This window comes from Saccostrea cucullata, unplaced genomic scaffold (genome assembly GCF_032062105.1).
Source record: "Saccostrea cucullata isolate Sc308-1 unplaced genomic scaffold, CSIRO_AGI_Scuc_v1 ctg2604, whole genome shotgun sequence".
Taxonomy (NCBI): Eukaryota; Metazoa; Mollusca; class Bivalvia; order Ostreida; family Ostreidae; genus Saccostrea; species Saccostrea cuccullata.
Genome location: NW_026936707.1, coordinates 338 through 72,426, shown reverse-complemented (window position 1 = coordinate 72,426; position 72,089 = coordinate 338). Strand labels below are relative to the sequence as shown.

The 72,089-nt window shown below is 33.3% G+C and overlaps 2 protein-coding genes across 4 annotated transcripts; both read right to left on the bottom strand.

Annotated features, from left to right (window-relative positions):
• Positions 1 to 3,722: 3,722 nt before the first annotated feature.
• LOC134246310 (uncharacterized) lies at positions 3,723 to 18,774 on the bottom strand. 3 transcript variants are annotated; one of them, XM_062728631.1, is made up of 2 exons: positions 18,549 to 18,774; positions 3,723 to 7,303 (listed from the first exon to the last, which is right to left on the bottom strand). In XM_062728631.1, the coding sequence occupies exon 2, from the start codon at positions 7,262 to 7,264 to the stop codon at positions 4,016 to 4,018; it is 3,249 nt and encodes a 1,082-aa protein (XP_062584615.1). In that variant the 5' UTR covers positions 7,265 to 7,303; positions 18,549 to 18,774; the 3' UTR covers positions 3,723 to 4,015. The 3 variants fall into 3 exon arrangements, with proteins under 3 accessions (XP_062584615.1, XP_062584616.1, XP_062584617.1); XM_062728632.1 differs by lacking the exon at positions 18,549 to 18,774 and adding an exon at positions 12,494 to 12,705; XM_062728633.1 differs by lacking the exon at positions 18,549 to 18,774 and adding an exon at positions 10,057 to 10,417.
• Positions 18,775 to 22,564: 3,790 nt separating this feature from the next.
• Positions 22,565 to 60,815, bottom strand: LOC134246308 (stabilin-2-like). The gene is made up of 39 exons (XM_062728630.1): positions 60,389 to 60,815; positions 57,245 to 57,330; positions 56,935 to 57,004; positions 56,609 to 56,704; positions 54,863 to 54,889; positions 53,959 to 54,179; positions 53,601 to 53,734; positions 53,375 to 53,435; positions 52,998 to 53,162; positions 52,377 to 52,523; positions 46,819 to 46,965; positions 46,471 to 46,533; positions 46,230 to 46,343; positions 45,810 to 45,860; positions 43,366 to 43,446; positions 41,992 to 42,150; positions 41,821 to 41,874; positions 40,327 to 40,452; positions 39,959 to 40,045; positions 39,717 to 39,828; positions 39,224 to 39,437; positions 38,584 to 38,680; positions 38,131 to 38,286; positions 37,450 to 37,545; positions 36,668 to 36,811; positions 36,283 to 36,425; positions 35,822 to 35,939; positions 35,397 to 35,495; positions 35,035 to 35,166; positions 33,680 to 33,808; positions 33,443 to 33,574; positions 33,161 to 33,307; positions 25,521 to 25,563; positions 25,165 to 25,317; positions 24,530 to 24,705; positions 24,360 to 24,425; positions 24,203 to 24,238; positions 23,921 to 24,034; positions 22,565 to 23,218 (listed from the first exon to the last, which is right to left on the bottom strand). Exons 1-39 carry the CDS (start codon positions 60,723 to 60,725, stop codon positions 23,066 to 23,068), a joined length of 4,686 nt encoding a protein of 1,561 aa, XP_062584614.1. The 5' UTR covers positions 60,726 to 60,815; the 3' UTR covers positions 22,565 to 23,065.
• Between the last annotated feature and the right edge of the window lie 11,274 nt (positions 60,816 to 72,089).

Below are 72,089 nucleotides of genomic sequence, written 5' to 3'. Positions count from 1 at the left end.
TAAATGAATGTGTGGTATTATTAAAATTATTGCAAGGAAAATGTGTTTTTGGTTTGTTTGTTTTTTTTATTAATTGTGATTGGTAAATTTGTGTCTTTCAATGTAGGAGGAGGTCAGTGGACCAAAACATTCTGAGTCCCCCCTCTTTCCATTTAATTTGTCATTGGATTTATAAAACTACAAAAATGTCCATACGATATAAATGATCAGTCCAGGGTTCATTAGTAATGCAACATGAAATTTGATGAAAATAATTATATGTACCTTGAATAGGTTTTTAAACTGAGTTTAAGAAAGCTCTAAAAACTAGGAAAAAGTGGTTTTTTTTAACTTGGATAGTATCGAGGTTTGCATGTAGCTCTAAAAACTAAGAAAAAGTTTTTTTTTTTTTTTTTTTTAAAAAAAACGGGGATTGTATCGAGGTTTGCATATTAAAACCATTTGGTTAACATGCAGGATAATTAATGTTAACATGCAACAAACATGTATTTATGTCAACCTGCGACTTATTTGTCTTAACATGCAACATCACTAAATAAACATGTTACATGTATTTCTGTCAACAAGCAAGATACATGTTATCAAGTTAGCACGCAAGATGATTATGTCAGCATATAAGATGTGGACAGGCAACCTATTCTCTTGCATGTTGACAAAAATAAGTCACATATTAACATAAGTAAACTGAATTTTAACATAATTATAAACATAAACATAAAAATATAAGAAATAAAATATATTTAGAGTGTCATTGGAATATGACATGAAGTCGGAACGTGATCAAATTTACTATAACGCCCTTTGGGCGTTATAGAATTTGATCACGCAACCGACTTCATGTCATATCCCAATGAAACTCTAAAAATGATATCGTATTTCTTACCGGTATCTTGCATGTAGACATAATTATCTTGCATGTTAACATAACTAATCTTGCATGTAGGGGGCAGAAATATGCCGCCATAACAATTAATAAAAATGATCAGTTTATTTCTATTGACTAATTATAAAATGGCAGAATTGACCTTGACATTTTTGATGATTGAAGACTTCTTACATGTCTGTTACCATCTACCTAGGTTTCTGCTTGTCTATAAATCTATTTTTTTGCCGTCAAGATAAAAAAAAATAGAATTGTTTATTACCAAGATAACCAAGATGTGTGTTCTGACTCTTAAGAGATCTCTTTGCACTGACGAACGGACAGACAGACCGAAACAAGTATCTCACCACTTTCAATGAAAGCAGGAGACAAAAAAATGCTCGGGTTTTGGACTGACAATATCCGTGTAATTTTTGAAACAAAGTCTTCCAATACTTGATCGAAATTCCCTACATACTAATAAATGCACTTGTTATAAACAGGCCTATTTTTGTATGCATATGAAGCAGAATTTATTCCAAAAGCTATACACTATACTATACTGCCTTTCTGTAATGGTCTAAAGCAAGCTCATTGCTGCAAACTTGCTGCATGCATTGGTATAAAGTTCCTGCAATGAAGCTAAATAGAAGATTTGACAGCCTACAACAATTGTTCTTGTGGCAAGTATATATGTAGCAAGCTAATCGCAAACATCTTACCAAGCAAAAGAAGTTTGCTGCAAGTCTACGCCAAACATTGGATTTTCCGAGGATAAAAATCTTGCGGCATCTTTTGCTGCACATTTGAGGCAAACATTGTTGCATACTTGAGGCAATTTTATCACGACTACAAGCATTTCTGTTTACTTGGGGCAAAGAGTTCATTTATTAAGCACATTAGTCACCCACGTGGTGTAGTGATTAGAGCGTCTACTCTAGAGTCGCGAGGTATAAGGAGTTGATGCTCACGTCGCGGGTTCGAATCCCACTATGGGATGTGGAGACCGGTCCTTCGGGTGAGACCGTATAAACCGGGGCCCCGTGTCGCAGTAGGTGCTGGCAAAAAAAGGTTTCCTCGGTGCTCAATGGCCCTAAGTGCCAAATGTAAGACAAACTTTGCACCTCTCCACCGGCAATTGTATTACAATACTTTTCAATTGTTATTAAATATTTTTGACTTTTGACCTTGACCTACGAGTTCCACCAACTCTGTTGAAAAATTTTAACCTTGGCAATAACTTTTGAACAGTTAGTACTAGGGCTTTCATATTTCACAGATGTATTCCTCGTTTATTCCCGATTTCGCCTCTCAATAAAAAGGAAAACTCTGAAACCTAACTTTTTAGGACACCATCTTTCATTTTCCAAAATATTTATATTGTAAAAGAAATTAAAAGGTAAAAGAAAGTGTGTCAGAAGGACAGACAAATGAGCCAAATATATCCGACCTTTATTTAGAAAGTGCAGATATAAAAATAAAGTCAAGAGTCCTAAATAATACTGTTGATCTTTAATCCTTGCGCTTTGTTGTATGTACCCGCGTATATTTCTGAATTCACGTGAGTTGTCACCGCAAACTAAGTCCTCATTGTTTTCGGATCGGGTTTGTTATTCTATCTGCGCTACTGAGCACACGGTGCCTGAGAAATGGCAGATTCCTCGGTTTCCCATGCAGATTATCCTAATCCTTAATTCCAGTGAGCAGCAGTTTAATCTCAAGATTAACTTTTTAAGGAATCTCCTTGGGAAAGTTATTGGTTTCTCAATTAGCAATACATAGTAATCTCATCGATTAAAAGCAAAAAATAAGTAATAATCTCAACATTGTGATAAAATTATTCTATTGAATCAAACTGAAGTATTGTGTTGCTGGAAGTTGTAAGTGTTGTAACTAATATATAAGATTACATGTACCAATGTGCTGACTTGCTCTTTGTTAATAATGTAATTTCCAAATATGGTATGCGAAGTGTTTAGAAAAGTATTCGGTCTTTGCTTCATATTTTATTAGAAACTATTATCAAAGTAAACCAATGCAATGAAGAGTTTGAAAATAATGGCGGGTTCGGCACATATTTCAGTAAAATGTTTTAGACTTGTCCAGTTAATAATTGCTGGTCTCTGTCGAACTCATTCATGCACGCCTCTGATTTTTTGCTGTACATCTATCAAGATATGCTTGTTAAGAAACACTTTGGTTTTTTTTCAGTATTACAAAACTACATGTGTAAATCATATTAATATTATTTAACCAAAACAATAATTAAGAATTGTTAGGATTTTTTTCATGACTGTATATCGGAATGACAGCTTGTAATCCGTTTCACTTTAATTTATGTATTAATTTGATATCTCATAAGTCTGATTGGCTATGGTTTTTGTATAATCTGATATCTTTCATACTATTGTCTGATTGGCTAAAAAATCAATCGGCATCATATTGTTACAGTATCATATTTTATCAATATTGATACGCTGTAAGTTGACTATGACCTGAAGCTGTGTCATGTTGAAATTTCAAAGTTTAAAACTAACTTGACAACTTTGATTTCTCTCAAAAATATTGGAAAAGGGCGTCTTAACTGAATCTTTTTTGCAGCACACAGTTTTATACTCGATTAAAGGTTCTTGGATGTCCCCTTTTAAGATTTTCTTCCATACTTTTATTTCAAAAACTCTAATCAGCTGATGTAGTTTGTTTTCATTAAGAGTGAAATACTCAGTACATGTATGTATGCAATCATCATGAAGACTTATTTCAATTTATCTCAAACCAACCAACACCTGGTTCAGTTAAAAGAAGTAGACACCTGCATGGTATTGCAAGGCTCAATGATCGTTTGATAAGAAAGCAATGGTTAAATTTCACCATTCATTTTTATTACAAAAGTATAAAAAAAATATTGCAATAATGTCTTAATAGATAACATTTACAGTGTAATCACTGATGGTAGAAACTCAACAGGTTTTATTCGTTCAGGCAGTGAAATCATACGATGTATTTTCTCCCATCAAATTGGTCTATGGGTTTGTACATTGAATAACAATAAAGTATACTGAACAGTATAAATAGCATTTGACAATAGCACTGATTTTTTGCACTTTTAAAAGTAATGTCCTTATGGCACAATATGTTTTGAACATTTACAATTTACACGTATGTTGATTGCAAAAAGGGTTGTCCCGAGTCCCCAGTAAATTCTATCGACGCCGAGCGATCTGATTGGTCAGGAGTCGGGGGTTGGCTTCGATCTCCCCACAATAGTCCCATGTTCTTGAGTTTAGTTTCGATTTCAAGAGATTCCGAAAAATCTGCACGTTTTTGTTTATTGTTTAACAAAAGATAAAAGTTCTCTCTTCTCTTTGGCGCTGGTTGTCGGATTCCATCAACATAACTTAACAGATCACTGGGTGTCCATTTTGTGAAGTATCTTGGGGGACCCTCGTTGTAAGGGTATGAATACCCATCCCATGAAGTAGAACCATTTCGAATGTGTTCCATGGGTCGCAAAGTAGACGGTGAATTGTGAGCTGGGTTTTGACGAGCCTCTCTCAGTAAAACAAATTGGTCGTTACGACGGGGTGAACTATTGTTCATATTGCGAGCTGGAAGTTCTGGTGCTTCATAAGGTATAAAATGTCCTGGCATATCTGGAATTTTTCTTAATCGTTTCGAAAGTAAACCCATGGCACGCATGCGCATAAGTTCCTCATAGAGATATTCATCTCCAGGAATCGTTTCATACACGTGATCGTCCAGTTTGTCATCACGTTTTGGAGTGCAACATCCGGGGATGCGAGCTGTGGCATATGGTGTGACCCCGTTGTCAAATATAATTAGGCGTCCTGATTCTGGATAGGGTACACTGTGATTGACCACAGATGCTGGATGTGTATGAGAATGGGAGTGCGTAAAATCGGCAGGTGGAACCCGTGGATGCACAGATGTTTCCGGTTGAACACTCGGAGAACCTTCATATTCTTCATAGTAACATGCAGAAGACGAATGTGGGAGGTCATTTGTGCGGGAAAAGTCAGAACTGTGTGTGCCTAATGGCCTGCGTAAACACTTGACAACTAAAGTGCCAGGTTGGACGTTAGGTGAAAGGTCGTTGGTTCTCGCCTGCTGTGTTGGCGAGCCTTTTGCCATGGAATCTTCAGTCTCCGCCTTGTTTACTGTACAAGGTGCTCGCGAAACGAAAACACTTGAAGACACCGGGTGGCTCAAGGACTCCCCATTTGAGCCATTATTGCTGCTTTGGGGAGATTGACACTCAATTGTAGAGGGCAGCAGTAACAAGGTATCTGTGTGGCGTTTTGATTGAATGTCGTTATTATTCTCACTCACAATGGGCTCGCTTTTTACGCCGGGGGTATGATCGGGGACACAATCGGATTTTGCATTAACACCCAAGGTGGCGTCTGCTTTATCCGCGCTACTAATAGATTCCTCCGAAATACACAATCTGTTTTCGTCCAGTGATTCCATAGAACTTCTTTGAAAATTGTTTTTAATGAGTGTAGCATTTTCGGCTCGAACGGGGTTCGCCCTTTTGACTTTTTTGCACCTTTTATTATTACCAGGGTTTTTCTTTGGGGATTCATTTTCCAGTTGTAAATCGTTAATAATTTCAAACATAGACCTAGCCACTTTTGTAAGTTTATGGTTATGTCTTTGAACAGGCGAGAATCTGGGAGCTGTTGGTTCTGGCTGACTTCTAGGAAAGATGGGCAAGGACTGAAAGTCAGTCTCTGTGGCTCTTATATTCCTCACTGAAGACTTGTCGGGAATTTGAAACGAACGATCTAACACTCCAGTAGGTTTCTCGGGGGTTCGCGATTTGGAACTAACAAAAGATTGATTTAATTTCTCCGAAATGTTATCAGCACCATTAGAAAAAGGGACGGATTGAAATATTGAAGATGAAAGGTCCATTGCACTCGCATGTAACGAAGAATTCGGAAAAGCTGTAACAGAAGACACATTGGTTAAGTTCCCCATTCTTGATTTATTGTTCACAAATATTTTGTCAATTTCCGCCTCACAAGTCTGAATAGAATCACTTTCATATCCGCTTGAAATTGTGACGGGTGACGAGTCTGTGGAATTCGAACGTACCATTTCATTTTGTGGCACAGGATCATCAAACTGTGCTTCAATGGACAACACATGGTCAAAAGAATCCGACAGTATTGTATGGTCCAACCCCGAGTCTGGGCTCACAACTGGAGCAACTTCAGTCTGCTTGGGTTGAAATACACACAGTTTTTTAGGTTGTCGGGAACTATCCGGTGTAGTGGCAGTTTCACTCCGTGGAGTGGGGGGACCAGCAGATCGTTTTAATTCCCCGGCACTTTTCCCCCTAGAGGCAAAAAGTTCCTTCGGTCTGATAGCTGTACTTCTGACATTAGAAACATCCTTTGAAGTTTTCACAGTATGTCCTTCTTTATTTTTTAACAGCATCCTTTCTGCCTGTCTTCCAATAATCCTTTTCTCTTTGGGAGGAGGTCGAAAATTTTCCTCTTCCACCCAGCACTGGGTTCGGTTCCCCCTGCCCTTTGTATCTTGCATCGTTCTTTCATGAGTGGAGGGTCTTGGTTGAGATCGCGTGTTTTTCTCAGTTAAATTACGCTGTATTAGTCTTTGTTCGCTGCCCACACAATTATTATTACTTGAAAACAATCTCTCAGAAGACTGTGAATGCGAACCCGTAACGGCTAAATCCGGATTAGTACGGGTTGTCCGTCTATTGTCCGGACAGCTGATCTGATTTGACTGAGAGACACAAACGTTAGTGCGGGGCTGAAATCCGTGTGGGGAAACGTCAGTTGAAGTGCCGGATTTATCTCTGCGAGAATTAGGATATTTAAAGCACTTGGGTTTATTTCTTGCGGCTTGGTCAGCTCCATAATCCCTCATTGTATCGCGTACACGACTACACTGCTGTACGCGACTTAAGGCCATACTGTTTAAATAATCTGTACAGTTTGGTTGGTGTATTGTTCTGCCATTTAGATCCCTATCGCGTCTATCAAGACTTTGTCTGTTGGAGACCAGATAAGGCGTTGGAATATTGTTTTCTGGCTCTTTATCGTCCCTCCAATCGTTGTCAATTGTTTCCGTCAGAGCGTGAATGTGCTCTAAATCAGTCTTACAATTGTTCTCTCCAATGGCGATCTCCCGTGGCGATACACTGGTAACTTTTTTTGTCCTGTTTGGGGAAGATCGGTGATAATCGAGATCAGATTTTAAGAAGGTTGTGCCGTTGGTAGTGTTAGAAATCAAACGAGCGGGCATCAGAAAATCATCAACATTGACCCGAGAAGACAGCAGATGACAAGATAGGCTCGGGTGACGAAGGCAGAGTAAATCTTCAAAAGTCACATACAGTAGCCACATCTGATGGGAGAGTCCCACACTGCTAGTTCGCAAGTCGCACTGTAAAAAAAGAAAGAAAAATCTCGTCATCATCTTTTAATTCAACGAAAAAATATATCCATTTTTACTAGTATTAAAATGTATCGCAAAAAAACACCCACTCAGCTGATAAATTATCATCGTCATTAACATCGCTGTCATCACCATCAATAAAAATGAACCATTTTTTTGTAATTGTACAAGAGTTGTACTACTTCATTTATAATATATTTATCCATCGTTTAATCTTAAAAATTTACGGTGACATGCCGTATTCCCATATGAGTAACTACATATACTATAGAAGATACCATTATGTTGCTTTTTTAATTTTCGAATGATACATACCTAAAAAATTTAAATAGCAGATTCAACAGATAGGAATATTATTTTCCAGATTTTACACTGATTATATTAAGTTATGGATGTGTATTATTAAATAAAGCACTTAAAACCAAGACATTTAAAACAAACGTGGTAACATCCCTATTCCGTAAACAATAGGATGACCTCATCCTTATTTAGGCTTCCATCAATACACCTTTTGTGGTTATATATATTTCAAACAATTCCCGATCGAAGGGCTGCTATACAGTTGTTTTTGTTTATTCAAATGACTAATGAGTCATTTTTTTTTTTCAAATCTATATAATCCATATTTCGACACTAGTATACCGAGGTCAGAAACTTTTATGTTTCGTAAAAAAGTTATTTCTAAATTGCAATATAATTCTAAAAATAAAAATCATTCATTTGTATAATAAACTGTTTCTGTGTCACGTGAAGTGTATAAAGCAATAATGAAAAATTTAGGATGATAGATATGTCTGGCTATTAGGAAATATATATTGCAATATTTTAACTTTTTTGCGTCTAAGTTTGTACAAGTGAAGCGTGTTCGCTTTTCTTTAATGTTTGATCTGCCATCGTGGATACACACGCACACATTTATTATGCCTATCTAATAGAAAGGGAGTCTAAGGTTTTAAGTAAACACCATTTTAATCTAGCCAAATTAAACTGATTTCGAAACGCAGAGATGTTCTTCAAGATAATTGAATTTCTTTGTATCGATGTTCGAACATGGGTTGGCCAAATAACTGATTAATTTATCCATAGTTAGAGGACGCAAATTAAATCCAACAAAATCCAAACATGTCCAATATTTTCTTGACTATTCTGGCTTGAAGCACATCTAATCCAGAATGTTTTGACAAAATAACTCATTTGGTTTTCTTAATACGGCTGCATTTTAATGCAGTAATTTGTTTACATATGCCCTATATATTGTATCCATCCTGTTTAATTAATATCATACTGTTATATAAAAGTCGTATGATGTAGGAAAACCAAAATAATCAAATTCAAAAGCCTATTGAAATGATACGATTTTCAAGTCAGGAGTAAAGCAAACACAAGGCTCTTAAAACACATTGAGTTGGGATCAGGTGCCATACGGGATTAAGCATCTCCTATTGATCAGTCACCCCCTCCATTAGCCCTATAACTGTATTGATCAGGTACACGAACTTTGGTTTGAAAGAGACCTAACAAACATATGAAAATGTCAGCCAAAAAACTACCAAGTGAAGGGTTATAATTGTTAACAAGATCATCATAACGATTACAGGATATATGAATCCTGTTTAAATCCCTGGAACATCAATTTATCTGTCAGTAGCCCGCCTCAGTTCCAAAAGTGGCTAGAAATCATTGTTTTGCTATACTTATATGAGTACCAATTGAAAATAAAATCATCCCAAATAAACTGTGGCAAAATTTTAAGATAGGCAATACTCAATTGCAAAACTCGTCCATCCTTGAGAACATATAACATTTTGCATTGAGGGGAGGACAATATACATTTTATAAAAAATTAAGTGTCATCTTACACAAGAAGAGATAAAAATGGGTTTGATTTCTGTGAGATAGATATGCTTCACAAACGGATATAACTAGACTGTCTCCCTTTTAACATTAGCTAATCTGAGCAAACTACAGAACATTTAAAAAAAGATTTTTTTCTTTTTAAATTTTAGCAGATACCTTTACTGTCTCTTTGTCACCAACAAAAAGCCTCTTACACGACTAAATATCCAGGGTAACCAACCATGCCTTGGCGTGAAATCTCTGCCCAAGCTAAATTGTCTTTTCGTGTTGTCTTGGCCTAATATGGCGCTAGCGTTCTCTCAAAAAGACGCTGTACATCATTTTGTCGGAGTCATTTGAAAATAATCAACGAAGCAATAAAGAGATTTCACTTTCTTTAAACTGTCCTATATATCTTTCTCTCTTTATCTGTTCAGCCTAGATATCTCCTTTCTTTATCGGGAGAATTGTAATAGTCCAGACAAACAGCAATCTAAGACCATCTGATTTGTGTTACGCTATATAAGTAGGTAATTAAAGTTATTTTGCTGCTTCATCAATCGTCGTTATGGCCCATTTAATACTTTATAAACTTAATTAAGAATAATTTAAAATATCCATCCATAACAAGAATATTGAATGAGAGAGAGAGAGAGAGAGAGAGAGAGAGAGAGAGAGAGAGAAATCAAGTTAGGAGTTACAACAAGCTTCAACGGCTCAGTAGCAAGCGGCTAGTATATGAATATACTGGATACTTGTACCTGCTTTATTAAAAATGAAAGCATATTTATATCTTAACTTTTCATGCAATAAAGGTTTAACAATAAAATTTGAAAAAAACAGAAAAATTTGCTTAATAAAAACCTTCATGGAACAATTTGAGAAAGTTTTTTCAAAGTACTTACGAACAATATTTCAACATTTCTTCACAAATAATTCCACTAATTTATGAAATATCAGAATTCACTAAAAGGTGTTTCACTGCATATTCAGCTTTCACTACAGGTGTAGCACAGATGCGACCCAAAAATAAGTGTGTGCCAGGACAGAAAATGATCCGATCGAATTTCTACCTGAGCTTGATCGCTGCTTTCAGTAAAAGGTAACAGGGTTCATTTAGACAAACTCAGTCGACCAAACGTGAGATCCTAACTCCCGTGTAAACAAAAATCCTGTATAATATCTCATAATGGTCCTGCGACCTCCCGTACGGACAATAGTGCGACCCTCGCTGATATTTGCACTAAAAACTTTCTCTTCGGCGTTAAACCACAAATATGTACTTATTCCTTCACCTGGAAGTGTCTTATGCATTAGATATTAGGATAGGGAAAAAGTCGCCTATCAACATCATTTAAAATCCACGCCTCATGTTTCTTTCTTTATTAAAAACCCTTTTGCTACCCGTCGACATTTTCTCTAATAAAATGGGAACTTTTTTCTAATTTCTAGTTCGAGTGTGTAATTTTCTTTTCAAATAACTATTCGTATTCTTAAAAAATGTATTTTTTATTGTGCGTCTGAAATATCAGAACGTAATTGCTTCCACCTAACGAGAATCGGAGTCTATTGAAATCTTCAGTGCGAGTCTCTGGTATAGAGATATCAATTTATAACTTAATAGACCGGGTATTGAAAGCATTTCGGCTCTTTCCAAATTCTTTTGTCGCGGGATTATGTAAACTTTGATCGTTAAAGATATTTCTTAATATCAGAGAGATACTTGGGTAGTTTTTTTTTTAATTTTATCAAAATCAAATCGTGAGACCTATCAATTGCTCTGTAATTACCGACTAATTTTTAACGTATATACCCGTCTGCATACTTAAGTTCCATTTTGAAGACATAAATAGATAATAATAAGTCTACAGACGAAAACAAAATACCCCACATTTTGTTATGAGCCTGTAAACTTTAACACTTATTTGTCAAAGATTTTTTTTCTGATAACCAGAAATCGATAAATAAAGCGGCGAAATCAACGATCAAATTACAAGTTTGATGAGGCAAGTTAATTTAAAAATCACTAACCCAATTAATACATACTCTGTAATACCAGTTCCTGAAATGTTTACTTTTATAGGTTATTTAAGCAAACAGTTGATACTTTAACTAATTAATCAATAATAAAACGACAATAAACTGGTGATTTGAGAATTATTAACACATAAACTGTCATCTCCAAAGAGAAGATTCATGTACCTGCTGCGCGTGAAAAAAAGCAATAATATCAATTTGATTAAGTTCATTACTGAGTGATCGCAAATTTCTGTATTACACACAAAAGTTAAGTCCCAGGGAATGTTCAGTCATTTGTTTTTGAGTGTGTAATAATACGTCAGTACATACTACATACCATATTCTTAAAACTAATTATACTTTCAGCGAGACTCCATGCAATGGTGGGGAATAGAAAGACTGCCATGTGTCCTTTTATTATTTCATTATTGATTAATCATTTTTACTTTTAATAATTTTGGGTTTGACAACGTTGTATTCTAAAAATAGACTCATGCACCCTAATTAAACCCTTAATTAAATCAATTTTGATACAAGAAACTGACAAAATCTTATTCTCCTGAGTGTGAAATAAAATCATTTGCACACACGGACTAGAGTGATGATTCTTTTTTCAATGTTAGAAATAAATAAAGCCTTGAACAATGTAGCAAAATTTAGAACATTTGAAAATTATCAAAGTATACATCTTTCCACTAAATATTTTCCGTGTTTTTATTACCTTTTCAAATTAGAGGTCAATTTAACGGAAAACAATCTGAACATTTATGGGCATTAGGTTTGGTGAAGCGACAGAAATATGTAATGATATATTTGATAAATTGACCACCTGTCGCTTTGGACATAGCTATGGTTTACAGCTGACGAAATGATATTAATCACGCACGTGGTCCAGGTATTATTTTTTTTCCCTTTTCCCTTGCACAATCATATACAAAGTTCGGACATCAGTTTCCTTAATTTATGAAAAAAAAAAATGGCAGTGACAAAATTTTAACAACATTTGTAAATGTCAATGAAAAATCCATCAAGTATTGGAAAATACGATACACCTTTTTTTGAAATTAGGAGGAATCAATGTAAGGTGACTTTTTTAGGTCTATACAAGCAATATAATACAAAATGAATAAAACAAAGTAAAAAAAAAAACATCCTTTTGTTTATGTGTGTTTTTTCAAATTGTAATCTGACAGAATAATGTATTCAAAAAAAGGAATAGTTTAACAGTAAGTTTATGGGTTACTTTTAAGCATCTCCTTTTACCTGGGGAATTTCACAGGTAAAAGTAGAAGGGCAACATTAACGTAAATAGCTAAAACCTACCTGTTTGAAAAACTATCCATATGATAAAATTTAATCCGAAAATTCTTAAAACACGGTAAAAAATCCACCATCAAAAGAGATTTTTTTTCTCAACTTTCAAGAAATGAACAGTATTTTTTCCCTCTCCGCAATGTTGAAAAAAAATTTACACCCATCCGAAGTGCATTAATTTTGATTTGTGAATGGAGCATTAAATGGCTCAAGAAGAGACGAGTGTCTAGTACACAATACAGTTCTGAACATTGACTCACATATAACACAACGCCAAGAGATAGGTATCGCTAAGGGTCCTGCATGAGTGCACAGTATTCTACCAAACAAAGAGACGTGGGGGCTACACCACACTGACGACCCTTCGCGAAAAATATAAGGTGAAAAAAAGATGTTTAAATACAGTTAAAGTCTGAATAAAGGTTCCTACACATTCTGTGTTAAAACAATTACCCTTATTAGATTTTTAACTTTAACAAGAGGATATGGTTTTTGTCTTCTCTGTTACACGGATTTGCACGAAAATTACCAAAGTGGTAATTGATGTTTATCTTTTGGAGACAAAAATATAAAATTACACACAGAATTTGTTATAATTCACGAATCTTTTTTTTTATTGCGCCCTCAGTTTCTTTAGTGTTCTTTCACAAACAATACTTGGCTGAGAAAGATTTATTTTATTTTTTTTCTTGTGCATCTCTATCCATACAGTCATAGCCACTCGTGATATTTCATTACATTAATATATTGTACTTGATGTCCGAGACATTGTTAGAAAACTTTAATTGTAAAGTATATCTACATGTAGGACTTGCCCAACCTATAAAATTATTGCAATTTAGTAGTTTTGCAAATTGCAGTCTATAATAAAAAAAAGAACTATCTTTTCTCACATCGTTTGAAAATTTTAAATATCTAGACAACATAAAAGATGTTTGTATGAGGTTGATACTTTTCATTTAATGCATTTTATACACCTATATATATTGATTTCTGACAAATGATCCAAAAAAATCCATTATACATGTACTAGTACTTGAATTGTTCTTTTTCAAGCCATTGAAAAGCTTAACACACAACCCCATGCTCGTTAAGTGCGGCAGTGAACAAACAAAACATTTTACGTACCTCTAATTAACAATATTTATTTAGCCCATGTTCATGTATCAAAGTCAATTGATTCTTAATTCAAAGACTGCTATTTAGCGGGCACAATGTCACGTGACAACGTCAGAATCTTAATCGAGTTATCCCAAAACGAAGGTATATTTACTGTGTCAACAAGCGTTTTCAAGACTTTGCTTCATAAACACCACCCGGGGATGTTTAGATATCTTATTAAGTTGTCCCTGGTTTGAGAATTATATACAAGGATACCACAATAGAGAACCTATCCACATATAAAGTAATTTTAAAAACTGTGTATCAGGTGGAACCGAGAACAGGTTGTTAATTAAACAAACACTCGTCCATATGTAAATCACACGTATTGAGAAAAAATAATCGCCTATGAAAATGAAAAAGTAGATTGCAAATTTTATGAAGGATTACGAATCCGCTAAAAATGAGAGATTTTACACTGTTTTGACAAGCCTGATAAAGGATTTGAAAAGAAAGACCCATGAATGGGATTTGAAAATGAAAACAGGGAGAGATCTCTTTTGGGGTTTAGTGAGAAGTAATAGTTCGTGACAGCAATTGATTCCGACTGCTTTATGATGTCTTGTCTGGGTCAACCGAGCTAGACTTATTGAAGTTTTGAGAAGGCTTTCTTAAGTTTACAATTTCCATAATTTGGTTGGGCTCCGTATGTAAAATTTTATTCATCTTTTTATAGTGCCCTAACCCCCAAAGGTGTTTTAAACAAACTCCTTTGCATATCTTATATGAAAAGAATAAAATATCAAAGCACACACAGGAGCAAAAGCATGCACGTCAATTAATAACGGTTTGATTACTAATTAAAATTTATATCGTGTCAATCATTACATTTAAAAATAAATTTATATAGACAAATATTCAATTGTGCTACAAATTTACAATGTACTATAGTATCTAAATCCCAACAATTACAAAATTTAAAGTAAACATTTATTCCTTTGATCATGTTATTTGTTAGGTGTTGAATCCATTACTTTGTCTATTGAATAATTCACCAGTTTACCTTGAGATTCCAACAGCGATACAGAAGTAAAATCACCGCTCCTGATTAAACTTCCTTGAATGACAAAAGCCTTATTCATAGAGAGCGGAGTAATTAACAGCCTTGCCACACATGGACGATTGATTCTTCATGCATTCTTACTGGGGTTATTATTAATTAGTCGCGATACCTGTGACAAGGTCCGCGGTCGATTTGACAAACTGACCCATGATTGACGGATCTCCTGTCAGGGAAATCGAACGCTCCCGGACCCGTCATCCGGACACTCTCTAACAAAGATGGACCCCTAGGGTTTTGGTTTTACACGTGCTTTTACTAGGAGATTCAGTTTTTTGTTTTCTTTAAGTTCAGACACAACTTGTTTTAAAGATGATTGATGAGCCTTGCAGAATGTAGGTGTTTTTTACGCAGAATTAAGTTTAAGGATGAAAATGAAAGTAGACATTTCTCATCGAAGTACAATGATTAATGATTTGTTTTGATGAAGTCTGGTGTATACAGATGTTCACGTTTATAACTAAGAGGTGAATATTTTATAAATGTAAGCCAAGGTAACTTTAGAGACACTAAAATTATTGTATGAAATATTAAACTGTTAGTTTTATTTAATTACCCGCTGTGACATGTGATTGATTGCAAAATTAAAAATATTAACGTTAAAGTTTATAATCAACCATTGTCATGGTTAAAGCTTACTTCCTCAGTAATGTCCCATTAAAAAAGAGGCAAAAAATTTAATTTCATAAGATAGCAAAGAAAAAAAATCAGGTAACGAATATTTTTGTGAAAGAAACCAAATTAAAAATAACGAATACAGCAAGAGATAAAATAAATTCTTTGTACACTATAAAAGAAATCTTTCCAATAATCATCAGTTAGCTATCTAAAATAATGTTTAAACAAAAGCAATGCACCTTTTTTCAGTGTACACAGAACTCTAATAAATGAATCACATTTCAGTTTGAAGCAGCCCTGTTACCACATGATTAATCTTCTATACTTATTTCAAGAGATATCACGAGATTTAAATAAATTCACGACAGAGTATGCCTATAAAATAATTGATTATAAATGTCCATTGACATATTTCCTACAGTTTTAATTTATTTACCCTCTTCATAAATTCGTGTGTCTAAAGTAATCCCCATCAAGGTGAAACACCAAGAAAACCTACACGAAATCACTGATGACGTCATCCGGATTCCTTTTCTAGTGACTTTCTCCCCGTGCGCGCTATTTTGTAATTGACATGACTGTGTTTACTGAAGTATTAGCAGACTCCCTTAAACCGATAAAAATATTGACTTTGAGATCTATCCTCTTTTGCCTTGCTTCAGATTTATCAAGGTGTATTCTCGAAACTCGAAGCGAGAAAAACCACAAAAATCCATGCCGCGAATTTCCTCTTCGTGTCTGAATATGGGAGTTTGGTCTTATCTATACAGGTACAACGTTGAACAGATCTCATTCGAGATATGGAATGAATTTCTAATTCTCCAATTAAATCCAATTATTCACTTTATATTCATACAGAGATCTCGTTTATCGGAAAGAACTTTCTTAATAAACCAAGTACAAAAGCAATCCACAAGTATTGAGACGCGAGTTTAAGAAAGACATTTTCTGTTGTCCAACATTTATTGAATTATATTATGTCATTCACAGTTTATTTGAGAAGTCTTCCCAGAGCTGGAATACCACCCCTTGCCAGTGTAGGTTTTTGAAAGACAGTGCTTAGCAACAGAAAAATTGCAGATTCTAAAACCCTGAAGCCATTTTTAATAAGTGCGTGAGAAAAACTTTTGATTGAAATCATTTTTGAGTTGGATATCTGTATATTCAGAAAAAGTAATTGAATATACATGCATGTATTCTTTTCAGTTGATATGAAAACAAACACTTATGAAGGCAAACTAGGTTTTGCATTATAGTTGACTTTTGGAAAAAAGAAAATTAAAATAATTTCATAATTTACATTTACTTATCAACAAAATCATGATATATGTATTACTATATTGCTTAACAAATAATTCCAGACAAGTAGTGAACATGTGTTAAGACAAATTCACACGTAAATCCTTAGGGAAAACAAGGGAATCAGGAAAACAGATTAAAAAGATAATTCTAAATTGCCGGAACGCAGTTCTATTCTCATGGTACCCGCAAGGTAACGAACCAACCGCATTATTGATGGAAAAAATACATCTAGAGATTGTTATCGTAAATGTGATGGTAGCAGGGAAAACCTTATTGTATCTGCACTTATCAGAAAGGGTTACAAATTTTGTAACAAAGGACACCGAACCCGATCAGATATCATACAAAAAATGTAACAATTTCTTTGTAGTTTGAAAATTTCATGGAGTATAACTTACGCAAATGAATGCTGGCACGAAAAGAGGAAACATTTTGACACAACGGGAAACTTGGAGATTTTTTCAATTTGACGGACCGTTGGGTCAAACCTCACACAACGCGGAGTAATAAGGTTACGTAGCCGTGAAATCAATGCGCTACAAACAAATAACACCTTTTTCTCATGACAGTACTTTTAGAACAAAATGAACAATAATCTATGTTTAAGGGTATTTGGTGCTGGCCGCCTCCACTTTTACATCCTTTTCAGATGCCAATGTCATGTTTTAATCGGATTACAAAGTTCTTTGCTGTATTTACCGAAGCATGTTTTATTTTTGTTAAAAATGTGTTTATGAATGTTTTAAACATGATTAAGACCAATGGTGAGATTTTTATAGGACAGACTCGCGTTTACCGAGTCTGTACTTGTAAACCAATTATATTTTAGGTACAATGTTGTTTTAAAATATGCACCTTCACAATACTGTTTTTTCCAATTATCTGAATAAGTTAATAAACTTTATATCAGTATATTCAATCAATCCAATATCATTCGAAATATACAGTTAGACAGAAAACAAATTGACATGAACTAAGGGTATGCAATTACCCAGATAGTCTAAACCTTTAGTACCTTGTAAATTACGAAATTTTCTTTGAGACATTTCTATTCCAAACATATTCTGAGATGCAAACTTAACATTCCTTTTCCTACACTGCACTTTTAATGGAGATACAGACCATCAAGCTTAAATTGGTAGTGAAATTCTTCTTTTTGGCAATATAATGCACATAAAAACTGGGGAAATCTGTTTATCATTCATAAAGTATGTTCTCTCTATCTCTTTAATTGGATGTGTGTGAAATCTGTGAATAAATTTCTTTATAATGAAAAACTTGAAAAATCGAGACATTTACATTGTACCATCCCAATGATAAACAAGGCTGTAAACTTTCGCGAAGTCAGACAGTTTAATATGCAAAGGTATATAATATATATATAAACCTCAAGCTCAATGCAAAACGAAGTGTGTCACATAAAAATTCTCTGATGAGCAACCAAGCATTTCTTTCTTAAAATACATCTGTTACAAAGATTAATTTCTCTATTAAGAAAAAACACTTTTCCCCTAAAAATGGCGTAAATTTCACATGTGTGACCATGGTTCTCTTTATCTTAGAAATCAATGCCATTCCCGTGTGTCTCCATTGCAGGATTTACACGGTTTTCGACCTTCCGGTCCAGAAAACGAGCACTTAAGAATTAATTTTCACCTTCCGAATAAAAACGGATTTTTAGGGATGATTAATTATCGTGTCATTCAAACACCCGTCTCAACGTCTTTCAACAAACACCTTAAAATTTTGTATCGTACATTTTTCTTGACTTTAAATTTTCAAATATTTTTTAAAGAACAAATTTTAGGAGCGTACACAGACATCAAGGTACAAAAGCGATTCATCATGCATACAATTTTATACACGATAAACTCTGAAGAATTTGTGTAAAGTTAAACTGAAAAGGACAAATAGTCTGCTTACCAAGTAATTATAGGTCCATGATGAAGTGTTACTGTGCACACTCTGATCAATTTAATGTTCGCTCCTGCGTGTCATCAAGCCAATTAACACGGAATGAATGCACACCTAGTCAAAGAAGACCCGGTGCATGCAAGCAGCCGGTATCTGTGGTAGTAGCGATGTATCTAACTTAAAGGAAAACCACTGACCCACTACCTTAGTCGAGATTTCCTTTTTTCTGCCCCCTTGACAAAGACCTCACTGAAATCTCATACCTGGTTTGTCGGAGAGAGATTGCCAAGAAGGTGTGCTCTGTTTATCTAAAGTTGGGGGAATTAGCGAGAGCTTTGTCGCCTAATAGAGAGAAACTCGAACGGATGATACACGGCGTATTGAGGGATAGAAGCAAAGATTTACCTTTCAATAATCTTTTCCAAGTTTTTAAATTGGGGGTTTTATTTCCAAGGCTATGTCTCGTTCGGCCACTTAAACATTTGCAATTGAAATAAATTAAAGGTAAACTTTATTGAAATGAAACTTTAGATTGGTTTTATTGCCCTTTATCGAAAAGTAAGCGATTTAAGTCGTCCGAGAAAATTAATAGGGACATTCACATGCGTAAATTTGAATGAGGGGAAAAATTGAGCGAAGTAATAGTTTCATGTTTCCAACGAAATCGAATCTATAAATATATACATTATTAAGAGTTTGTAAGAATATCTCGGTTTACAACTTGATTAAGTGTTTAGGTATATCTTACGTGGAATTTGATCTTTTTCACCATATAATTCAATCACTTTATAGATCAAAATTAAAGCTTTACATTCAAACTAAACTCTTTTTCCATCTGATTGAGCGTTTAATCCCATATACTGGTTTCTGTTGACGGAACAATTTTTTCTAATTTTTTTTTTGTTTTTGTTGTTTTTTGTAGATATTTTATTAAAAATTCGCTTTATGAATTTCTGTGTGTTTTACATGTATGATCCTCTTATATACACATGTACTGTGTGATTTTAAAATGATTCATAGCTCTTAATTATAATAAGTTTGGCTGAAATAAGTAATTCTAGAAACCTTATAAATCATGATATAAGCTGTTATATGTTCACCTTCTTCAGACCTCCCAAGAAATCAAATTATTTTTTTTTCCACACTGTATCAAAATTAGTTTGAAAACTTCCAAAATATTTAATTGATTGAAATTCTTTCAATCACTGTGTTTTGGCAGACCTTCAACATTTCAGTTTAATTAAGAGACACATTCAATACTTAGTGTTATTTTCAATATTCAGAAAAAGAGTGAAAAATAGAAAATTTAATTTCATTTATTCAGTTTTTGCAATTTTTCAAAGAAAAGTTTAATTATTTATACAATGCAAACCAAAACTATGAGTTACTGTTAGAACGTCATACCATAAACCAATTTATTCGCGAGCGATTAATATTCACATATTCATAAGACCTTACTTTCTATTCGTGAACTATTTATCTCATTTTATCTAGATGTGCAATATTTCCTCAGTCTTAAGCTTGAAACTGAATAAATTTGAAACTGACAAATCGCGACTAAAAGTTGTTGCGAATCTTGAATTATATGTACTGCATGATATATAGTTGTCAACAGATAAATATTGATAATCCCAACTTGTGCTCGAAACATACGAATGTAGAAAGAAAACATTCATACCAAACTACTTTCTTTAATTTATTTAAAAACTAAAACTTTTGTGCTACTTACATGTACATGTACAAATGTGTGTACAACTGTATCAATTTTCTTTCGTCTTTTGTATTAAAGTTACTGTGCACTTCATTTGCATCTGGTTTCGTTAAAACTAAAGTCTAGTGCAAAAACATATTCTGTGCACAAAAGCTAAGTTATGCTTTATTTATAATTTCTGCGCCAATGAAGTCATAATATTTAGAACAGCTGGCGCACAAGTAACTTGATTTCACTGGAACGCAGTGACGCCCGAAAACTCGATACAGACAGAAGCAGACGTTAAGTTCTAGTAGCGAAATCTACACGGTTGTTCCGATATATGATTTGAAAAATGATCATAGCCTTGATATACAAAACCATGTTGTCTCGCTTTATTGAATCGGGGAGTGAGTAAGTGCTGTAATCTCCATTAAATAGGCGTTAAATGTCATATTTTATGTCCGCGAGGAAACGATGACACACGGTCACCTTCGGCCATTATGTGACGTCATAATGGATGTGTATTGAACTAAAAGTTATAGATGCTATTATTAGTTTTTTGTGCACCCTATTATTTTCATTGTCCGTGAATTAAATAAGGGCTGTTGAAATGAAATGAGAAAAGTATCCGAAGGTGACCCCGAATCTTAGAAGGATAAATTTCCCACGAGTGTTTTCATTAAATTTAAATCTTTCTTCCATATTAGATAGGGGGATCATTCTTCAAAGACGATTTTAATCAATATGGTATTGAGTTGACCAAAGATGAAAGGAAGAAAACTGATAAGACTAATCCCTAAAAAATAATTTAGTAGTTCTTGATTGTAACATGATTACCAAGACTATATTTACTTTTTCATGTTAATTTATCGAGGGAATTCTTCAAAAACCACCAAAGTTTTGGGGAAAAGAATGTTTAAATTTGGGCAGGTTTATTTTCTGCGTAAAGGTTTGTTTTTCGACTTGTTTCTTACGCGTGGCTGTGTCGTCATGAATTAAACACAAAAGAGGCATGGCGAATTTTCACAGGTACAAACTCTTCTGTGAAACTTAAAGCCCTGCTCAAATATTTACAAAGTTTTAACTTAATCATACTTTGAAAAATCGTTATGGAAACAATGGGTTTGAACCACATAGCAACAGTTTTATATCCATTTTAAACTAAAATAATTTTTCTCCCTTAAACTCTCAATATATAAAATGGGATACACTTTTTAAAAATAAAAAATCATTTTAAATACTTTATCATAAGATGTTTCATAAATATAGGACGAAATTTGAAAGTTTGGTGTCAAAAATGATTTTGTAAACACAAGCACGGGATTAAATGTTCATTTTCCCCTTCAAATATTTGTTTTATATTTCCCTTAATACATCGCTGCTCTTTTTGTTAAATCTACCTGTACAAAAACGTAAAGATAGATGTTTTATTAACAACCGCTATGCAAACAGGATGGAAGAAAAAAGCTCAAGAGTAAACCAACTTAAAAGGCTAAATGTGAAAATGAAGTAAACAAAGATCTTCATCTTGTCGGAAGAGAGAAATTGATGACCCAAAGTAACGCATTATGAAGTTTGAAACACGACAGCATGTTAATTTAGGAATCTCTAATAAGAAGATTATGAAAGGGAAGCAACTCACTTTTGTGTTAGGATATACTTGAAAATTTATGAGAATCTTAAAGAAGAAAATTGCTATGTTAATAAACAATGCAAATTCGTTACCTGTCATTTTATAAATAAATAAACAAACAAAATGAAATGTTTCACCATCTTATAACTAGTATTTAAACATATTCGTCACGTCTCGACACTTGTAATTACATATTATAATATAGTATTGTCTATGAAAATGAACAAAATTATCACAAGCACATGCAACAAATCGATAAAAAAAATATTCAAGGGATGTTTTTTAAAAAGAGAGCCCTAACTAAAAAAAATCTTTAATCTTACCATTTCGTTATTAAGCGTTGTCATTAAATCCTCCATTTGGAGACCCTTGTATCCGATATGTCGATTTCACTTCTATGTCAATTTCAGTTTCCTACAACTTATCTTAGAGACAATATTCTTGTTTAATATTATTGCCAGAAGGTCATAGTCAAGAAATTTTCAGTTATTAATTTTACAGTTAATATATTTTAAAACATTGACATGTGTCCAGTTTATTGTTTTATGTTAACGGGTACATATGTGCATAAATAACCGTAAAATTAACGGCCACGAAACTCTAAAATCATATCTTTTTTTAACCCTCGGGGCGTCATAAACTACAAATTTATCAGAATTGTGTGGGTGGGTGGGTATATTTACACACTGACACCAGATATTTTAATTTGATGATTTATTGCATCTTTTAAAAAAACAACTCTATCGTCATAAAACAACCGGTAATACGTGCAAAAAGTCTAGTTAACACGCAAGATACTTTATTTAGGCATCCCCATGTCTGAAAATACAAATGTAGTACAGAGCACAGCAAAAAAAAAATATTACAACTTGACAACTGTCTCATTCTACATTTGTGTAATCCATCACACTGTGAATTTCGACGTTAAATTTTGGTCTAATTTGACAATATTCCATTGCTTTTTAGACTGTGCAATCCGGCATCCTCTCTATTCTGACACAATATCCGTCTCCCAGAGCATTTCGGAGTAGACAGGTTTCACTGTACTTGTGTTTCAATCAAGCAATTTTGAAATATCAAAAAAAACCCCCCAATTATTCGCTTCTCTTTCATACAAAGATCTTACAAACATCAACATTAGGAAATTATTCATGCAGTCTTTTTTTTCTCAGTTTTCACATTAAATAATATAAGGAACAATTAAGAATCCTCGTCGACAAATCGGTCTTTGACACTGTACATTGGGTTGTCGAACTTCATCTCGGAGGAAGGGGACGGCTGTAGAGCGATGTAATTTTCCTCCCCGGCGGGGGTTGGGTGAAGTTTCTCAAAAGACTCGGTGCTGCCCAGTTTCTGTTAAAAAAGAATTTTTATAATTATTTTAGCACAGATATGAGAGCTTTGATTTCGTTTTGGCATCTCCTTGTCAAAATAGGAGAAATGGTAATATATAAATATATATTGTTGTACCCGTTTATCAACAAAATGTTTTGGAGAGGTTAAGAGGTTTGGTCCAGGATAACAGACAGGGAATGAGCTAAACTGCCATGTTTTTTTTACTTGTGGGGCATTTTATAATTCTCAGTGTGAGAAAACTCATTATAAAACAAAATATGCACTGAACAAAGTCCGAGCATTTCCCCATTCTTCCTTATTTTTGTTATCCAGTTTATAGCCTAAGGGAGATAACTAGAGTTAAAATAACTTGAAACTTAATTTTTTAAAAAATGTATATAAAATATACACGATCAGTGGCGGATTTAAGGGGGGGGGCGCACCCGACGTGTGCCCCCCCCTAAAATTGTCAAAATTAACGTAAATCACAGTTTCGTTTAGAAAATGTAAATATGTATACTTGGTAGACCTCATTTTTACCCTACAAAATCTCTAGAATCCAGGAGCTTCCGGCGGCTTCGCCCCCTGGGCCCCCACCAGGGCTTTGCCCTGGACCCACTGGGGGCCTCAAGGCGGCCCCCCAGACCCCTTCCCTACTTTTGGCGCCCCCTCTAACTTCAATTCCTGGATCCGCGCCTGACGATATATCTAATATATTACCTCCTTGTTTAAAAATGCCATTGAATGTCTATGTCTTCTAATTGCAATGATGAGTAAGAAGACTAATCCGAAGACGATGATAAAGCCAATGATTCCCCCCACTGTTATACCGGACTGTAAAATACAAAGTAAAGATAAATCATCATCATCATCATCACTATCATCATCATTATTGACATCATCATAAACTTCATATCAAGTTACTGTTATAATAATATATACAATGTATGTATCTAAAGTCTAGAAATTCTGTATATATATACCGCAAAATTACAAACTAACCGTTATGCTTGCAGATTGTTTCTCAGGTATTAGCGTCTAAAAATAAATACATAAAAAATAAATAAAATTAAATGAAAAAATAAATTAATTTTGTACAAATCAAGTTCTGAAAATTTGAAAAAAAAATATATATATTTAAACAAGAGCTCTCACGTACGCAAACTAGCCCGTTGCCTTTGTATTGACTTTGACAGAAACAATCAACTTCCGTTGAATTTTCATTCTGAAACAAATTAAAGAAAATTATTTATGAATTTAATCAAAAGCTTAAATAGCGCGCAAAGTAATGTAGTTGAAAGCCATTTCAGAAAACATCGATACATGTACCAGTTCTTTGCAAACAGCAAACTGATGGCATCCTTCGTTGTTCTCCTCGCACGGTCTGACACAGTGGTGTCCATCCCCCACAAACCCCTGGGGACAAGTACACGTCACACTTCCGGCGTACTCATGGCACGTTCCGTTTTCATGACAACCACCGTTGTGGTAGGCACATGATCTAGCTGTATATTGCGTGTAAAAAATAGAAATGAGGAAAAAGACGCATGCACACATCGATTGGGTATGAAATATTTTAGTTTGTGTTGAAGTCACTGAAAATATTTGGGCAATCAAATTTTGACTCGATTCATATTTGAAATTTCTTGAGAAAAATTTCAGTTATTTTTGAAATATCATGCATTCTTTGTTGCATCCAACAACAACAAAAAAGGCGATAACACTACTAAAGAAAAGATGATACCAACAAACGTGTTTAGAATTCATTTTATCAGCATACCATATTGAGAAGAACAGTTTCGAGGTATGAAGGGACCCATGTTGGACCATAGAAAAAAGTGTTTCAATTGTTACAAAAAAAGTCATTTATTTATCAAATTACAGTTGAATACCTTATCACTTCATATATCTGTTATACACATGTACGTTTTATCAGGATGTGTAAAAATATTAAGAAAACGTACCACATTCAGTGGTTGAATTGTCGGTACTGTTAATACAGAGCTGACAGGAAGTTCCGGTGTATCCTGGGAAACACGTGCACGTGCCGTCACCGTATAACCCATCACTGCAATTCCCGTTATTATTACAAGGAAACTCAGACCCTCCTTGACAAGCTAAAAATAAAAAAATGCGACCATACAAAATTCTTTGAACATTTGGTTGCACTACTCTTGAATTACAAAATTGTCTACGAAATATGTAGAGAGTTGTAACTTTTATTTTGCAAGGACTTGTAAACAGTTCATTATATTATGTATTAACTTCAATTTATAACGTTGAAGCACATGAAGACCTCTATGATAATACCATTTCTTACCTGAGCAAGTCTCTCCATAAAAGCCAGCGCAACAACCAACAACCTACAAACGATATAAATGTATAAATTAACAGTGGTTAAATATCAACATCCAACAACCTACAAACGATATACATGGATAAAGCAGTGGTTAAATATCAGAAACATAGATAACCAGAGTGTCTGTCGAGACTGTAGCTCTACTGGTTTGTACTTATAAAAAAGGAAGAGAAAAGTTGCAGTTTACAACAACAATAATGATATATATGCCACCTTAATTTTTTTTTTTTTTTTTTAGATGGTTTTGATTTTTTTTATATCACAGGGAGATCCCCCTGCCATTGTTGTATATATGTTACCTGGGGATCTCCCATCTTCTAAATGTAGATTCATCAATGATAATCATGTCTTGCCTAGACTTTAGGGAGATCCCGCTGCTTGTGTGAAATTAGGTGCTCAATAAGTCTTTGTACGTTTATCTGGGATCTCCTTAGTAGTTAAGGTAGTTTATTTGTAATTAGTTGTTCGTCATTAATAAATGACAATATTCATCAAAGTTTGCCTTGTAGTGTTTTAAGGACGTAAAAATTAACAAAGATGCAGGACCATCAGGGAACTGGTTTCCATACATTCTTTACAGTACAGGCATTTGTCTAGCGTAAGATAAATGGAGGGCAGTTTACCATGACAAAGTCATTCATCATATTAAAAACAGTATCTCAGTTTTGTGTACTTGTGTGCCACTTTATATTATAATCGGACTAAAACTGTATTTGAGGTAGCGTTTTTGAAGTATTTCAAAGAAATTTCTATTTTTAGTAACCATGGCAACACCATTCATCAAAATCAAAAACCAATATACAGAATTATGTATCCTAGTGTAGTCTACTTGTGTGTTGCAAGTTTTATGTTGTTGATTTTGGTAAAATTTTGTGATTTCAAATGTTCAAAAAGTTCCTTGGAATATTTTAGTATCTACATCTGATTTACACAACTTCTCGAATATATTGTTGCACAGGAATCTTAAGTTTCTCCTTCGCCACTGTTAATATCATTAGAAAGAAGTTTAGTAGAACATTTACTGGAACCCGCCATGTATCTTTGTGTGTAAGGACTTTTATGAAGTTTTGGAATCTTATTTGGATATCTTCTAAACATTAGTCTTCCTAATGGTTTGCAGACTCATGCGCCACCTACTAGTATTCTATCATCTTTTCATTTAACCATTGTTGGTTTCATTTCGATGATCTTTCGTTTGCAAAGAAATCTGTTGAATTTGTTTTAACCTGTTTTAAATTTGTGTTTCAGTATATTTTGTGCAAATTAATTGTTCATAAACCTTTCGCCACCCATATACTTTTCATAACGTTTTGGTTAACCCAAGTTTACAAACAAGTGCGTCATTTTGAGCTACTTGCGCAGAACAGTTGACTCGTCACGTTCTACAGCGTGACTGCACAGCATCCATATTACCCATTCTTCAAAATGTATAGTCAAGGACAGACACATGCACGAAGCATAATAATGTACATGTATATGCCTGATTAATTCTTGAATTTCTCTTCCTGGTTCAGTGCATTATAGTTTTATCATGTTTATGTTTATGCTTAAGCAAAGCATCATTGCCACCATCGTACTTGCATGTTGCAATATCATTTCATAGTTCAATACCTGATTGGTCTAGTCATGCCTACTCTCTTATCAGTGGAATATGCCCTGTCACATAATTTGAACCCTGACATTACTTTTCAGAAAAAAGGCGGAAGATATTCCATTAACGTGGCGGAAGCAAAAAGTGCATCAGAGCGTTTCTTTTTAAAACAATTAATCAATACCCTTATTCAATAAGGTATATGATATTGAACATCTAGTATAATAAGAATTTTTGAAGTAGCTGCTCATGTTGAGCAAGGAGTATCGCAAGACAATTGTGAAAATATTTCTCTGGAAAAAAAAAATCAAATTTATCTGAGTGGACCGATATCTCTCAAGATGGCTTTCCCTAATTTTCAACGCAGACCAAGTCGAATACCACAGCATCGTCCACCTTCCTCGACGATATTTCCCCCATCAACCTGTCCCCCGTGGTCTACACTACTTGCAGACACAACAAGGACTACTGTGAATCCCATCTCACCGGACTCCGTCCCGGATAACCTACGAATCCTTGTACGGGTATTTTGCATTATCTTGTCCATTTCAGGATTCGTGGTTAACATAGTCAACATCGTCGCCATTTTGAAGTACAGATTACAGAAGGAGCCCAGTATCTTTTGCATACTAAATCTCACAATCAACAATACTTTGATTTGCGTCATTGTATTTCCAAGTACAGCAACGAATACGTACATTGATAAAATAGAAGATCTACCATCGACATGCGTTCTCATTGGGTTCGTCACGTGTGGATTGTTCGGTGCCGAATTTTTCTCCATGTTGCTCATCTCTCTTAACAGATATCTCATGTTTTTGCATTCTGCTTTGTATAGAAAGCTTTACAAAAATCCGAGGAACCTAGCAATTATAACTTTTCTGTCATGGACGTTTCCATTTTTGGTTCTCTTTATGCCTCTAACGAATGCATGGGGATCCTTCACATACAAAGAGAAGAAATTTGTTTGTGATCCGTTTCATTTGAAGTTTTATCGCATTTTTATTATGGTGGCAGTGACTATATGCACACTTCCTGTGCTCCTATACTGCTATGGGAAAATATTATACAAAGTTCTGTTGAACAAGAAACGGATAGGTGTAACTCGATCGCAAAACGTTTCTCAAATTGCAATTCCAACAATATCTGCGTCAGTCATAAAAGCGCACGAACGACCTATAAGTGCAATACCCGACAAAGTAAGTAATGAGCGTCATCTTGTTTTAAGTGTAACAGCCATATTTGTTACGTATGGAATTCTTTATTCACCTTTTATCGTTCTTAATCTCTATGACCCGGATATGACGAAAGTAAATGCCATCCTTCATGCAAGTTCAACATATTTAGGGTGGTCACACTGCGTTATAAACACCCTTGTTTACACGGCATTAAATACTAAAATAAAGAACGCTGTCCGCCAACTGCTTAAGGACACGGTTGCACAGCCTCCCCTTGAGGTTACCGTGACACCAGTACCAGAAAAGCCAAAGACATCGCTTCCAATTGCAATATATAGCGTATGAAATATTCTAATCCTAGGTGTGCTTAAATGAATGGTTACATATTTTTTATCGGTCCCATGGTCAACGAGATATAATTCAATTATCATTTCAAACGAACCTGTTCCGTCATCGCAGAAAGTAATGGTAGCTAATGAAATTTCTGTCACAAAAAGCAGAATAGTCATATCTACTGCAATATTAATAAGAAGAAACCAAATGTACTGAAATAAATAACTCAATGAAACTGTATTTAGGTGTTACAAGTGCCAGTAGCATGTTCAGCACAAACTTCCTCTTCGCTACTTTATATGTAGTGTATGTCATTGATTGTGCAACTGATGCATTTAATCCCGAAGTAGAAGTGGGGAGTTGCTCCCGTAATAATCTGAGATTATTGGTTTATAATGCCTCTGATACGGGAACTTTATTTGTGCAGGGAGAATCAGTGGCATGTCGGGAAGACACCTCGTCAAACGTTTCCATCCATAACTTTGATTTTGCTGCTTGTGGAATAAAATGGGAAAACGAAATCCGAGTCGTCATTCAGAAAAACAGCAAATACCAAACAGGAGAGGATAAGATCATAACCATTTCCTGCAATGCCGATCTCTCTTCTCTTGATCTTCAAGACAACGTGGATCTATTGTTTGGCATAAATGACGACAATCTGGAAAATATCACCATTCGTCCTACAGCCTTCATGGTACTGTATAAGCTGAATGATAACGGAGAATTGCAGTCAGTTAGTGGAAACACAGTTCAACTTTCCGACAAGATCGAATTGGCAATCCGACTGGATGATGAGTATACTCTAGATTTTGATATTCGTTCTAAACATTGTTCAGCTGGTAATATCAATACAATAAAAGATTCTTGTGCAACGGATCGACATTTGTTCCCGAATTTCAGACAATTGTCCCGTGGATATTTAAGCACAGCATTCGGAGCTTTTCGAGAGACAAGCATAACTGGTGGAAGCACCGAAATGATTTTTACTTGCACACTTAAGGTTTGTCTCGGAAACTGTGATCCTGTCGCTTGCTCCGATGGAAGTTCTGGATGGGGAAGACGAAAGAAAAGAGAAATAGGTAACAAAGAGGCCCGGTTTCTCGGAAACGCATACGAGGACATCACAGTTGGTAGCAAACTCAGAATTATGTCCAACGATATCGTACTCGAAGACCCAGACGATGATATTTGTCTTGACGAGAATTTGCTGATTGCAGGATTAGTGGGTGCCGTGGGCGCAGTAGCTGCAGCCGTCGCTGCTTCTGTGGCGCTGTCTAAAAAGGCGCAAGCCAGGGCGCAACTTCTTCAACAGAAACAAGCTCAGCAGAATTGTAAAAGAAACAATAAAAGACAATAAAAATATTAAGACATATCACGCTTTTTGGATTTTTATTTATGCCATGTAATATTGCATTGACGTGAAATAAATTCCTAAAATACTCCATCTCGTATGAATTATTGCTGAGATCAACACAAAAGCATTTTCCTTGATTGTTTAAATCTGCCGAATGTCTAGCCAACTGCAGTTACGAACAGATACTTTTAATTTGTGGAAATACCTGACCTTTTTTGTTAATCAAGTCTTGATATAATCACCTGTTTAAATCGATGAGGGTTAATACGACATTTTATGATTTCTAGAAATTATTGAATATCTGCAATTTAAAGCAATATGAGCTGCAACTTGATGTTGGAATTTTTTGTTGCAAAATTGTAAATAACTAATTCAACGACAGAAAAAAATAACGTTAATAAACTTCTGCTGTTTTACTTTATTGACGTCCTGTACAATAATGATTTCGTATACAAAACTGTATATTGGATTGTATATATAGGTGTTTCTGTTGCATTACTCATGTCTAATTTATCATAATAACACATTTTAACAACAAAATGAAATTTTTAAAAATGCAGCTCATGTTGCTTTAAAGAGCTCAGGATCATCCAATCATGAAACAAATTTACCAGTAAGAAATTTTAATGCCTAAAGCGTCTTGATTTTTCAGGAAAGTTTGATTTTTTATTCCTCTTGTTATGTACCATGAAACTAACTGTTTTGTGATGCTATAATTCTGCACTATCTTTGCAAGCATTTTTTGTTCATTAAAAAAATCAATAAGCATACATTTATTACGTAAACAATTCTTAAACAAGTACTTTGCTAAGAAAATCGTAAAGAGCGATATATGGTAAGTGTCTCAATTGGCCCCTTGAAATGAATATCTTAATTGTACTTTATATATAGCTTTAATTTGTACAGCTATATATGCGACCTTTATTGGTCATTTTCATTTTGATCAAAATGCCGTTTTTTTTTTTTTTTTTTTTTTTTTAGAAATATGACATCATAAAAATAATTTTTTCCGCCATTTTAGCATATTTTGTATAAAACTGCTTATTTTCAAGCAGTTTTTCTTCCAGAAAATATAGAGCGCAGCCTAGAACAAGATTTATATTTTTACCAAAGATGTATCTATCCAATACTAATTAGTGACAGAAAAATTACGTATGTTCTACACTGCGCTCTATGTTTCCCATCAGAAAAAAACATCAAGAAAAAGGGATATTTTTGGCTTATTTGTTAGACAGCAAGAATAGCATTATTTCTCATGTCATTTACAGCTAGTGAGTGCATATAAATGTGAAAAATATATTGGAAATATTTCTAATATAATATCTTCTACAAAATAAATATCAATATTAAACATACCTGAATATCATTCTGAAATGTTGATTTTTAGGGGGCCAAAATTGGCTCTTATCATATATACTCCTTTAGAGCTTCACAATATCTGAATTTTTTAAAATATGTAATTGCTAACTTAATTAAGTTTAAAATAAAAAAAGATGTTGCATGTTTATATGGGTAATATGGGAATCGTGACGTCATAAAAACACTTTCATACACACACACACAAAAAAAAAACAAAAAACAAACAATCATACAATTTGTTGCCCCACATAGATGACCAAGTAATGATTAATGATTTATCACAAAAAATTAACACAATTAATTAATCTCTCCTCACCTACTGAACTAATATCAGATGCATACATTTAAACAGGAGTAGGTGTCAAGTTTAGAGGAACGAAAACATTCGTTCTTAATTAATCGATTCTACATAAACCAACGGTTACAGTGATCAGACACAAAAACCAAGTAACTAGGAAAAAAGGAAAATATTGAAGGTAAATTCACTTCTAAATATAATATGAAGTACTGAGAAGAGCAAAGAATTGCAAAATCACAAAAACATTTTTATATGACGTTTTCTTAAATATTAGTGGTCTTGTTCAAATTTTTATTCGGGGAGGCAGTTCAAATACTGGAAAAGTCTAGAAAGCAAACTCTTTATAAAAATCGAGAGGTTTTTGAAAGGACGGAATCAGGAATCCTCTACATTAAATTTCTTCATGACAGCGTCCAAACCAACAGGCCATGAAGAGTAAAGGAATTTTGGGGATAAACAGAAAAATAATATTTGTCGCACTAACAATATTTGCCAGATTTTTTCCCCCTTTTGACTTTTGTTAAACAAAAGAAAGAGGTCCAGGAATTCATAGGATCTTTCATATTCCAGTATACGAAGGGTCATACTCATTAATGTGTTCTAAAACACTCAGAAATTGGATAAAAATGTTACGGACGTGTTCGAATTAAAAAGAATAATTAAGTGAAATCATTAAGACTAACTCATTGAAAAGCGTTAACTTTTTGTTTCTCTCTGAGCACCGAGGACATTATTTATTGACCAGCCCTCGCAGTTTTATTGTGTACGTATTAAACAAAAACGTTTTAATGAATCACACAGTTAGAAACATTGTAAAAATGTACGATGAAATAAATTGTGGAATAGTACCCTTTTTGATTTGCAATAAATATTGTAATACAGGGAAAAGTCGCCCTGTTTTTATTTTTGTCTAATTATGCCCTTTTTAAGGTTGTGTAAATTTAAAACGGGACGAATTCTAAGAACACAGTATGATTCCTTTAACAGAACCATGAATGGGTGCATTTAAAACAGGGAAAATTGATACACTGTAGCAAGTTCAAATGGGCCAAAAATAACACGGGTCGAAAATAACACGGGTCAAAAATAACACGGGTCGAAAACAACCCTATGTACAGCATACACTTTCTTCATTGGATAGCATTGTAGCTCTCTGGTTGTCCATCCCAATTTTTTCAGACAAGCGAACTGAAGATCTGCAGCTACTAGCTACTATCCACCCACTAGTATGTATTTCAGATACTTGAACCTTACTGTATATTTACCAAAGAACTGACTGCTGTGTATAATGAGGAAATACAGCAATAACCCATCAAATAGTCAATATTTGATCATTTGATTAAGCTATAAGAAGCAGACGATTTGAATATTGTATTTTTATCTTAACAACTTATGAATTTTACGTGTATCCTTGCAAAGCATCAACTATTATATGAGCATTTTTAATTTTTACTGAAATGTATTAATATTTTATTTTATCGAGTTTACCTTCTCTTGTCTGGAACAGAGGGCGCTGCAGCCTTTGTATTGTGCGTCACCACTGGAATAGATGCACCCTTTGGTTACAGTGGCGATCTCTAATGTATATCCCTCGGCACACTGGTAATGGCCAACCTCACATGGAACGCATGCACTCTAGGATAATAAGAAGCATATTAAAGATTCAAAAACACAGATAAACATCTCATTCTTTTGTTTTCTAAATTTGTAATTGGTTTTCTAGCTCTTAGAGTTTATTTATAATACCGTATATGGTCATTAAAAACTTACATTTATAACGGTTCTATTGATTACGTCACATATTCTTAGATTAGGATGTATATATCCAGCAATTTTATGGACGACGCCCCCATCCGTCAAAAAATTACTGTGTACGATCATACGCTCTGTGTTCAGGAAAATCTGTGGTGAAAATATTGTTTTTATTCATAAAAAATGATTAAATATTCTTGAATTTCCTGTGTTCATTTCCTATAATTATACAACTGGAAATATCTCACTGCTTACCTTTGTGCCATAAATTTCAATGGAGATTTTGTGTTTGGCTCCAAGAACTGTATCAACGGATTCCTGATCATCGAAAGATTCAGCTAGGCGGATCACTGGTAGAACATAGTATCGAAGGTAGTTACTAGTCTAAAAACAGGAAACTGACAAATTACTAAAACGTAATGGATGGATAGAGTTGTAAAAAGGTTGCCTAGCAAAGTAATTATACATGTACGAGGGTTGTCCAAAAAGTTCGTGGACAATGACGTTTTTGTCAAAATAAATGGTTCTTTATGCAAATAAAAATATTTCAAACAGCTGTGATATATTTTTGTACGAAATCTACGATCAAAAGTTTTGGGTTTTGACTTAACACATGTTCATGGACACAAACTTCTTTTTTTTTCAGAAGAAAGAGCAGAAATTATCTTAAGTTTAATTTATTTAATTTTTAAAATTCAAAACAATGCACAAAAATTTACCTGTTACAGTTTGTAACATGCTAGCCAAGTTCGCATTTAGGATTAAAATATAGTGTTTTTATTATTTCACATGACACACCGTGGAAAAATCGTATATACCAATCTGCCTTGAACAAATATTTTGTCTCTTTCGTATTTCAACCGTATACAAATCTGACTATAATAGGAGAATTCTTTGATTCTTTTTTTGTCGAGGCTTTTTGTTTAAATAAATTCTAACAGGGATTATAGCTCTTTATTTGTGTTGCATAAAATTTTTAATTTTCATATAGAAAATAATTATTTTAATCCGCTTTATTAAGAGTTTATGTCATTTTAAATTTTTAGATTTTTAAAAAAATTGTTTCCATCAATAAAAATTAAGATATTTGTTTTTTCATAACAAATATTTTGATATACAAAAGATTTATAAAGAACCATTTATTTTCACAAAAACGTCATTGTCCACGAACTTTTTGGACAACCCTTGTATTCTAATGAAATTAAACAAAAAACAGCTGTGATATAATGAAATCCACGATTGAAAGTTTTAGATCACCTCCTTTTAGAAAAAAGAGTAGAAATTATTTAAGTTTTATAAGTTTTTCATCCTGTTACTTCAACCTGTTTTCGCACTAGATTAAAATATAGGTATTATTTCACATGAAGTGGCGCCTTGATATACAAATCTGACTATAATAGGAGAATTCTTTGATTCTAGGCTTTTATTAAATTCTACTAGCAAAGAAGATATCTTACTATTTGAAGAAATAATGTATACTGATAAATTTCTAAAATAAAATTTCATTGTATTAAAAATAAAATTTAAATGAAATTCAATTTTTTAAAATTAGTACTCTTGATTTGTATTCATAATTAAATAAAGCATCGCAATTTAACTCAAAAATAGACAAGAAATCCTAAAATTTCTTTTTTTTTTATCCCTACTCTAAGCCAGTCAGCAAAGATGGTGGTGTCAGTGCTGCTGTTCAAAAAATCATCAAGTGTTGGAAGTCCATTGTTTTCTAACTCTGGTTCAAGAGCCTAATAAACAGGAAAAAATAATTATAATGAAATTTAATTATCAGATTCAATAACTTTAATTTGCTGATAATAAAAAAGTAAATAAAACCATTTTTTAAATAAAAGGTTAATCATATATGTTATTTGAATGTTCATTAGTATAACCCTTGCTCTTAATTCTAGTGACGTAAAAATTTGATAACCAAAAAAGATGCAATCAAACAAACAAAAGCAACATCAAGAATTCTTACCCGATCTATGATATGAACATATCCATTGGCAGTTATCAGATTGCTTTTTATTACTCGAGCTGTTATAGCAAATCTGTTATTGGTTGAGAGAAGAAGTGTCTAAAAATCAAACGTATTATTACTGATTAAAAATGATGAATTAAAATCAAGGAACAATATAGTAGGAGAAACCCCAAAGGAGGAATAAAAAAGAAGGAATCCATTTTTTTCAGTAAGCTATGTTTTTGGTGACTGAAATTCTTATACGAAACAGAATGGGATTCTTTGAATATTTCCATTGTGCAGAATTATGACGATTATTGACTAAGAATATCAACATACGTGTGCAATAAAGAGGATATTTACTTAAGGAAAAAATTCTGTGGATATCAAATATTATTCATCTAAATAGTTACACAAAACTAAAGGCATTAGTTAAATCTCACCCCATTCTCAACTTTAAAATGTAGGAAAAAACCATCAGACAAAGTATTGTAGCGTTCTACCACATTTACAGAGGCACGTAAATCCTCTATTCGATTTTGTCCAAGAACTGTATGGTAACTGGAACAAAACCACAAAATCAACAAAGGGAAAACATCAATGCAAATACTGTGTGGTCACACATTTCTGTGAGGGTTAAATTTTCGTTTATTTCGAGGCATGGAGAGACTACGAATTTCTGACCACCATACTATCTATTATTAGTTGTAATATGCATTGCTACTAAACATTTTCCAACAGTAAAAAATATAATCTCCACAAACCAATATTTTCCCCAAAACTTAGAAAATTTGACCCCTTGAAAATATTTGTGATTTTACAGTAGATCATAATTATGCGATTGTAATTTGCTTCGTAAGGATATCAATTTAATTTCTTTATTAAACATTCTGAAGTGTCTTACTTAATAAAGGGGAGAACATTATCAATATCAGAAAAGAAGCCTTCTTCCCGCCTTCTGATCAGAAAATCCATGGCGGCATCAGTAGGAGCGAAAAATGTGTAGGTGTCCATGAAATACTGAAGGATGCTGTCCTCTCCCAAGAGCTAAAAAAGGAAGAAGCATTTTATGACAGAAAACTGACGAAAAAGGAATCAAACGATAAAATTTAGGCGGTTGTCACTAAACAACTTTCATGTACTCTCTACTTATAAAAACCCACTTCTTGTCTACGCAGGTACGTTTAGTGTTTAGAATGAAATCTAACATATTTTAAACAAGCCAGTTTTATTTCTATGAAATACCATGCAAGTACGGTAGATACCAGATACATAGATAAGGTACGTACTCTGACAAGTGCAGCTAGTCTGGTAAGGTTAGGATGGTTGAGAATGAGTTCGTTAATGGTTGGCATACAGAAAATTCCATCTCCTGCGTAGCCTTCCATACACGTACAATTATTCAGACCTGGTCCTAATGGCGTGCAATTAGCCTAAAACAGAATGTAAAATTATTATTTTTTAAAATAAAATTGATATTTGATATCACAATCCCTTTTTAAACAGGATACAGAAAATTCAAAATAAAAACACATTTCAAGTTTTATTATAAACATTGTTTCAAACTCTTTTTTGACTTGAATCTGTTATATACCTGTATAACACCTGCATTACATACTTTCATTCATATACAGTGTAACTGTATTTTATACCTTTACTACATATAAAGTACATCTTGTTCGATACCTATATATCAAATGTGTTTCTTATCTTTATTTATTTTATTTTTTCGGTATCTTAGTTGCACCAGTGTTACACAACTTTTTTTTATAAATGTTGTTCATACATTATTCAAATGTGTTCCAAACTTATTTCTGAAGCACATGTGTTTAATACTTTGATTTCACATGTATTTATTAGCTGAATTATAATTTGATTCCAGTTTCAATTTAATACATTTATTACTTCTAATGCTGTTTCCATACATTTATTGCCACGTTGTGCTGTTTTCCATACATATTAAGCTTAAAGCTCTGTTTCACTTTTCCATAGCAACTTTTAGCATTCTTAGAATCATTAATGCTAACTGAGTCCTTGTTTTTATAACACCAAACTGTACATGTATTCTAACCTTTGAATGGCAACCTCCATTATGAAAATCACACATATTATTTGGAATGCAGTATGTTCCATTTCCATGGAAATCGTCATTACACCAACAAAGGGACTGGAACAATATTGAGATAAGTATCAATTTAAACGAAGTTTAATAAATTGATAAATTAGACATTCTGAGAGTGTACAATAACGTAAAAGATAAAAAGAAAACAAACAGTGGTGACATATCTAAAAATAAATCAATAAACAATGCAAATGGTTGAAGGGGCATAAAAAATGGACCACTGAAAATTCCAGAGGTGGGATTAGGTACATAGGAGGAGAAAGCATACCATATTGTTCTGTCACAACTGCCGTGAACCCGATGGATTGACCAAGAATACATTGCGCACTATGTAGTCAATTACTATATTTTTATTATGCCTTTATTATACAATTGTATCCGGGAACATCTTTAAGAAATTGTTTGTTTTTCCACTCCAAACAGATTAACAAAAATGTCCCCACTACTTTTTCTTTTAAATCAAGAAAACGATATTTTGTCCTGGTTAATTCCTGAAATTTTCTCAACCTGCTAACATCTGTGCTGCCATTTTCTGAGATTTTTTTCCACCTACCTAAAAATCAATTATTTTTACCCTGAGTTGGGAAGAGGGAACCGAACATTTCTTTTAAAGATAGCCTGGTCACTAACCTTATTATGTGAGGGGTCAGTCTTACAAGAGGCATACTTATGACAATGTTGGTGGTCTCCACATTCTGACCCTGGGTAGCAGTACTTCCCATCCCCTGCCCAACCCTCACCACAGGTACAAGTGTTGTCTCCTGGTCCGTTCATCTTACACACAGCCTGGTAAAACAGATTTCTTACGTTGTTTTTATAGAAATTGCATACAGTTGTTGAAAACATTTTTGATCAAATTTTACACAATTTCTAAACATATTTTTTATGTCCAAAAATGCCCATCGAAGTAAATCAGCAGTAACTAGAAAAATATTAATCTTTCAACAAAAGGCAAATGTGAAAATTGGAAAAATGATGCAAAATGTCTACATATTTAAATAAAATGATATATATATTTCATCACGTTTTACAACATTCTTAAGCAAATTCTTAGGTTGGAATCAAAACTAGAATGAACATTACCTGTTTGTGACATCCTCCTCTACCTGGCTTTTCACAAGGATTAATTGGGGTACATTTAACAGCACCATCCCCTTCATAACCACGGTCACATACACAGCTAGGAAAGAATCATTTAAAGGTACTGTATAGTTCTTCACTGTGACATTCTTATTTTCGGGGAGGTTTATTTTTTGTTGTTTTCGATGTATGAAGACACCCACAAATTAAATTCCACCACGAAATTTAAGTGTTTTATAAATTACTACTCAACAATTCCTCAACCATTAAAGCAAATCCTTACAGACCTATAGTTTTTCTCAAGACCACAAAAATGAACCTCTACGAAAATTTGTGATTCAAAATATTATGTCAATGTGTATATACCTGTTATCTTAAATATTATAGTGTTTCATAGGATTCCTAAATCTAGTCCCCACCTTCTACCAATCTCAGTTGGGCAAGCAATCAGGTTGCAGGGTAAATTAATGTCTATTTGTTTCAAATAATAAACAAATGACCAATTAAGATTTGTGAGGACTAAATGGTTACTTTCATCATGAATACAAATCATCTGTCAATGACCCTAGAACATGCACTTAGTGAAACATATTATTTTGTAACTATCAAAAATTGGCAAAACACTTTTAATTGTTTTACCTACCGAAAAGATGATCCATTTCTGACGCAGGAAGAATCGATATGACATGGCAATGTATGCAGACTGCCTAGACATGGCTTAGATAGGATATCACAATTCTCCCCTCTGTATCTATCTGGCCAATAGCTCCATTTATTTAATGTGTTCCGAAAGCAAGATTTGCACTTTCCATCACCCTCTGGTCCGTTGTTGCAAATTCCGTGAACGCATGTACAAGCTGAGCAAAAATGTTTCTTTAATGCCCAATCTTAAAACGCTGTATTTCTTTTCTTAGTAATAGAAGTTGTCAACATATTGATGAAATGCATTTAATCTTTATAATTATGACTTTACATCTTGTCATTCATTTCCGGAACAAGTGCAATCATTTTTAAAGTGTTAGACAACATCCAAAATTCTTCTGAATGGCATAAAACGTAGATACTAACTGACATGATCAGATTGACAACATGTAGAGAATATGAAAAATATAAAAGTATATAAGAGAAGAAAATACTTTTGTTACACCCGGGCCCAAATTTCTTGGCGTCTGAACATCTGTCACAGGCGGGTCCAGTGAAAGCCTCCTCACAGATACAAGTACCGTTGCCATCCAATCCATCCACACACTGTTTAAGAATAAGAAATAAGTAATGTTAAAATCTACCATCTCTCCTGTCATTTATAATTTTAAGAAGTGAATAAGCAAACTGTATTTACATAAGTAATGGCAACTTTTTAAAGAAAGGGTTTACAAACCTGTCCTTTTCCAGAACAAGGATTTTTATATCCTCCTGGACATATAGAACATTTATCTCCATAGTACCCGGAACAACACACAGGGGTCTGTTTAAATACGTATAAAATTATCAATTAAGATAAACACATCCCGTCATACTTGTTATAAGGCACGAAATCGTAATCATCATAGAATTTTGAACATATTCTTAATAACTTAGCTTAAATATTATATAACTGTCCTGGTGTTTGAATGCTTTGTAGGTGCTGATATAAAATTTAATTTTTAGAATCCAGCCTTTACTTGGTAGTGGTGATAAGTACAATATACACGCATTAAAAACTCGAATAAAGAAGTAAAAGTAATATATCTGAAAACGAAAACGTACTTGTTTTGTTGCGTTGCACACTGAAACACATCCTGCACTCTTGATGAAAAAGAAATCCAAGATCTTCCCCGTGTCTGGGTCTCGGGAAATCTGCGCCTTCCTTAGGTCACAGGATTCTACCTCACCCTATATAAAACACATTTCTATGTTTATGCATGTTATTTACTGAGATCAGACAACTATCTATCAAATTCTAGCGATGTTCTCTAAAATTTATTTATTGGAGTTCCTTTCTTATGATGCAATATAACCTTTTCTCCTGATTTTGAGGTTTTAGATGATTTGATACACAAGAACATGCTCTACGCAAGAACATTTTCTAAAATGAGGCAAACTTTTGACAAAAAAGTTTGTGAAACAAGGATAACAACATATTTGTTTGACGTCGATTTTATGGTTGATAGTAATAATGATAATGTAAGTAAAAGGAAACTCTAAGTAAGACAAATGCTGGCTGACGTTTTACATACAACGTGTTCGGTCATTACACACTGAATTCTGTATGATTATTTTTCCCGTTTTCCCGATTGTATGACAAGGGGCACAAGGTGGGTGCGACCGGTGGGCAAGAGATCCACACTCCTCCAAGGCACCTGATCCAATCCCTAGTGTTTTAGTGAGGCCTGTGTTTGCTCTGCTTTCATTTGTATTGTATAAATGGACTTTGAGCTTGGATACCTTTTGTTATTTTATTAATCATTTAATTTTTATTTAATTTCACATTTTCTTTCACTAAGCTATTAGTTGTTATAGATTTCACTCTACTGATTTTAAGGACTAAATTCTTATCATATCAAAAAATTATCAAAGAATTATATAAAAACAATTCATTTTACAAACTGGATGGATTTTTTACACGATTTTCTTACCGCAAGAATTCCTTCCTCACATTGCACACAGAATTCCTCTCTAACATTCAAAATAACTTATTAATACTAATTCCAAATTATACTCCTGTAGGAATTCGATTTTTATTTTAAAACTTTACAATATTTTATGGGTCCATGCCCTGGAAATTTCTTTCTCTAAAATCATTATATTTACATAATGTCATTTTTCTAATATCATTTCCTTACTTTAAAGAGTAGTACCTTATTACTCTCCCACTTTCTATTTACTTTTGGGATTAAATTATTGCATTTTATTTACTTTTGAAATTTCTTTTCAAACCTTTACTTTTCATTTGCTTTGGGTATCTTTTTTCGCATTATTCTAAGTAAATAAATTCAATTTTTGCACCCATTTTTGCATTCTCATATGAGGGAATTCTATTCTCTTACTAAGGGGCGTCCATTATTGCATCCCATTACTATGCCAATTTCTCCCTCTTTCAAACGAAATTCATTCTCTTAATTAATGAACTTCATACTTATATTCTACTTCTCACACTCAATTTCTGATAGCTTTCATACACTTGCACCTAAAGGCATTTTTACTTTACATTCAACATACTGTAGAGATTTTATTTTTATACACAGTCTACATTGTACTTACGGTGGGGATTCCTTTCTCGCACTCTAATGTGGCATAACATGGTCTGCAGTATCCCTGTAAAACAAATTATATATGGCTATGAAATGTTCTTTCAAATAACTGGTTTCAAGAAGACAGTTCTATACTGACCACAACAGTTTCCATATTTGACAAACATTAGAATTAGCATACTCGTTCTTTGTAAATGGTGTTATAATAACTGCAGATTCCGGGCAAGATTTTCTCTTGGTCTATGGGCAGTAGAACGTTGTCCATATGATAAAACAAGCCATTTGATGCTGGTATGTCTGTCTGTGTAATGTTGGTTTCCCTATCTAAACGTATTTGACCCTAGAAAATACGATAAAAAGTCTTGAAAGGCAAATAAAACTATCGATCAGTGAAAAAAAATCAAAGTATTGCAACGATACAATTACTATCATAAATTACTTGGTAAAAATAACGGAGCAAGCGAATGATATTTATGTTCCCCAAACGAAGTTGGGGAACATATTGTTTTTACTCTGTTTCTTCTTCTTCTTCTTCTTCTTATTTTTCTTCTTCCTGGGAAAATCTTTTCCGCGAGTGATCTTGTAAACTTCTCATTTGACTAAGGTGAAACCTTTTTAGGGTCAGTAGGCACGTTATGTAGATTTGCGGAACGAAGGTCATTTTGCGCGCACGTGCTTGCAAGAGCGCGCACGTGCAACACGTGAAATGACCAATATAATAGATATAGCAGTAACTTTTCTATTTTTTGTTTATATACTTTGAAACTCATAATATAAGTATATAATAGTAATATAGACGTGATGACATGGTCAAAATAGCAAGACCTCACGTGCATGCATGTGCGCTTCGCTCTGATTGGCTGAAACTAAAGTCTCAGTATTTTTCTTGTTTTTGACCAAAATCCATTGAAAATTTGAACATGGTTATACATTATGAAGGTCTACAGCATAATCTATAAGAAATTTCATGAAAGCATGCGCACACACGTGTGCTGCAATCTGATTGATTGAAACTTTAAATGGCTATATCTCCCTTGTTTTTCAACCAAACAGGATGGGATTTAAAACATAGATAGATATAAGGGATTCCTATAAGAAGGTATGGTCATCATGCACATGCACGCACGTGCGTGCATTTGGAACGAGTGAAATTAAAAATACACTTGAATGAGTGATTTTCAATACTGCTTTAATATAAAGTATATTGAAATAGATAGATTATGTACACAAGATGATATGGTCATAACGCACATGCATTCACATGCGCACGGGTGCAATGCTAAAATTTGAATATAATTGGTATCCTTCTGGGAAAACGATGTTAAAGTCAAAAATGCACAGAATTTGTCTTATTAAATGAAGCTTACAGGGGATATGGCACCAAAAGGGAGTTGGGGAGCGTTTGGGGAACATCTGTAACGGTTTCCGTTACAATTAGCACTAGTTCTATATCTATTTAAAAATTTATCAATTTTTAGAGACCATAAAGGGTTTTAAAAACTTGCAATTCAGCACATTTTGATTTTTTAAGAGTTCTATATAACACGATTCAAACCTGTGTTGTAACTAAAACAGCTACAAGTGATTGACTGCGAGTTTTTATTGTTCCTCTGTTTATTAAATCAGCCACTTCAATCTGTAAAATAATGAAATTCTGATAGTCTTATTTTTGAGATGGGGAGTGGGAATACCCGGTATACATGTATATGTTTAAACATAAAATTTACGATGCAGAAACATGTTATATAGACAGTATTCTAGACGATCAAATGTCTCAGATTATTGCTGGAAGAAAAAAATTAAACTGAGTCTTATAATAATTCTAGGTTTTACAATGTCCATGATTAAGAAACAACTTTTAGTGCAAAATTATTTTAAATCTTTATCGTAATTTTCATTGTAATTCTTAGTTTCAGAAACTAAATTGTTTTTTTTTTGTCCAGAGCTTTGTTGTTGTATATATATCAAATTGTTATGTCATTATCTTCTCATTACATCGTGTTCGGTTTTTTCCGTATCCCGATAAAGCGAGCACATAGTGGGTTTGACAAGTCTATAGGGGGTACTTATACCTCCATGGCACCTGACCCCAACTCTGATGTTTTTTTCTTAGAAGTCAGTGTTTTCTTGGTCTCTGATTTGCATTCTTTCAATGGAGTTTTGAGCATGAAAACTCTTTTTTTATATCTCACACTTTTTTCTTTATTCCTCACTAAGATATTGGCATTAGTGAAGGAAAAACTTCAAGAGTACTTTGCAACAATATATTCAAGAAGTGGTGTGAATCAGATGTGGATACTAAAAAATTTCAAATAACTTTTGGACAATTTGAAATCACAAGATTTTACCAAAATCAGCAGCTTAAATACTTAGGACTTTTCAACGTTATACACAACCATTCCCCACGATAAATTAAAGTCCAGACGTTTTAATATCATTGACAGCTGCTTTTTCAATAAAATGAATCTCGTAAATTTACTTACCTGGTCAATGGTCTTTGCAAAATTATTTTGTTAAAACATGTTGATTGTGCGCACAAGTACTCTGAAGTTGGCTTCAAAAAGATGCTTGAGTTTCTGATTGATAATATCTATGTGGTCTTCGGAGACCAGGTCTTCCAACAACCTGTTGGAATTCCCATGGGTACCAATTGCACTCTGTTATTAGCAAACCTAATTTTGTATTCATATGAAGCAGAATTTGTGAGAATTCTTGAAACTGCTCAAAATCTTGCGCAAAATGTATGAAAAAAAGAAAACACTTGCTGTGGCCTTCAACTCGACATTTGGATACATAGGTTGACAATTAACAATGGTAATTTCCATTCGTATCTCGATATATCTTGGTGAGCTTGAGATAAAAAGAATACCACAGAGTCTGACACATTTGTTTCATACTTGGATATTTTACTTGAAAAAGACGTTAATGGTAATCTAACAACCAAGCACTTTGTTAAAAACGTGATGACTTTAAGTTTTCTATCGTCAACTTCCCTTACTTATGCAGCAATATACCTTCATCACCTTCATACAGAGTTTAAATATCTCAGTTGATTCGATACACAAGAGCATAGTCTACATGTGAACGATGTTTAAAACGAGGTAAATTATTGACAAACAAGTTGATTAAACAAAAATTTCAGTAGTCTCGCTTAAAGTCATCATTTCGTAAGTTCTATGATCGATATAATGACTTTGTCAGCAAATATAATATATTGAGTGAAATGCTGAATGACGTTTTTCATACTAATTATTAGTCCATTATTTATACACTGAACTGAAGACGGATTTTCCCGTTATTTCCCGATCATAACAAGGAGCGCTAGCACACGGCTAGTGTGACCGTTCAGCAGGGGATGCTCATTTCTCCATGGCACCCTTGATGATTTGTAGGTCCATGTTTGCAATGCTCCTATTTTATACTTGTTTTATGGACTTTTATATTGAATACTGTTCATATCTTTATATCCTTCATTACTAATAAGATCATTATAACAATCATATAAACTTCAAAATAGTTTATGTATACAGGGTTATTTTCTACTGGTGTTATTTTGGCCCTTTCACATTACAACCGATTTTACCCCATTTTAAATTCGCCTAGTCATAGTTTTCCTTTAGAAATTATATGCTGTATTGAATTCACCAAAATTAGGGATAGGCGAAGATAAAACGGAGGCGAAAATTTCCCTCTTTACAGTAAGGAGTAGAAAAACCAAACAAGAAACAGGTATGGCATATTCTGTGGTGTCTTTTGAGTTCACCTTGCTTCATGTATATGGAACTGACACAAGAGAGGATAAAATAATGTACCTGAATGTTAAATTGAGGGCAACAGTAAAGTTTGTCAATCTCATGTTAAAGTTTTTCAATAAGTTATACTTCGAACCAGAAGGAATATAAAACATATTGAGGAAGATAATTGGTGTCCATGACATCTATAGAGAGTGCAGGTGCCATATATTGGAATGTTCCCTTTAGGTATGAATTATTAACTTACCGTTTCGTTTACAATTTGATGTCTCAGAATAAGCTTCAGTGTGGTTTGGCCCTATAAGTACAATGCATATCAATGACATTCAGAGAGAAAAAAATTAAAAATGTTAATATGTATATTTTTAAGTGATCTTAACTAAAAGATTTTTATTTTAAAAACAGTAAAATTGATAAAATTAACAAACTCTTTATCAGCAATTTGAATTCAGTTGCAAGCTTTATTTTATGTTTTGCATAAATTATTTGGCAATTTATTTAATATTTATATTATATACGATACAGCATAGCATTTTGTTGTATTTATACAATATTCAAGTCTTCTATTCATGTATAATAGAGTTTTAATTTGAATGATGTGAAATTTTTTAAGTTGTGAAAAATGGTTGAAAATATTATAATATATAATAGGTAAACACAAAAACACCTCGTCACTTTTGAGATAATCCATAACTCCATGTGGTAAATTGTTCCATGCGCTATTACTTGAGGCAAAAACAGTTATTCCTTTCTGCTCAAATTCTGATTCTATGCCAGCTCTCTAAAGAAATAATGATAGTGTGAAGTGTTATTAGATGTATATAAAAAGAATATGATATTTATGAGTATTTTGTATAATCATGAATTTAAAAAAAATAAAACATATGTTCTTGATATCCATATCATACCACAATGAGAGACTTCAAAATGTTATATCGTCTGTCCTTTTTTAACAACTTAAAGATAGATTTCTGTAAAAAAAAAATAAAATAAAAATACTGTAATACATTTAGTTTTAAAATTAAATATCTATACATGCATCAAATAAAAGTTCTGATCGTAAACAAATAAAATATATTGTACATACCTTTTACAATGTCATGACCATTGACTATTGTTAGTGTAGTGAAATTATTCTAATTTTGTACTCAACTTCACTCAATTAATTCAAATTTAACGACTCATTTATACTACATGTATATCAAACATTTTGATACAGATCAACACTGCTATTGAGTGACGTCATAAGTTCATACCGTGCTATCTCCCTTGACGTCTGCCTGGTTTGTGAGTAGTTTTTGAACCACGTGGATGATTCCATTAGAGGCTATCATGTCCTGTTTGATCACTGACGATTTCACCCGGGATCCACTAAGTCTGTACCGGTATGTTATACCCCCACGCTGAAAAAAATTCAATACATTAAGGGGGATGTACGGCCACCTTTAGTGCAGTGAACGCAAAATGTAAACATTTCTTCAAATGGCTAAAATACATTATATTTTGATCAAATTTTAAGTCATTTTGATAAAGATACAATAAATATGAATAACCGAATGCATGTTGTGCATATATAATCTGTACTTTTGCAGAAAAATGCTTTTGATATGCTCCTTAGAACTGCACAGCTACAGAATTCAGCAGAGCCTTAAGGGGGATGTACGGCCACTTTTAGTGCAGTGAGAGCAAAATGTAAACATTTCTTCAAATGGCTAAAATACATTATATTTTGATCAAATTTTAAGTCTTTTTGATAAAGATACAATAAATATGCATAACCGAATGCATGTTGTGTATATATAATCTATACTTTTGCAGAAAAATGCTTTTGATATGCTCCTTAGAACTGCGCAGCTACAGAATTCAGCAGAGCCTTAAAAAATCCAAAAAAATATGCAAACTGTGCATTAATGTTCTCTCTACAACCATTTGTTGAGAAAATGTCTAAATTTTGCACCTTTAAATGATAATTTCAAGTTTAAAACAAGGTACCATTGTCTTCAAAAAGAGTGTAAAGAACCATGAAAGTAGTTCATGGATAGCAGCATGGTCTATTTTTAGCACAGAATCTTGTTTTCCAGACCTTTCTATAATATGGAGGGGCATAACAATCTTTAAATGTAGAAGAGAATTACAGTTGCAAAATATTTCAAATAATATGAACACTTTTAAAAGAGGAAAGGTGTTATAGTGTGGCTTGAAGTAATTTTTATTTAGTATTATTATCGAACAGCTGTTATATATATATAGTTTACGTATTGATATAAAAAAAATTTAAACTCTTTGATTCCAGGCAAGGAAAAATGAGCACCATCAAAGTTAAAAATTAAGAGTTTGTAAGTTTGCCACAGATAAATTATATTATCTATTAAAATTTAATTATCTACAATAAAACACAAAGAAATTAGACACATGAAATTGATACGAATGACCTTGTTTTAGTACCTACTAGTACGAAGCGTTATCAAAAATTTCGCGAAATATCTCTATATCTACAAAACCACAGTTCAGATTAGATAGCCAAACACAAGTTCTATAAATAGCATATGCTGAAGTTTTGATCCTTGTTTGTGATGTCACAATCTGAAAATGACGTCATTATTTAGGTACTTTTGACGAAAAATGGTTGTCTCAGTGGAACTCGTGGCACATGTATATCTTAGAAATGCCTTTGAAGTAGCGTATAAGAATTTGTTCGTTTTAGTGAAGGAAGGCAGATGGTTAAATATGATACTTGTTATGTTGCCCGGTGAAAGCAAGTTTGAAAAGGGATGTGTTTTTAATAAAGCAATATGCTATCAAAGACCTTCAATTAAAATTTTACACTTTGAAAAATACTTGAATATTTCAACAATAATATAAATATCAAATACCTAAGATATTGTTTACTTTTTGATCACCCCTCGTATACTGTGTCAAATAAACATGCATTTATAATTTTCATTACAGAGCAGCAACAGTTGAAAAGGCATGAAATCATTCAGAGTGGGTTAGGAGATTTAATGAATAATTTTTTTTTCTATTTGCCCATATTTTCAAAATTACAATTGTACAAAGTAAAGAGAAAAAATCAACCTATAAACATCTTTAAAATGATGTTTGGTGGTCCTCCCAACTCAGGGAAAAATAATTGGGTCCGTATTTATAGGTGAGAAAAAAAATCCTTAAAATTTAAACAGAATTGTTGACGGAAGAAAAAGAAAAAAATATCGTGTAATGGAATGTTAAAAAAATGAGTCGGGCCATTTCTAGGCAGTAGATCGGGAGAGAGGGCAACCAAATATTTTTATAACAAGTGGTATTATTAGGCTAGTACATGTTCCATCACATACTTAGTAATGCAATTTTTTTTAATCTTTGACACTATTTTGAAAAAAACAAACATAGGATTTTCGGGGGAGGGGGGGGGGGGGGGTTAGCACTAACTTTTTTTGCAATGATAGACATAGCATATATGCAATGGACCTTTCTTTGCAAACATTGTGCTCGCTTCTAAATTTCATAGAAACAACTCATTATATTTTATCAAGCTTCGTATGTTCAATGAGCGAGAGCTTACAACGTTGTCAACATAATGAGACATGATGCGTTTTTGTGTCCAAACATTACTACATACAATGTGTGGGTCATTGCAAACATTCTAGCTATTTATGTGAGGTGCCTGAAGGATATCCTATAACTGCCTATTTTTTCTATCTAACTTCTAAACAAAATAGACATATGTACCAACTTTTCGAATGTAAGACATGTAATTACAATTTATTTTTCATGCACTGCATATTGTTTAACATTTTCAAATTAAATGCTAAGCATCCTCCTTGCAGTGCCCCATTTGAAAATAACTTCTATCGCCACAGAAAAAAGACCCACCGAAAACACATATGTTTAGGACATTTTTATCTTTTTTTCTTGAGTTTTAAAGAAACCAACAAATTATCAAGACTTGTTCCATAAAAATTAAATATAATCATGGTAATAAACGGATTTATCCACAGCAGATATATGCACATGCCAACCATGTGCTTAGTGGAATAATATTATAGAGGAATTTCGAGTTGAAAACAGAAAAGTTTTTCCCGATTTGCTGGAGTGAGGTTAAAATCGCGTTTTTTCATTAATCAGACGATGCGATGCAACAAATAAAAGTAGTAAGTAATATAACCTAATGATTATTACTTAGTAATTTCTTGTCTTGATGTTATTATGGTCGCATTTATTCTACAATCATTGTTATTCGAACTCTGTGTGACAGAGGAATGGCGGACCAAAATAAACACATGGCCTCAGCAAGACACCCATATAAAAAATCAAATTTTCAAGAATTATGGATAATGACAAGAAAAAAACGAAACAAATGGTTGTAGCCATATTATCAATGAATCAAACTAACTCCATTTTCAATGCATTTTTCATCTCATGAATGCTGTACCTGCGCAGTTCTAACATGATTAATTTTCTTCTAATTAAGACAAAATAAACTTAATTGTTTACTAATTTTGGTCTCTAACAGTATGTAATTAGTGCATTAGCACTTTGAGTAACTTTGGGCTAGTTTAGTAGAGTATTAAGCGCATTCTTGGTATTTCTTAGTTTACACCAGACTAGATCCAATATGGCTTGTACATCCCCCTTAAAAAATCCAAAACAAAAAATATGCAAATTGTGCATCAATGTTCTCTCTACAACCATTTGTTGAGAAAATGTCTACATATTGCACTTTTAAATGATAATTTCAAGTTCAAAACAAGGTATCGTTGTCTTCAAAAAGAGTGTAAAGAATCATGAAAGTAGTTCATGGATAGCAGCACGTGGTCTATTTTTAGCACATAATCTTGTTTTCCAGACCTCTTCTTAATATGGAGGGGCATAACAATCTTTAAATGTAGAAGAGAATTACAGTTGCAAAATATTTCAAATAATATGAACACTTTAAAAAGAGGAAAGGTGTTATAGTGTGGCTTGAAGTAATTTATTTAGTTTGAACAAATTTTTTTTGTCTATTTGCCCATATTTTCAAAATTACAATTGTACAAAGTAAAGAGAAAAAATCAACCTATAAACATCTTTAAAATGATGTTTGGTGGTCCTCCCAACTCAGGGAAAAATTATTGGGTCCGTATTTATAGGTGAGAAAAAAAATCCTTAAAATTTAAACAGAATTGTTTACGGAAGAAAAAGAAAAAAATATCGTGTAATGGGATGTTAAAAAAATGAGTCGGGCCATTTCTAGGCAGTAGATCGGGAGAGAGGGCAACCAAATATTCTTATAACAAGTGGTATTATAAGGCTAGTACATGTTCCATCAAATACTTAGTAATGCAATTTTTTTTTTCAATTTATTTTTAAAACTAACTGATCTTGTAATCTTTGACACTATTTTGAAAAACAAACAAAGGATTTTCGGGGGAAGGGGGGGGGGGGTAGCACTCACTTTTTTTGCGATGATAGACATAGCATATGCAATGGACCTTTCATTGCAAACATTGTGCTCGCTTCTAAATTTTTATAGAAACAACTCATTATATTTTAATTATCAAGCTTCGTATGTTCAATGAGCGAGAGCTTACAACGTTGTCAACATAATGAGACATGATGCGTTTTTGTGTCCAAACATGACCCCATACAATGTGTGGGTCATTGCAAACATTCTAGCTATTTATGTGAGGTGCCTGAAGGAAATCCTATAAATGCCTATTTTTTCTATCTAACTTCTAAACAAAATAGACATATGTACCAACTTTTCGAATGTAAGACATGTAATTACAATTTATTTTTCATGCACTGCGTATTGTTTAACATTTTCAAATTAAATGCTTAGCATCCTCCTTGCAGTGCCCCATTTGAAAATAACTTCTTTCGCCACAGAAAAAAGACCCACCGTAAACACATATGTTTAGGACATTTTTATCTTTTTTTCTTGAGTTTTAAAGAAACCAACAAATTATCAAGACTTGTTCCATGAAAAATTAAATATAATCATGGTAATAAACGGATTTATCCACAGCAGATATATGCACATGCCAACCATGTGCTTAGTGGAATAATATTATAGAGGAATTTCGAGTTGTAAACAGAAAAGTTTTTCCCGATTTGCTGGAGTGAGGTTAAAATCGCGTTTTTTCATTAATCAGACGATGCGATGCAACAAATAAAAGTAGTAAGTAATATAACCTAATGATTATTACTTAGTAATTTCTTGTCTTGGTGTTATTATGGTCGCATTTATTCTAAAATCATTGTTATTCGAACTCTGTGTGACAGACAATGGCGGACGAAATAAACACATGGCCTCAGGAAGACACCCATATGAAAAATCAAATTTTCAAGAATTATGGATAATGACAAGAAAAAAAACGAAACAAATGGTTGTAGCCATATTATCAATGAATCAAACTAACTCCATTTTCAATGCATTTTTCATCTCATGAATGCTGTAGCTGCGCAGTTCTAACATGATTAATTTTCTTCTAATTAAGACAAAATAAACTTAATTGTTTACTAATTTTGGTCTCTAACAGTAGATAATTAGTGCATTAGCTCTTTGGGTAACTTTGAGCTAGTTTAGTAGAGTATTAAGCGCATTCTTGGTATTTCTTAATTTACACCTGACTAGATCCAATATGGCTTGTACATCCCCCTTAACCACGATTTGCTACAGAACTCAGTTACAGCATTCAGATATTTTTGAATTTTAATATAATTATAGTTTGTGGTAAAAATGTACCAAATTATTGAAAAAAAGTACATTTACATGCATATGGTATTTGAGATTTAAACTGTATTTGAAAGTAAGTTCAATTTATTTTTAACTAACTGATTTTGTTTGGATTTCCGCCTGTTTTCCTTGAAGTGTATAAAATGTATTCATCCGCGTGAGATTCTCCATCGTCCACTTTCCGATAATGATATGTTGTCGTAAAACCTGACCTGCTCTGTCGGTGTTGTTAAGAAAATCATCCATCTGTAATTATTGATTGTAGAAATATGTAAATGTAAAGAAGTCTTAGAGTACAGTGTACATGTATAGCTGCCACACAAAAAACATTATTTGATCAATCCTTAATACACATGTACATCCCTTATAAATCATAGTTTCAACACTGAAAGACCAATATGAGGTCTTGATTATTACATTCCTTTTTAATTTTTTTTTGAAAATGAAATACAAATGCATCATATCCTATTTATGAACAGAAAAAATATAAGTTTTAACTAAATGCATATTATTTACAAAATAAAATAAAACCATTCTGAAATAAATCGCAAAAAAGTTTTTTATCGTTCTTTCAACGTTGGAACTATAATTATAGCTTAAAAGAGATGCATTTTTTATCCATCATATAAAATACGTCAGTAGGAACCCCAACACTTGCAACAGATACGAAAAAAGTTAAATATCATAAACATCAATGTAACAATTACGACTTTCACTTACATCCATGTTTCTGTAAATTGTTCGGAATCCGAAGTCCGTTGGGAGGAAGACGGTAAATGGACCGTGATATCGGAACTCCTCGTGATAAATATTCTTCACCAATTTGATGGCCCAGGTCATCTTCGACTCTAAAGTTGGATCATCGTTATGAATATCTTCTATCAACTGTCGAAGAAAATAATATTTCTATTTAAAAAAATTTTGCTTGTACCCTAGGAACCAAGTTAAATGTAAAATTACCTTTTCAAATACTAGTATATTAATGAATTGCAAAAAAGAATCTTGTATTATAGCACATCCTTTTCTTTAAGGACAGTGTAGATCATGTAGATCACTTGATTTATATTGAACGTTTATTTAAAGTAGAAACAACTTACCCCCATTAGATTGTTAAAACACACTTTTCCATCACTTGCATAACCTTCATTACACACACATCTGTAAAATTTTATACGACTCGTTGTAAAATTGATAACTTTATAGGTTTTATTTGGGTATCAAAAGTAAAAATGGCAATGTTTATTTCTCTAACATTTTAATGCGATTGCTTCATATCAGACGATTAGAAATATTGAACAACATATTTTTAAAAAGTTTATTTACTCGTGTTCCAGTGGACCAATCATTTGACAATCTGCATTTTTGTCACAAAGGCTGCTATTGGTCAAACAAAGATCGATGAGCTCGCACTTCTCATTGGAGGAACTTTCGTAACCAGCCTTGCAAACGCACTCTCTCTTTGAAGAAAAGAAAAAATATTGTTTCAATCTTTTATTTTGTGATGATTGTGATTAACTTTGAAAAAAAATAATTCAGCTATTCTTTGCATTCTGCTATTTTCAATCGTAATTACTTTAAATTTAAGATTTACAGCTCATTTGAGTAATTGGAACAATTGGACAAAGCTTAATTTCAAGCAATTTCAAGACTTGTACGAATTGTCAAATAACATTTTACATACCACACCAGGTGATCGATATGTACAGATTGAGGTGGTAAAGTTACACCCTCCATAAAAATCCCGGCAGGGATCAATAGGTGTGCAGACGTAACCGTCCCCCCGGAACCCCTCAAGACAGGAGCAGTTATATTTAGAAGGTCCAAGAAAAGTGCAGGTGGCGTTTTCGCTACATTCATGTTTACCTTTTGCACATACATCAACAGCTGTAAAAGAGAAATGATCTTGTACATAGAAGGTATATATTTAAAGTTACTTCTAAAAACAAAAAACAATATTTTTCTGTGTTATAAAGATTTTCAAAGGCAAAATCCTATTCTAGAGTCACTTTTTCACATGTCGGTAATCCTACTTAGAAGTCTAAGTCTATTTCCGGAAGGAAATCTTTCTCTGAAGCGATACGGGGGAGGGGATTAAGAAGTTATAACATACTAGTACTTTACAGACTGGAACTTACGATTGCATGTTTGTTTTGTGGCGTTTATTTCCTTCTAGTATTCTATATTAAAGGTACTTACTATTGCATGTGTTCTGTGGCGTTTATATCACTCTTGTATCCTACATTACATACGTGTGTTCTGTGGCGTATATACATGTATCACTCTCGTATCCTAAGTTACAGGTACTTATACGATTACATGTTTGTTTTGTGGCAAATATATCCCTCTTGTATCCTATATCAAAGGTACTTACTATTGCATGTGTTCTGTGGCGTATATACCCCTTTCGTATCCTAAGTTACAGGTACTTACGGTTACGGGTGTGCTTTGTGGACTTTATATCCCTCTGATATCATATGTTGCAGGTACTTTTGATTACACGTGTGTTCCGTGGCGTTTATATCCCTCTCTAAAATGTTACAAAGCAGTAGGAGTTTTAGAACTTTCAATACACCTAGAGTTCTCACTGTTCTTATAGTCACAACCAGAAATCTCTGAAATAAAATATTGCCACTGTACCTTTAAGTAAATGCATCTGTAAAAGTTTTTTTTAATAAGAAAAATTATCAAAAACGATTATAAGTAACAATGGAAAATTATGTTTTTGAAGTATGGTGCAGGTGCAAAAATTATATCGGCAGGAATTCGAACAATATACATGTACAACTTTTTGCATATTTTAGGAAATCCAAATATTTTGTCATAAATATTTGCAATCTAATATCTTACTTTTATACTCATGTATATGTATACGTGTATTTCTTATGCTACCACGATTATTTAAAGATCAAAGAAAACCGTGTTATTCTCCAATAAATCACAAACCCCATCAAAAAATTATCAGATCAGAAACACGTATCAAATCTGTACAATTCAAATGCATGTTTGGCTGTAGAATGAAATACTTGTTAAGACCACATCGATGTGTGTCTTTTGCAGTATTTAAACACTGTAAATTGTTGATGAATGTCGTTTATTATAGCTAAGCGGGGCTATTCCACGGACCTCCCTACACATTTAAACAACGTGACTTTAGTCCCAATAGAGTAGTTAAACTGGAATATACATATGTATATTCATTATAACTGATCAAAACATATTACGAACAAATTTGTAATTTAAAAAGGCTATTTTTGATGTAACGAAAGCTCAAATCGCCTTTTTTCCAGACAGATAAGCAAACAAATTTTACCTCTGGTGTTAAATGGAACAGCGTAATCGAAAATTACCTAATTTGTCTCTCTATAGAGAAAACGATCAGCCGTATTTAGCGATTTTAGTAGACATGGAAGATTAGAAATAAAGTCCTCATTGTCGTGAATGATGCAGAATAACCTTTTCGGTCTCGAAATATTGTCTGAAATATAAAAGCCTCGGCTTTTATCTTTCAAAGTAACATATACCTCGGAGGTTATTCTGCAACATGAACATTCACGAAAACGCGGACTTTATTTCTTAAATCATTCAGCATTATTTTTCCATCATAAATTAAAGGCAATATTCGCTAAGACCCCCTTTGGGTCCATGGTTTGTGAAGTTCTTAAGAATTATGCAACAGTTTATCCATAAAAACCTGTTGTCATCCTGCTACAAAAAGAGTTTTCAAATTGGTTCTAGGATATGGTATACAAAGGGGTCACAGAAAGGTGAGAAAATATAAGTTTTCGAAATTTTTATTTAATTTTTCATCGATTTAAAAAATCAATTTGTATCAGAAAACTTAGAGCACAAGGTTGCCTGTCTACCAAATTTATATATAATTCCGTACACTAGCATCAGATGCATCTTGTATATAAAAATCTCAAATGAGCAAACCTTTGCTCTATTTTTCCCGAATTGAAAAATATTTCAAAATTGAAGAAATTCTACAAAATTGAGGAATTTTGGGAAATGTTTTGCACCCTCCTGTGGTCTCCGTGTAAGCTTTGAATCAAAATAAGAACTGCTTTTCAAACAAGCATCTTATTCACAACACACTCTGTAGCTATCAATGTTTTAACTCTGTTCTGATTTCCCATCAAATAAGGGGCCAGATTCAGTCGTTACTAAACCTTGTCCTTTGTATATTTAGGTTGAAGGTGTGTTGATAATTAGTTTTCAGAAGTTGTCATTATGTAGAAGTAATTTTAAATTGCAGTGAAATATGTTCAAACTACCATCATAACCACCACCAACAACAGCAACCAGAATAACCGCTTATTGTTTATATTTACCTTCGTCACAATTGTCTCCCTTCCAACCCGAGAAACACTCACATAATCCGGAACCCTGCATTCCACTGTCACAGACTCCGTTTACACAACTACAGGCTAAAAGATAGATTTTTACAATGTGATTGAATGTTTTAATAATCCAAAAGTGTTACATAACTGTTAGAATAATTTGTTAGGTCTTCTTTGATGATACAGAGCAGCAATTAAAATCGTTGAAAGTCTTAACATGCAAATTTCAAGGTATATAATGTAAGATCTGCGTGTATATCTAAACGATGCAAATTAAAGGAGTAACTTGCATAAATTGTACACTTGTATAATCTTACTTTCATTACAGTTTTCGCCATATACATTGCTATCCACGCATTTTTCGCAGGCATAACCGGTGAAGTTTGCCTAAAACAGGACATTTAGAATTATAACTGACAAACTTTAATAAAATTCTTTTATCAAAATGCTCTGCGAGATGTCCATTATTACTTAAATTATAACATAATAATTATATAGAAAGATAATTGTATGCATGCATTTAACCAAATCTTTTCTTTACTTTCACCGTTTATAAAAAAGCTGAAGTTTGATATGGAACTTATATTTTAGACAAAAACTTATGGAAGAAATGATTGATTTACATACTTGACATGCGCACTCTCCATTTCCGGAAATGGTGTCATTACAGGTACCTTTGTTATTACATATTTTCCAGTTATATTTTGGGCATGCTGTAATATATATTATAGCAAATATATGTAAATTGAAACAAACAATCAACACGGATTGACTTGGCAGAGCCTATATGTACGTTAAACAGGTCTAGGCGGCCTCTGTTTTTGGAGGATAGCTAGATTCAATATGGCAGCCAAATTTTTTTACCATATATGGAAATCGCAATGCAATTCGGATATTTTATCTTCTGTTTTAAGAATAACACAGGTAATTTTCAAATTCGTGCCTACCTTTAATCAAAAAGTGCAAGCACGAGAGTACAATTAAATAAAAGTTCAAACATTAAACTATCGATTGTATGTGGCGATTTGAGATTCTATGTCTAGAATTTTTACAAAACGCTTTCTAAGTTGGCACTTCTTACGATTCATTTCTACTTAATATTTCTTGTTATTTTGTTTAATATTTATGTTTTTTCCATATACCCTTTTCCCTCTTTAGACAAATAAACAGGCACTTAAATGCTCGAACAATACATACATGATATTATTTTCATTTACTTCAAAATTAGAGAAATTTTGGGAAACACAAAAGAAAACGTACTGTAAAGAAAAAATACACTCTGACTGATAATTTTAGCAAATAAAACAATTTAAAGTTAAAATAAGTATTATTTAGAGAAATCAAGAAAAAGCACCGCCACCCACTTTATAGCTGTGCAGCATCCAAATTCCTATATGAGGCCTCGACGGGGAGTATGCATCCGCAGTATATATATTTCCACGGACAACGTACGTTTCAGTCAGATTAGTTTTGTCAACGGGATAGACGTGATTGAATTTTATTCAGTCTTAACTGATAAAGATGACTGTTTAACCGTGCTGTAATGAATATTGATCAATTTATTTCAGGGTTCTTAAAATCTCAGTTTAATTAATAACATACAGACAGTTCTTCGATGGGCTTTGATGTCACAGATTTTTATTGTGTTATTGAAATGCGACATTAAAAACGAAGTAAGAGATGTATACATGTACTGCAGTCGTCAGAGATAAAGAGTTTTAAAAGATGATTTTTTTTTAAAAAAAAAGGTGGATTTTTAAGAAGGTACTTGAATCAGTTTGCACGAGAAGAGAGGAAAATGGAGGGTGTGCGCATTTCACCTAATGTATGCTGTATCCGTGAACCCATGGACTTAACTTTTATTTGAAAGGGACACAATAAAAGCAGGGAAAGCAAATATGTTTGCAGGGAATTATCCAACATACGATTTTTTCCGTAACTTTGAATTTTCTGTATCGTTTGGATCGAAATATAATGTGTATATTCTGTTAGGAATAATTCAAAAAAATGATTGAGAAATTTTGACATTATACATTGCTTCAAAATATTTCTCCAAAATTTCAATAGGGGAAAAAAATGACATTTGTACGTGCTTTTGATAAATTGAATCAAATTCATTTTTTGACAGTGCTGTATTTTAGTTGGCTAACACAACAGTATACAAGGCTGATAAAAACGGAATGTAGCTGTGCCCTCTGAGTCTCGTTGCAAACTTAATACCATCAACGTATGAAATTTAACATTTTATTTGTTTTGGTTGAAAAATCAGCGTAGACTGCCCTTTGTTTTAAAAAGTCCGGTAGGTGGCGACACCTCTATCCTCTGTTTTTAGGGGATAAAAACTATCCTCCAAAAACAGAGGCCGCCTAGACCTGTTAAATGAAAATCTTCATGTGTATCATCGATATATTTATTTCTTTGTATTAAATGTTGAATTAAAAAAATTGAATAAATATACATATATTCTATAGTCTGATGTAGATAAAGACACTTTTGCTTAATATTTAATCTACTGATTATTTTCTTTAAACAAATGAATTCATAGACTGAAGGGTGACTTTAGACTGCATGCAAATGAAGCCTGACATACATATATCCATGTAGATTTAGATTTTATGGATGATTTATATTACATCTTACACGCAATACAACTACATTTAGCCGTATGGCAAAGTGCATAATTTAGAGGAAGAGTTGCAGCGTAAGGAGGTTCGTCACTTGTTCGAATCAAAAATGAAGGGTATGGAGACCGGTCCTTGGGTTGAAATATTAGAAATCTAGTTCCTGAAGCGCAGAAGATGCAATCTGATCACATACTGCTCATTACTCAAAGGCCATAAGTGCCGAGAACAGATCTAAATTTGCAGCCCTCAATCGCAAATGATACATGGTTTCTCGATGTGAGAAAAAATATTCTAAAATGATGTTTAAAATGTTTAATGAACAAAAAGATTTTTCCACTTTTCCAGATTAAGATTTAAAATTAAAGTAGCTACAAAAGAATTCAATGATATTGTATATTGATTTCTGAAGTTATTACAGAGGCCGTTGTAAACAATATGCTAAATCAAGATAAATGTCTTTTTGTGTTGGAATCGCAGAGATTCATCCTTATGTTTTATTTTTGATACACGTTTCTTAAAAAAAATCTTATTTCTGCAATTTAAAGAATTAGGCTTTTTTTCGTAAATAGTAAGGCCCGGGACAAGAATCAAGAGCATACTATAAATTGGCACAACCCCATGCATATTTGAAGGCGTTATTTGATTGGTCAAAAATGTTCTAGAAATAAAATTAAACCAATCAAACCCCGCATAACATCTTCGGTGCAGTGTTAAGGAAATTAATTTGCTAGCTGGGTATAAATTTTTACTGGAAATACAAATTAAAAAAAATATTGATCTCGTGTTATCTCATGTTAGTGGTTCTTTTTACACATCATGTTGTCTTGAAAACTATTTCAAATTTAGTATTGTTTTAAAAAAAAATCAAAGTTCAACACATGAGCTGATGAAGAAGTAGAAAATATAATATGAATTTAGTTGTAAAAGAAATAATACACTGCAAGTCTAATTTCACACTCTCTTATATTAATAATTAGAGGCATCATATTGCATTTGATTAATATGCACTATTCTTTCAATTTACGCTAAAAATAAAAGTATAAAAACTTCAAGGTCAAGAGATAATTGTAATGGTATATACCTAAAAAAACACACAAAATTACTTTCATTAATGATAAATTAAAGGATTTTGTTAATTCAGACTTACCAAAGCAGTTAGGACCGTAATATTCGGCACAGCAATACGGAACATAAACTTTTTCTAGACAAATATGAGAACATCCCGACATTTCAATAATCCTCGGATTCGTTATATTTCCCATATTAAGTTTTAATTTACAATTTCTATGCCCATTGTCTGTCGTTAACTTTGTTGCATTCCTTGGGCAGTCGGCATTTGTATTATTAGAACACAAAACACATTTAGTATCAAAGCGTTTCGTTAAAATCTTTTCTGATTTGCAAAAATCTTTAGTATCTGCGATTGATAAATTAAAATTTACTGACAAAATTAATAAAATTGAAATAACACTATGTACATCCATAATTTAGTATCAACCAGCATCACATTTAAATGACTAGACTAAATCCTATGTAAAAATATATTTTCTTATTCATGAATGAAAATTTGTAACATTTGAAAGTCACGTGACATTATGACTATGAAACAGGACGTTTTCGGCAGTCACAAGACACTTATGTATCAGATTCTGAGACTGTGAAAGCCTAATTAATTACTAAACCTTAAGTGTTTTCCGTCTTAAAGTGGCGGTGTGTATATTTATTGCATTATTGTAAATCGTGTAAACCGTACACCGAAATAAGACAAAGGAAGTAAGCGTTTAAGGGATTACGATCGGGGAGCGATCCGAGGTTATTATGACGTTTTTTGTAGTGGAAAATTTTAAAACTAGATCAAATTTGTATCAAAATGTACCACTCACCATAATCACATTTCTGACTCTTACAGAACTTTTTAAAACGAGGTTAAGGGTCAACGACCTAGTTTTTTTGTCTTGAATTCTCAATCAATTAGCGACGATTGTCTTTTCCTTCTTCAGTTCATATAAAATTTGATTTATTCTTTTAGGAACATAAGTCGCAAATATAACATGAAGGATGAATTTTAATAACTAATAATTATTTACTATTTTCTCTTTCTTATTATCTAGCTTTAAGATTTTCTTGAAATATTCCAGAACAGTTGATAGTTTAACATGTTATCTAAAAATCTTATTTCTTGAATATGCAAAAAGTTATAAACATTCATTTCATAGTTTCCGGTCATTCATAAACAAGGAGGTGATTTTCCCTAAATTTACTTCAAATAAGAATAGCATCCTCTGTCTTCTATATTTATTTTTGAAAAAAAGATCTGAAAAAAGCCTCTTTTTGGTATATGTTATTTCTAACATCCTTATATTTGTTTGATATATGCAAGCTGATATTATTTGGTCTGGAAAAACGTTAAAAGAAATACTGTACGTGTACCAACACTTTCGTATTCAAAATTTAGCGCCAGCTGCAGTACTAGGTAATTAAGGTGTCGTTGACGTAATCATGGATTAGCGCTGCACATGTTCATTGATATCTTAGCGGATTTAATGAGTTAGCGCATCCTTGCAATTGTCCGCGCCAAAACCGCTAAAATTTAAAGACCGCTCGTTGAAGTACACAATTCATACAGTAATTATAAATAACTATATATAGTTTTTGAAATCATAAACGTGAACCATATTTTTTACTGTGTTTTGATAAATTTTAGAGTCAATCACTGAATCAGATAGTTAGATACAATTAAAAATAGACTGAAAATTGAGAAAATAATCTTTTCTTTTCATTTATTACAGAATTAAAGGTCAACATTTGTTTCCTTTTAAACAGAAGTCTATCAAAATTAACAAAGCGAAATTAACATTATTACCCAAATCATCAAGTTTGGAACAAAATAATTATTAATTAATAGCTACTTGTTTTATACATGTAAGTAGTCTTCCAGGGTAGGGATCACAATAGATTACATTATATATAGTAAATTTAAATCACAATTTCCCTTTATTTTACTGAAATCTAATTCGTTACATCCGTAAGATTTACAATATGCCTAAAATCTGCATGGAAAATCGTCACTTCGTTCAAAGCTTCAATTCATAATAAGCGTGTTTGCTATAAGCCTGTTTAACTTTCGTCATTTTACTGGGAAGAAATATTGTCAGCTTTCTAAGAAATCTCTCGTCGGAAATCTCTCTTTTTATCGACAAGACATCCTTTTTGGGGCCTCAAAATAATTGTAAAAAAAGAGGTAAGGTCCATGTACAATCATCAAATGGTTGTTACAATCAAAGTCTTCATGTGGCTTATATACAGGGATATTCATTTTAAAAACGTGAAACGTTTTAGGGAAGACATATTAAACACTTTTTGAAAAATGCAACTTAACATCATTGTAGAAAACATGCTACTGTATACAATTTCCTTAATTGTCTCAAAGTGGGACTTTCTATACCTACATGTATTTAAGTTTATTTTATCTAAACTAAAAAGTATTTATTTCTATATTTGAAAACAATGCTAATGCCCGTTCAGTTTTGCAATAACATTGAGCTTGGTCATAAATGTTGCATGGTACGCGAAAAAAAGCATCTGAAGGTAAATGAGAAAATCTATCATAAATGTTTCTCCACAATTTTTTTTTAATCAAAAGCACACATATTATCATACTTTGCCTCCTTCAGAATGATATAGCCAATACGGAAGTATACGGAAGTATATTAAAAAAGAAAACACACGCAGTACGCGGTTTGACATGATTTGAAACATATTTGTAATCAACTTAATGCATCCCTCATAAAATTTGTTCATAAACACTCTTTCATTGTTTATAAACAAGAAGTAAGCTGACACAAGCGGACACCATTTGGGTGGTCGACTTCCTGCTACGAACAAAGATCACATATCCAAGCAGGTTATAGCATTTGAGACAAGGAAACAACTGTTTATAAAAAAAATATTCATCCAATATGGAGAATGCTGTAGGTAAGTTGAAATAATCACTATGATTTTTTTTATCAATAATTAACTCGCGTAATAGCAAAGGGTATTCACTTATATAATTATATAATAGTGTTGCATTATGCATGCACTATGCCTAAATAGTAGACAGGGTTTGACACATGGTGCACGAGCCGGAGGCGAGTGCACTATGTGTCAAACCCTGCCTACTATTTAGGCATAGTACATGCATAATGCAACACTATTGTTATTATTATGCTGACTGTTGTAATTGTTTATGTGGCAATCCATTTGACTTTTTCTTGAAAATATCGGTGCTAACACAACGCACTTGCAAGAACTCAAAGTTATGGAACGCCGTCACTGCCTTATAGCAGAACACTGCGATTGCATTGCGTCAACCCTCCATTACATTATGTCAACTCTTTATGACATTTACTCACACTGGTATTGCATTGTGTCAACTTTCCTTTACATTATGTCAACTCTTTATGACATTAACCCACACTAGTATTGCATTGTGTCAACCTTCCATTATATTATATCAACTCTTTATGACATTAACCCACACAACTATTGCATTGTGTCAACCTTCCATTACATTATGTCAACTCTTTATGACATTAACCCACACTACTATTGCATTGTCTAAACCTTCCATTACATTATGTCAACTCTATGACATTAACCCACACTACTATTGCATTGTCTAAACCTTCCATTACATTATGTCAACTCTTTATGACATTTACCAAAACTACTATTGCATTATATCAACTTTCCTTTACATTAAGTCAACTCTTTATGACATTTACACACACTACTATTACATTGCGACAACTTTCTTTTACATTATGTTAACTTCTTTATGACATTTACTGACACTTCAGTTATATTGCGTCAAACTTTCACTGCATTATATCAGCTCTTTGTGACATTATGTCAAAAGATTTTTACGTGGTGTTAAGATACATTTATATAATTTCAACTCAGTATTACATTACATGCACTCTCTACTATTTGGTCTGAGTAGTTCATTACCTGATGTGAATTTATCTTAATTTGATATCAAGTCGCTATAATGCGATGTCAGAATTTCATTACATGATGTCAAAAAATTGTCACATGTGGTCAATTCTTTTACTACATTATGTCATCAATATGCTACATGACGACGTGAATCAATTTCATGATGTGAATTTGCCCTTACTTTTTAACAAATCGTTCTTACGTTATGTCATTGTGTCTTAACATTGTGTCAAAAATGCTCAGCCTCTTGTCAGAATACATGTATCTAAGGCTATTTCATATTGATCTGCTGTGGAAAGCTCATGTTATACTGTGCGCACTCTTCTACATTATGTCGATTCACTATTACGTTATGCGAACACGGGTATCCTCGGCCTTTATATGCGCATAACGTATTTTCCGCGTTCCGCAGGCACAAAAATGGCGGGAAAGAAAACAGTCGTAGAAGAAATTCTCGGCGATTTGGGAATAGCATATTAAAATGAAAACGTAAAGCGACAAATGATTGACAATCTTGAAACGTGCAACGCAAGGCCTTCACACTGCGACTTTGAATTAATTTCAATGGCGTTTACTTTAATCTGATAATTAAATAAATCAAATATAATGAGTAGAGCAGCATTTTTTTTTATTTTCATATTGAATTGTTTTTTTTGTTTTGTTTTTTTTTAAATAGAAGTCTTAAACTTCTTATCTTATTAAGAACATTGTCATATGCTTTTTATCAGTCTCTACCTCTCCTTTCTATTTTTAAAAGTGTTAACACACAGTATAACAAACGTGCAACGGTGGGTTGGGGGTTGGGGCAGGAATCCCGTCCTTCCATCTTTAGTGACCAAAATAAACATAAGATTAATAAATTTATTGGTTTACTTTGTAGGACATTGCTTAAGATTAGCTGAATTAAGTTGAAAACTTTTTTCTATAAAACTATAAAGCCTAAGAGCTTCTTCCCCCCCCCCCCCCCTTGGTCTCCAACCATATACCGTCCCCCTTCCTTGTTCAAGATTCCCATATCCGCCACTGATATGTGCCCATGCATGCTTGCTAAGGCATATTCAACTGATTAAGACTGATTTATAGATTTTTGTAATAGAATTCTGGCACTGGAATTGTTGAAAAAATTACTAATTCCAGTGACGTAGCATCTTCTTTGAAAGGGGAGCCGAGGTCAGCCAGAAAAAAATTCTACTCGAAACAAAAAAAGTCCTAATTTTTTTTTCAAGTTTACTACATTACTCGTAGTGGACTATACTTCAAGAAAAAGTGAGGATGGGGCTGTGCTTTCTATGAACATTACATTTTCTATAGTAAAGTTATATATGGGAAAAGAGGGGGGGGGGGGCTGATATCATATGCCTGAAATTCATCCTAATCAATGATGAGCCCCCCCCCCCCTTCTCTTACCAGTCATGAAAACACGGTCGTCAACAATCATTATACAACTTTGAGATAATGAAAATGTATTTTTACATCAGGTAATGAACTTTTGGAATCAACATGATGAAGAGTTAACACAATATAAAGATGTTTTTAAATCACATTAGAAAAGGTTGACATAACGTAATTATATATCCACATCACGGAATGGAGTTTTGACATAATGTAATAAAGTGTTGATATAATATAAAGTTATGTTCACATTATGTTATACACTTTTTACACCGCGTAATAAAGCACTGACATGAAGGTAAGATGTGTTCACCTCACATCATGATGCTCCCGACGTATAATAAAGATAAATCCATATCACGTAATAATGATTTGATATAATAGAAATATACACTCTCAAAAAGGAATGGATTTTTGACTTCATGTAATGATAAGTTTAATTATAAAACACAATTTGCTTGACGCAATGCGATTTTGACCTCGCATGTTAAAGAAATGAAATGATGTAAAGAAACATTCATTTCAAGTAATAAAGTTTTAACACAATGTAAACACATAATCACTTAACAAAATGGATTTTTTACTTCAAGTTATGAAGTGCTGACATAATAAAAGAATGTATTTACTTCATGTAATGCAGCATTGACATGATGTTATGATATTTTCACATCATATCATAAACAAGAGGCCCATGGGCCACATCGCTCACCTGAGAAGCTTTGGCCATTCCGTTCTTTACCAGATTTCCCCCTTGTAATATATATTGTGACCCCACCCTACCCCAATGATCATAATTTAAACAATTTGAATTCTACACTATCCAAGCATGCTTCCACATAAGTTTAAGTTTTTCTGGCCCAGTGGTTCTTGAAAAGAAGATTTTCAAAGATTTTTTCTATATGTTTCTATGTAAAACATTGATTCCTTATTGTGGCCCCGCCCAACCCCTGGGGGTCATTATTTGAACAATTTAGAATCTACACTACCCCAGGATGCTTCCACATAAGTTTCAGCTTTTCTGGCACAGTGGTTCTTGAGAAGGAGATTTTTAAAGATTTATTCTGTATATTTCTATGTAAAACTTGGATTCCCTATTGTGGCCCCGCCCAACCCCTGGGGGTCATAATTTGAACAATTCCGAATCTACACTACCCCAGCATGCTTCCACATAAGTTTCAGCATTTCTGGCTCAGTGGTTCTTGAGAAAAAGTATTTTTCAAAGATTTTTCCTATATATTTCTATGTAAAACATTGATTCCCCATTGTGACCCCGCCCTACCCCCGGGGGTCATGATTTGTACAATTTAGAATCTACACTACCCTAGGATGCTTCCACATAAGTTTCAGCTTTTCTGGCACAGTGGTTCTTGAAAAGAAGATTTTCAAAGATTTTTCCTTTATATTTCTATGTAAAACTTTAATTCCCCATTGTGGCCCCGCCCTACCCCCGGGGGTCATGATATGAACAATTTAGTATCCACACTACCCCAGGATGCTTCCTTGTAAGTTTCAGCTTTTCTGACACAGTGGTTCTTGAAAAGAAGATTTTCAAAGATTTTTCCTTTATATTTCTATGTAAAACTTTGATTCCCCATTGTGGCCCCGCCCAACGCCTGGGGGTCATGATTTGAACAATTTAGAATCTACACTACCCCAGGATGCTTCCACATAAGTTTCAGCTTTTTTGGCCCAGTGGTTCTTGAGAAGAAGATTTTTTAATGACCCAACCCTATTTTTGTCTTTTCTTGATTATCTCCCCTTGCAAGGGGATATGTCCCTTAATACTAACAATTTAGAATCCCCTTTACCCAAGGATGCTTTGTACCAAGTTTGGTCAAAATTGGCCCAGTGGTTCTTGAGAAGAAGTCGAAAATGTAAAAAGTTTACAGACGGACGGACAGACAGACAGACAGACGGACAGACTTACAGACGGACGACGGACAAAATGTGATCAGAAAAGCTCACTTGAGCCTTCGGCTCAGGTGAGCTAAAAATGACAAAACGTAAAGATATGTTCACATCACGTAATGATAAATTGACATAATAAATGCATAGTTGTATGCTATAAGGCAGTGATGGCGTTCCATACAAAATCTTCATACTAAGATTGGTTGCATGCTTAGTTATTTTGGTTACTAGAATTTTCTCTAAGAAAGTCAGGATTTTATGTCCCAAAGCGATTCATCTTCATTTTCTGTTCTGTTAGTAAGACTGATTTGTTTGCAGACGTCGATTCTCATTGACATTTTTCTTTTACATCCTTCAATCAAGCGTTATATATATGAAAAAGCATTTTAATGACCCATGATATCAGTTCATCTTACGATCTGTATGTAATTAGTTTGAAACTTTGCTGTACACATTTATCTAAGGTTCCTTAGAATAATATAATTGTTTTCATATAATATTTGTCTTTTTTCTTCTTCTTGTGTCAATTGTATAAATTAAGTTGATATATTTAATAAAAAATCATCATCATCAGTGATCGTCTCTGTGGCGTAATCGATAAGGCATCGGACTTGCAATCTCAAGCTCGTGAGTTCCATTCCCGGCGTGAGCACTGAAGAATTTTCTTCAGTAAATAAAGCCGTGCACTATTTCGGCTATGTAAATCCTTAGACCACTATGCGAGAATAGCAGGGTATGGGTTATATAGAGACAAACTGACAGGAAGCATAATAATATTAAATATTTACTATCAGCACATTTTTTTGTATGAAAATTAGAAAACATTAGCGACGTGACCCTTAGAGCGAGAACAGATACATGCACCTGATTCACTTTTGACTATTTTAAAAGATCAATCTCTTTAACCCTCACATGACTTTTTGTTTGTCTCGCTGGGCTCCTACGTCACGTGAAGTCGTGTGTTTGTTGTTTCCTTGTTTTTGAACGTCCTTTTCGAGAAATAGGAAATAAGTATTTAAAAAAAAAAACACCGATGCTCTAAAAAGTTTCTAAAATGTATGTAAAAGTCAAAGGTCAATGTCAAAAGACCCAACATGTCAATATCCAAAAGAAAGGACTTGCTTCAATATATATAGATCTACTTGTGTATATGATAACTCAAGCAGCAAATATTCAAACGTTATTAAATGTGGGTCGATCTGCTAAATGTTCCTGTAGGTCAAGGTTAAAAGGTCAAAATACTTGTAAATGGAACCAAGAAGACTTGTAGTAAGAAATAAAGATGTGAAATATGAAAATCCTAGCAACAACTTATTAAAAGTTATGATAAAGGTAAAGATTTTCTAAAATTGGTCCAAATATAAAGATGAAATACAAAGCTGGTACTCAAAGAAAGTTCTTGTCTCAAGGAATACACTTCTGCAATATAAAAGCCATAGCTCCATCCAATCAAAATATATGCGCGAGATTTATGTTTTTGCGGACAGACATATAAACAGACAGGACGAAAACTACAGCATCCACTACGGGGGACATCGTGCACGAAAAAATATATACCATATACTGAGTAAATACATGTACTAATTTTCGTGGGGTTTGATTTTCGTTTTTTGGGGAGACTTACATGTACAAATTTACGACCACCACGAAGTGTAAAATGGCATATACATTTCTGCTAAACATTTTCCAGCCACGAAATCTAATCCCCGCAAAATACTTTCTCTCAAACGTCGAAAATTTCACCCCAAGAAAATATTCGATTATATTTTCTATAATTTTTCATTTGCATTGGATAATTTCTTAAATGAGTAGCATAATTTTCATTTGAATTGCATCCTTTAAATTTGTGTTGTAATTTAGTTATACAAATTAGAAGGAAATATTAAGAATACACATGGGAAATTTAAGAAATCATGATACGCAAATTAATTGAATGAATACAAATAAATACAGATGAAAAATTATTAATTTGAATACGAATGGAATACTGAACAACAGATTCTTTACAATACATATGGAAGATTTAAGAAAATTAATGCAAACGAAAAATGAAAAAAAAAATGTGAATGAGAATTATGCAATTAAAAACTATAAAATACAAAAAGAAGATAAAGAAAAATACAATACAAATGCAAATTTTAAATGTAATATTCAAATAGCAATTGACGGAATACAAGTTAATAAAAAACGTACCAAACAAATGAAAAATTATAGAATATATACTTGAAATACACTGTAAAATATTAAATATTGCAACTTATAAACATACAATATAGGTTAAATTAACTATTTACGATATTTGTTAGTGTAATAAGAACAAAATTAAAAAAATAACTTTCGTGAAACGATGTTTGACTTACGGAATTTAAAAAGAAATGCCATTGTAAATTGATGTTTTCTTATCTTAGCTTTGAAGTAAGTATGACAAAAACTTTGTTTTTATTTTTTTCTATAAAGTATACTAGTCAATTATTTTCTTTCTTGTTCTAGAAGTATATCACTGGGTGAAAAAAGTGGTTTCCCATCATGGGAAACTTTATGGAAACCACATGGAAACCTCAAGTTTACATCATGTTTCCCAGTGGTTTCCGTAGTGGATGCTAGGTTATTCCGCCAAGTTTCCGTGACACGGAAACCCCCTACGCTCCGATTCCATAAGGTATCCCGAACCACGGAAACCTCTGTAAACCTGAAGTTTCCCGAACATCCATGTAGTTTCCCGTAATGGGAAACCTGAAAATTCCACTGGTTTCCAGAATCAGGAAACTTGATGGAATCGGAGCGTAGGGGGTTTCCGTGGAATGGAAACTTGGTGGAATCTTTAGGTTTCCTTTTACGGGAAACTACATGGAAGCTCGGGAAACCTCATGATTCCTAAAGTTTCCTTGACTCAGGAAACCATATGGAATCGGAGCGTAGGGGGTTTCCGTGGAATGGAAACTTGATGGAATCTTTAGGTTTCCTTATACGGGAAACTACATGGAAGCTCGGGAAACCTCACGATTCCTAAAGTTTCCTTGACTCAGGAAACCATATGGAATATGAGCGTAGTGGTTTCCGTGGAATGGAAACTTGATGGAATCTTAAGGTTTTCTTTTATGGGAAACTACATGGAAGCTCGTGAAACCTTATGATTCCTGAAGTTTCCTTGACTCAGGAAACTATATGGAACTTGTGTAGCACTTTCTGTGTGGCGTAAACTTGGTGGAATTATCTGGAGTCTCATTCCTGGTGGAAATTACTGGGAAACTTCAAGATTCCCTAACTTTTCTAAAGAAAGCAATGTGAAATAATGCGTATTCTTTTAAAAATCTATCAAAAAAATTTATTACATGTAAAAGAAAAAAGCATTACCATTTTATATGTTTAATATTTCATTTGATGTACAAAAACTGTAACTGAATTTTTCAATGATATCAAAATATTAAATAAATTCATATATCTTAGATAAACAATGGAACAGTCTTTCACATTTAAGTCCATTCATAAGGGTCATTAAGTACTTCTTTCAACATCAGTTTCCTGGTTTTCTTCACATCACCTATGATCTGCAATATTCATACAAAATTATTTTATGATGTCAGAATTATAATGCTTGAATATACATGATATAACTTAGAAATCTGAAAGATCAGTCAGTGTCCTTTCATATACCAATATCAACTAGTGCTAATTGTAACGGGGACCGTTACAGATGTTCCCCAAACGCTCCCCAACTCCTTTTTGGTGCCATATTCCCTGTAATCTCTATTAAATAAGAAATACTTTATGGAATTTAGACTTAATCAAGGTCTTCCCGGAAAAAAACTAAATATATTTTAAAATAGGCATTGCACGCGTGTTCATGTGCGTAACGACCATATTATCTTGTCTACACTATCTAAAATTTTAATATACTTAATATCAAAGCATTTAATCCAAAAGCATTAAAAATGCACTCATTCGAGTGTATTTTTAATTTTACTTATTTCACGTGCACGGACTTGCACGCACGTGCAAGCACGTGCATAATGACTTCACCTTCTTGTAGGAGTCTCTTATATTTATCTATGTTCTAAATCCCATCCTGTTTGGTTGAAAAACAAGGGAGTTATAGCCATTTGAAGTTTCAGCCAATCAGATTGCAGCACACATGCATGCGCGTGATTTCATAATATTTTATCTTTATCGTATTGAAGGATATCAAAATGAATGACTATATTTTAAAATTCCAAATATTTTGTCAAAAAACAAAGGAGATATAGCCATTTAAAGTTTCAGCCAATCAGATTGCAGCACACGTGCATGCACGTGATTTCATAAATTTTTTTCTATAACATATTTTAGTATATCCTAATGCATGACTATGTTTTAAATTTCAAAGCATTTCGTTAAAAAAACAAAGGAGATATAGCCATTTAAAATTTCAGCCAATCAGATTACAGCACACGCGCATGCGCATGCTTTCATGAAAATCGTGCAATTCTACACTTCTTTTGTTCTACATGTTTTAACAAAATATTTCTAGGTAAAAAGTTATTGTTGAAATTCTTGGTAGGACTATTTTCGGGCCATAGCGAGCGCCGACG

Excerpts from the sequence above, each read along its gene's own strand:
- LOC134246310 (XM_062728631.1), bottom strand. The coding sequence starts at position 7,264 with ATGTGGCTACTGTATGTGACTTTTGAAGATTTACTCTGCCTTCGTCAC.
- LOC134246308 (XM_062728630.1), bottom strand. The coding sequence starts at position 60,725 with ATGGATGTACATAGTGTTATTTCAATTTTATTAATTTTGTCAGTAAAT. Across the intron at positions 25,564-33,160 it reads TCTGTTCCAGACAAGAGAAG|GTTGTTGGTTGTTGCGCTGG; the intron begins GTAAACTCGATA and ends TATCGTTTGTAG. Across the intron at positions 24,706-25,164 it reads CAATTCAACCACTGAATGTG|CTAGATCATGTGCCTACCAC; the intron begins GTACGTTTTCTT and ends CGCAATATACAG.